Here is a 55,695-nt window from a genome sequence, read left to right on the forward strand (position 1 = left end):
GAGGCTGCAAAGCCTCTTTGAAGCCTGTTAGGAACGCGGCTTTAGGAGCTTGGTGCTGACACCTCAAAGCTGGTGGCTGAAATGCTGAGAACAAAGAACCCAGGGCAGGATCAATGGCATGTTGCCGGGAGGTGGCAGGGATCCTGCTGTGCTTCTCACCCAGCAGTAAACAACGCTGCTCTCCCTGCAGGAACCGAGGGCAACTGAGCACTAAAGGAAGGCTGGGAGCTCCTCGGAGTACCGACGCTTTTGGAACAGCCTCTGGCATTCTCAAACACAGCCAGAGAGAGTGAAAAGCCTCTGTGTGTATTAAATAATCTGCTAAGAAGCTGCACCAGCTTTGATGTTCAGGCAACCTTCCCCTGGTTTTGTTAAAAGTGGTTGAAAAGCAGGTAGCAATAACAGGAAGAACAGCAGTGAAGCCTAAAAATGCTGCACAAATCCAAACAAAAGGACAGCACTGAATATTTACTTCTATTTAATTCAACTCAGTAAATCCCAGGGATGAAGCAAAATACAGGACTTTAGGATTTAATATAAGTTTTGATTTTTTTCCTCATCACATTTATACCAACATCACTGCTTATAATGCACAGATTACTTCCCACACCTGACCACAACTGGAAATACTCAGAATGTGAATTTAGGAGAGGTAACTACTTGCTTGGCCATAATTTATTAATCAATTCAGGCTTTCAAGTTGACCTGTACTTTTTCAGAATTAAAACCCTGCTTTTAAGGATGTTCTCCATGCAGAAGCATCAGACTACCAGGGATGAAATCAAAAATGTGCAGAGAAAGAAGCAGAGAGAATTATCACCTCCACTGTGGTGTATAGCAAAATGTGGTTAGAGGCTTAGTGTTTTTCATATCCACTCAGTAATTTCCTCTATTTCTAACAGTGTTGTGTCTCAGCACCCCACAAGCCTGTTCAGGTGCCTTATGAAAAAATTTAATATGTTTTGATTAATTTTGACTTTCCATTATTAAGATAATAATCTTTTACAGACAATATGACCAGAGTATACAGAAGCAGCTCTTCTTTCAGTATAAGGAGAGGGCAAAAACCACTGTTCCAAATTAAGATTCCTGAATTCCTAAAGTTTAAGAACAAAGACCATGAAAAGATATAGTTGGAAAAAAAAGGGACACACACCCCAAAAAAAAAAAAAAAAAGAACTGAATGTTCATTTTATCAGATGTATCTAAGCCTAGGATTTCTCAGAACACTGACTGAGATTCCTAAAAGGGAGAACTCAGATGGGAGTCAGTCTCAAATGGCTGGTTCCTGGCCAGTTTATTCAGCTACTTAGCTGCTGCCAGCATTTAAATATAGTAAAATATTTATATTAATGAGAAAATAATTTCAGTCATTAATTGCAGTTCTTTCATGCTCCTCCTCCCTAAAATTGCTGAGCTGTGCCTCCCTCTGAGGAGAAAAATCCACACCAAAACACAGTAGGAAAAAAATTTTAAGGCACGACTGAAATTTGCCATCATATAAAAACAGATAAACATGGGACCACTTGATTTTATTTTAGAACTTTTTATTAGTGAAAATTGAGAGTGACTTCAGTACACTTCATAAAATAAGCCAACATCTCTTGCAGAGCCTGAATTTCAGTAATTTCTACTAGACAGCATTCTCTTCATTCTATAGTATGCCAAACAAGAGCCAGATTTCCAGTTCAACACCCACCATTATTACAACTTTCAAGCTTTGTTGTAAAACTTCAGAGACAACTCAAAGGTGAAGAAACAAAGAAAACAATCTTCCCAAAGCAGCAGTCCAGAACAAATACCCATGCTGTGCCCTTCCATATTAACAACAAAAACAAAGCCCAAATCACAGAAATGCACTCAAATCAAACTGCTGCTTTAACTTTGTTCTCCTTCCAGCGCAGTTCACAGCAGTTGTGGCTTCTACCACTTGACTAGGCTTTGTCCTCGTGACTGTTCTGTCTTCACGTAAGTGTCATACAGTTCTCTCAGGTGCAACAGCAGCTCCTCCAAGTTGTCTCCTGTCAGGGCAGACAATGCGATAACCCTCTCAGCTACCTGCTCCCTAAGGAGTGGCAGATTGATCCTGGACTCAGCAAGGTCAATCTTATTCCCAACCACAACACAAGGCCTCTCAGACAAGCCTTTTTCATACGCTTCCAGTTCATATTTCAAGTCTTGCAGCTGGATCCAGGGCTGAGGCACAGAGAGATCCACCACGTACAAGAGGAAGCGGCAGCGCTCAATGTGCTTCAGGAAGGCCATCCCCAGCCCACGATTCTGATGAGCACCTTTGATTAGGCCAGGAATGTCAGCAACTGCAAGAGAAATTTCACAGTGAATCCAGCAGATCCAATAAAACCCCCCCAAAAATCCCCCCAGTCTTTTCCTGGCCAGTATCAGTGCTTTTAAATTATGTCTCAGTGCCTCAATATGAAAGCACAACTCACACTAAGTTTGCTGTTATCTTTTAAAACACCTACATTTAGATTAGTTCAGTGCAGACAGAATACAGACTGACAGCTTGGCACTAAGGGTACCTACAAGTGAAGGTGAAATGGGCTTTCAGTAGCGTTTTCTTTGAAGTTCTTTAGAACTAGCAAGAACACTACAGAACTCCTGAATCTATTTCTGCAACATGTTAAAACATTTACAAAGATGACACAAACTGCTATCAAGGCACACACAACAAACTTCAAATTCTCACCTGCCACTTGTTCATAGTCTTGATAGTGGACAATGCCAACATGGGGGTTCAGGGTTGTGAATGGGTAGGCAGCCACAGCTGGCTTTGCCCGGGAGATGGCTCTCAAAAGTGAGGATTTGCCAGCATTGGGAAAGCCCACCTGGAATACAAACACACAAATTTCTCAATCTTTAACAAATCTGCAAAATTCTGCTACACCAGACAGTTATTCTGCAGTTGTTGGACTACATCGAGAACATTTTGCAGCAAAGCATAACTTTCACAAGTTTGCCAGCTGGTGTTAGAATATTTCCATACTCAAATACAAAAAGAGCCTAAGCTCAAAGTTGACTGAGCATTTTTCATTTCAGAGGATGATAAACCTGCCACTAACAAAATCAAATGTTTAAGATCTGTAAAATGAGACATACAGGGATGAAACAGATGATTTGAAGTTTATAATTTAGGGGGGAAAAACACCAAAACCAAGAAAGCAAACCAATTTAAAAGAATTCTCTATACTGTAGTGCTCATCTGCAGAACCAGCAGACAAAGCTGCTGTACATCAACAGCAACCACTGATGAATCTTGTTTCTCTATGTATAGTATGGATTTTAGCAGAAGTAGGACAACACCAAGTAGCATGAGAGTGACAGCTCTGTGTATCACTTTGGACACCCTCCTACCAAGTAACAGCGAGAAAGCATTGAGCATCTCCAAACAAGCAAGCCAGGGGCTAAGAAAATGTTATCTCACATTATTTCTTCAGTCAGTCAAGTGGAAGCTGAACCAACAGAAACTCACCAATCCTGCATGAGCTGTTGTCTTGAGCTCCAGATGAAGGACCCTCTCCTGACCTGGCTCTCCTGGAGTAAATAATTTTGGAGCGCGGTTTTCGTTGGAGAGAAAGAAGCGATTCCCTTTCCCCCCAGCTCCTCCATAAGCTGCAATGTACTCTGCTCCATGCTGGGTGAGGTCAGCCACAACTTCACCATCCTCCTTCACCAAAGTACCAACAGGGACCTCAAAGGGAAGAGGTGCAAGCATTACACCGAAGCTCAAAGCCTGCAGCAGATCCTCTACCAGATGATTTCCGATTTTCTGAAAACCACTGCTGCATATTCTCAAGGTGAGAAGCCCAAAAAGAGAATTGTCTTTCATGAAACTCACTTTCTGAACTCAAACAGCACCGTCAGACATTTACCCTCCATTACACATGAGATTTGCATACAATAAGGTTCTCCAGCTTGAAAATCAGCCATGTACCAAGCTACCACACAGCAGGCAACACCCACTGACTTACTTTAACATACAAGTGTGCACCGTTAGCTCCATAACAGTTTTTGCTTCCTCCTCTCTCTCCGTGAAAACCCCGATAGAAGGGGAACACTGAAGAAAGTGATTTCATTTGCTGGTCAGCTGAAAAGCAAAGGAAACAGATTTTGAACACATTGCTTTAGTAAAACAGGCACAGAAAAGCCAACCCTTGACTGTTCTTCCCCTTTTTGAATATTGCATGAGTGCACATCTTATTTACTATTTATTATCCCTATTTTTTATTTACTGTCTCAACAATAACATATCAGGGAAGACTAACATCAGTCTAAGTCGTGATGAAGTTTCACTGTACTTAGATGCTTAGGTTTATTAATGTGGTCATTCCAAATCAAAATTAATTTGCTAGATTAAATTTTACAGCAGGGTGGTGGTAGAAGCAGCTTTATTCACCTTAAGAAGAAAATTTATCAGATCTTAACATAACACAGTCAGGCACCACTCACTGAAGTATCTACAAAATATCTTGATTTTCAAAATTCTTTCTAAAGCTGTCAGTGTTTATTTATGTTTATTTATGTCCTCCTTACCACAGCTCAGGACAAAACTTCAAAAAGTGAAGACATCTCATACAGAAATAACCATTTTAACCTTTTTGCCATTTACCATTTCTTACCATCTGTGCAGGACTGTTTTTGCTGGGGTGGGGTGTTAAGCAAGAAGACAACAACACAAAACAGAACAGATTCAGCGAGGTTTACCTTTAAAAATGACATGACCCCCATCACCTCCATTTCCACCATCAGGACCTCCAAACACTTTTCTGGGCTCACTGTGGAAGGAATGGCCCCCGTCTCCTCCTTGTCCTCCAACCACACGCACTTTCCGCTGATCCACGAAATAACGTGTCTGCAACAAGGGTGGGGGTTGCTCCCTTTAAATACAATTTATCAGACTCATCTTACAAGTAGTTTTAGTTAACAGCCAGAGTTGCTATTTTTAGCCATGATGAATTCCATTTAACAGCAAAAAAAAAAAAAAAAAAAAAAATTAGAACTCTGAATCAGAATTCTGCTGCCATTCACAGATCAACTAAATGCAGTGTACTGAGTGTAATAATAAAGAAAAATAAAGCTCAACTTTCAAGTATTTTTAAGAACTTTTTTAAAAGCAAATGCCTAAGGCTATTTTGATATAACTTTATCTATCTCCAGAAAAGGAGCTGAAATTCCCAAGGGAAAATATTAGGGAAGTACATTCATTGACAGGTGGAATTGTTTACAGAGGCATGAAAAGAGAAAGCATGACTGAGATCACGGTAACTTTCAAATTCTGTCAGTTACCAAGGGACTTCATAATGAGAATGGGCTTTAAGAGTCACTTTAAATAAACGGCACAAATAGTACATGAGGGAGAAAAAGTCTTCTTAGTGTTATGATACCGAAGATAAGTAACTGAAAAAAAAACAAACCTCTCAACTGAACTTTTGATAATCAAATTTATACTACTACTAAAAAGCCTCTTTTAGAAAGTATTTGGCACCACCACACGGCGAAAGAGTAAACTATGACTTTTAATGGAAAGTGATTTATGGATCATTAGGAAATGAAATTTTCCAGAGACGTGTAAGTAGTAACATAAGATGAAGAATAAATTCTAGGACCCCGAAGTTCCTCTGACATCAAGTGATGCTTGTCTGGCAGCTGACTACACCGCAAGACTACAAAAACAGTGAGAAACCAACCAATATTTCAGATTTAAAGCTAAACCACCATTTCACAGCTTTAGCTTTAAAAACCTTTTTGCTTTCTAGACTTATGGATGCTTCCAGCCCAGAGAGGCCAACGTGGAAGTGGCCCGCTACAGCGATCACTGTGAACACCGAGAATATCGCGGGGCAGACTCATTTCCTCACTATTCAGGGATATTTTGTATTTTAGGCAGTGTTTGCTCGGTGCAGAAGCGCCCGGAAGGGCGGGAGCTGTGTCGGAGGTGCCGCAGCACTCACCAGCTGCCGCTCGGAAATGGCTCTCTTCTGCCTCAGCCGCCGGTCCGGGGCGCGCCGGGCGCAGCTGGTGGAGAACGCCGGGCTGAGCAGCAGCACCACCGGCGCCCAGGGGCTGCGGCTGCTCCCCGCGGCCCCGCAGCGCCTCAGCGCGGCCCCGGCAGCGCCCGGGAGCGCCGAGCAGCCCAGCCCGGCCGCACACAGCCCCGCCATGGGCACACGGCCGCGGGAACGGAACCACCGCCCCGCCTCGGCTTCCTGCGGAGAAGCCGCGCCCCGGCAGCCGCGGCCCGCCTCAGCCCGGCCCCGGTGTCCCCAGAGCCGCCTCAGCCCGGCCTCAGCCCGGCCCCGGTGTCCCCAGAGCCGCCTCAGCCCGGCCCCGGTGTCCCCAGAGCCGTCTCAGCCCCGCCTCAGCCCGGCCCGTGTGTTCCCAGAGCCGCCTCAGCCCGGCCCCGGTGTTCCCAGAGCCGCCTCAGCCCCGCCTCAGCCCGGCCCCGGCGTCCCCAGAGCCGCCTCAGCCCGGCCCCGGCGTCCCCAGAGCCGCCTCAGCCCGGCCCCGGCGTCCCCAGAGCCGCCTCAGCCCGGCCCCGGTGTTCCCAGAGCCGCCTCAGCCCCGCCTCAGCCCGGCCCCGGTGTCCGCAAGAGCCGCTTCAGCCCGGCCCCGGCGTCCCCAGAGCCGCCTCAGCCCGGCCCCGGCGTCCCCAGAGCCGCCTCAGCCCCGCCTCAGCCCGGCCCGTGTGTTCCCAGAGCCGCCTCAGCCCGGCCCCGGTGTCCCCAGAGCCGCCTCAGCCCCGCCTCAGCCCGGCCCCGGTGTCCCTCAGCCCCGCCTCAGCCCGGCCCGAGTCCCCAGAGCGGCGCCGCTGAGGGCTGAGGGAGCTCGCGTGTCACAGAATCCAGAATGGCTCGGGTTGGAAGCGGGCTTAAAGATCATTTAATTCCCCCTTCCACTATCCCAGCTTGCACCAAGCCCCGTCCAGCCCGACCCCAGTGTCCGCAGAGCCGCCTCAGCCCCGCCTCAGCCCGGCCCCTCTGTCCGCAGAGCGGCTGGGAGAGCTCGCGAGTCACAGAATCCACAACAGATTGGGTTGGAAGCCTTAAAGATCATCTCGTCGCCCCTTCCACTATCCCAGCTTGCGCCAAACCCCGTCCAGCCTGGCCCTGAGCGCTAGCAGGGCTGGAGCAGCCACAGCTCTCTGCGCGCCCTGTGTCAGGGATCCCGCCCCTCACAGCTCCGAGCATCCTCCTAATCCCCATCTAACCCTGCCCTCTGCCAGTTTGAAACATTCCCCCTTGTCTTGTCACTCCGGGCCTTTGTAAATAGTCTATTTCCGACTTTCCTACAGCTCCCTTCAGGCACGGGAAAGCTGCAATTAAGGCACACCAGAGTTCCCCTAAGCACTCTGAAGAATCCCGATTCTCTCAGCCTTTGCTCATGGCAGAGCTGCTCCATCCCTCGATCAGTTTGGTCCTTTGGACCCTCTCCATCAGGTCGGAGAGGCAGAATTCTCCCTCCCTTGCTGCCACACCGGGATCAGCCCAGCGCTCCGGGAATTTCTGGGCTGGGGCATGGCCAGCTGTCACCCACCAGCACCCCTAAGGAAAGGGTAACCTGTGCTACCCATTCCATCTGCCACAAGAAATGTACCACCAAATCTACTTTCAGATAATATTTAAACTAAACAATTTTCAAGCATTCTGTATTACAAAACAGAAAATGATACAATGCATGGAAGAAGTCAAAATGCTGGCATCACTTTGTTTCCACATTAATACATAAAAATGGACGACACATTAAATAAACGTTTTGTTATTAACAATTAGAAATATTAACACCAAAAATCATGTATAAATTAGGAAATAAATGTACAAACTATTTTCAAAGTGCTCTTTCAAATACATTATATACACAACATTCACGAAGTTCTTAATGTAAGACATTTCAGATTGATGTAATGTTGCTGTTTCGGTTTAAGTGTTGCTCGTATTCTCTCAAAAGCATTTCAGCACTTTCAAAAACCACATAAACGGTGTATTCCCAAACTGGCAAAGGGCAATATTGCATTCTTCTGGCTACCTGTAATAGTAATTATTATAAAGAAAACAATCTTCCTTTCTGTTCCTTTCTATTTGAGAGTATGAAAACACCAGCAGAAAAGATGAGAGAAATGAGGACTGACTGAAAAAAAAAGGTTTCTATTTTACCAGTAGTTGAAATTATTAACATAGGAAGAATAGTGCTTGGACAACATTTAATAGTAAATCTCCTAGTTGTCCAGTTAAAGATTTTCTTCTAAAGGAAAAAAAAAAAGCAATGCATTGAGAGATGTTGTGTTTTCCTTGTGGTTTTTGTTTTTCAAAATATAAAGTACTCGAAATCCCATAAATAACACCAGTCAGACAAAGAAAAGGAGAAAATCCTACACAGTGTATCTACTTTTGTAAATTTGCAGTTAATCACATATCAAAAAATGTTTGTGGGCTACACAGCCACCCCAGGTTTTTGCTTCGGAGAAATTTGGACACAGTATTTCGTTCAACACTTATATAAGTACTTAAAAGCGCTTTTTTTTCACCCCCCCCCCTCCCCAAGACTTTATAAGAACATATAAAACTCAATAGAAGCGACTTACATTGTTCATACTGATTTTTACATACCACTAGTTTTTCTCTCTAAATTCTCCCTCTATAGGTATTCTTTCACTGGTTGACCCCTTTAATAGCTCCTCTCTCTATATGCATAATAGTGTCTCACAATTAAAGCTGAATTTAATTGCTTATCTGCAATAAAAATGCATTTTTTCCTTTAACTTCTGAACTATTTTTCTGTCAAGCTACAATAGGAAAATAAAAGTGATGATGAGGTGTAAGAACAACAGACCACCAAATTGGACAATATGGTTATTATGCTTGCTGGGGAATCTGAGCAAGGGCAGCACAAGAATCAGAATAAAGAAGGATGCCAGCCACCTGCTTGCAAAATTTGGCACAAAAATGTATTTTGGAGTAGGATATTCAAGATGGGACTTCTGCCAGATGTTTTTCTCAGCTAAGCACGATATGAAGCAATATTGATGGCAAGCAGGCTGACACTGTAGGTCTCACAGCTCCCTTCTGTATTTCTTTCCACAACAGAAATACCTTTGTTTACATGGACATATAAAAGGTGCTTCTATTTATTAACATTTCTATGATCATAGGTTTGGATCCTCTTTCTGTACCTTTCACAACAGAAATGTGGACTTATGCAGATTACTTAATTATAGGATTTGGGTAGGTAGGTAGGTATTACAGAAGTTGTAGATATTTTTTGTCATATAGCATAGAACTGATATTTTATAAGTTATATATCCATTCCCTTTTCTGTAGAAATAAGCTGAAGAGCCATGGATTTTGGAGGCTGGCAGGTAATCTTCAGTGCATCCAGTTAAAAAAAGATCAATAACTTACCACAGGGAACTTCCCTGCACTGAAATGTGACTGATGGGCTTTGCATTGGGCCAGACTGAAGAACAACCTGGCTGTTTTCCAGAACGGGGCACAGCTGTGATTTAATGATCCTAAAGCTATTCAGAAACATCGAGAATGGGACAAGAGGGGGTAAATGGAAAACTTCTGCGTTGTATCAACATACAGTACTATACACAGCACCAAATATCAAACCATTAAAGCATTGTCTTGTTACCAGTAGTGCACTGCTTCATATCCAGCATGAAATGAACACTGTTCACATACAGACGCTGCTTTGTGCTAAGGGGTAACCAACATATTACAATTAATCAAAACTGCCTGTACATCCAGTTCAAAAGATTGAGATACTATTGAAAGGAATCTGACACAGCACTGTATTCTTTTATTGCTGGTAATTTCCATATTGTCCCTGTTAAAAAAAAAAAAAAAAAAAAAAAAAAAAAGAAGAAATAGATATGTTAAAAACATATTAGAGGCTTACTGCGAATGAAGCAATTTCTTTCAGTCTGTGAATTTTACAAGACCTACTGAAGTATCACCCATATATACCTGTACCAAATTATCAGATAGATTTATAGACAGAGCCAACAGCCAGATCTGCTCTTTCAGAGCAAAGATTTAGACAATTTACCTGCTCATAGCCATAAGGCCTCTGTTGCTGAGCGGATGGGCCTGTCTGGGAAGCTCTGTAACTTCCATATTGCTGCCCCTGTCCCTGCTGGTAGCTGGAATACTGTGAGGAGGCTCCTTGTGCAGGACCTGAGAAGACAGTAAAATCCATTACAGGCAGTAAAATCCATTATAGGCTTGATTTGCTGGAGTTTTAAGAGTTAACATGATCTAAAACATGATGCTAACAAAGTAAGCTCTGTGAGTAAGAACTGTGAGTAAACTCTGCCCAGACCTCCCCCTCTCGGTTTGCACTAGGAGGTGTTAATAACAATAATGATGTAGTTGCAGCAGTGTAAAATTAGGTTTTAAACTTAGCTCAGAATATGTTATAACACTTCTAAGTGAAGCCTCTCTGAAATCTGTATTGGCACACTTCTGTGCGAACTACCTGGCCTATATTTTATTAACAACTGCGTGTTTAAATTCCTATCTAATCTGGCTGTGCCACTATAAGCAACAGAGGAGTGATTCTCTGGACTGTTGATGTTCTTTTTCATGTCAGTTTAGAAGGACTAGGTGTGTAGGAGGCCTGGGAACCCAGGCAGTGACCTCCTGATGATGTTTAACATAAAGTCAACATGAAGAAAATGTGTATTTTCTAACTTCTATCGAAAGAGAGAGGGATTCAGGATGGAATGCAGTGCTATTCTTATGTATGTTACTGCCCAGAATCCCTTTACTAGATCTTTGACTAATTTTGGTACTTGTTAATCCAAGGTTAATCAAGGAAATAGTTCACAGCCTATTTTAGCTTAGGATTGGAGGCATCAGGGTGAAACACTGCAAACACTTGACCAGCCACCAAGAGTTTTCTTACCATATCCCTGCTGTTGTCCTGGGTAACTCTGTTGATTTGGGTATTGCTGCTGGGAATATGTTTGCTGTTGTGCAGCTCCCTGTTGGTATCCTGCCTGCTGCTGGCTGTACTGAGAATTTCCTGGAGGGGGAAATATTGGAATTGTTTGGTCATAGATGAGGCAGGTATTTCACTGTACATGTGGATCATAAGGAAAACAAAGGCATAAGGAGCCTTGGTCTAGAACTCATACACAAATACTTTTCTTAGAAACAGATGATTGGATTTTGCCAAGCAAAATATTTATTTTGCCAGTGATTTTTAGTTCTTTTGAATAGGAGAGTTACTTATTTATACACATCACTAAACAAACAAACAATCTGTTCCTCAAAGTAATTTTTTTATTCCAGAAGGGCTTCAGAAGAAAAAGTCACATAGATAAGTCTACCAGGGTAAATAGCTGCTTTCTCAAGAAGCCCTCTCGTACTTTCTTCTAGATAATGATGTTTATTTATATATCCCAGAAAGACAATTTATCTAGTTGTTACTGGTATTTTTTTTTCAGATACCTATGATGGAAATTCCATCTGCTGTATCCTGAAACAACAAAATGAAAGAAGCTCTGTAGAAGTCATCACTTCTCCTAAATGCCACCTTGCTGCACCATAATTCAGTTAGTGTTACCAGTTAATTTAGAGCTCAGATATGTTAATAATACATTGAATTTACTGTTAAGATTTTGCTGTATTTTCCTACCTCCTTCATAGTAGTGTTGTGTAGAGTCGTCAAACGACCGGTCGTAGCTCTGTTCAGTATAGGATGACTGCTGATAGGCATAATCACCATGTCCTGCAAGGAGCCACAAAGATTTGTCAGATTCATTCTTAATGGGACCATAGACAAAGAGTTGAATATATATTGAATATATATTATGAATCTGCTTATGCACCAAGATGAGGCTAAGAGCAAATACAGAGCCCTTAGGGAGAATATTGAATACACGGCAAATAAAGTGACAGCAATGGATAAAACCCTTGTGCTTACTAATCCAAACTGAGATTTCAGCTCTTTTTGAGCATTTTATATAGCAGGGTGCAATGATGTGCATGTTTTGTACCAGGCTCCCATCCCCTGGGATTCTAATTTTCCAGCATTAAATTGGAAATTAAGCATAATAGGTTTGCCAAGTCCTTGGACATGGCAGTCGTGGTGCTCTGCACTTGAGCAGTATCACGGTGAGCCCAGCTCAGAGGAATTACCATCTGGATAGTATTGCTGATTCATAGGTTCTGATGAGCCTTGGCCATGACTGTACTGCTCACTGTAATATTCTTCCTGACCCATGTACTGCTGCGAGGAACCTGCAAGGCACAAGACAAGGCAGACTGAGCCTGTGGACTCCCAAGGGATGCGTTTCTCTTATCTAATATATTTTTTTAAGAAAACAAAGTTTATGTCTGGAAAAGCAAACAATTGAGAGCAGTTATAAAGATATTTTGCTCACTAGAAAAAGGAAATAAATTTGTGTTCTCAGGCAAAGATGGTTGAAATTGAAATCCCACAACAGACAGTAACACATCCTAGAATCACTCACTTCTGCAAAAACACCAAAAGTAAGGGCTGCATTTCATCTACTAGTCTGAATTATTAGAAAGCACAGGAATAGATTCCATGCTCAAGAGCACAGTCAGAATTAAATATATTTTAATTAATACACAAACTTTTTTCTTAGCAAAATTAAGTTTGTTTTAGAATCAGTCTAGCAGCTTTATTACCTCTTAGAACTTTATCCAGAGAGGTCTTAAGAGCATGGTAGTTATCCTCTGGTGTTTTCTTTTCCTTGGCTTAATTTTTCATTTTAATTGCTGGCAAGCTGTATCTTCTTTCCAGAAATGTGTTCCTTGCTAACTGTGCCATGTTAGGGCTGATCCAACACCATGGCAAAGAACTAAATAGATTCCCAGTGCCTTGAATGAGCTGTATATCAAATTGTTTCTCTTTTCTTTAGAGATTTATGATCCCCTTTTAGAGAGAAGTATTTTTCTAAACACGCACAATAATTAAATAGATGAATCTTGAAAATAGATTCAAGTTCATCTCATTGTCATGATACTTGCACCATTCAGGATTTCCTGTGCTTCTGGGTGGGATTCTCCATTTGTAAATGTGACTTGGAAATGTCGGTGACCTGTATACCCCACAGGACAGAGTGACATCAGTTTAATGAGAGTTCTATCAATAATCTGATAGCAATTTTACCTTGCTGTGAAGCTCTGTAAGGGCCCATGGGTCGCTGCCCCATCATGCTGTTGCCTTGGTTGCTCTGGCTCATCATGGCAATGGAGGACTGCCCCTGGTAGTGCTGGCTCCCTCCTTGTGCTGAGTTGTAATGTGACGTTGCTGCTTGCTGGTGCATCATGGAGACTGCAATGGACATGGAAAAGATTGTTTTCCAGAAATTAAAATGGGGCAGTTCTCTCCTAGTCTCTTTGGAAGCAAGTTAAAACCTTCAGCTAATGTGTGTCCTGATAATTCTGTAAATTTTCCACAGGGGGAGATGTTTTCCTACTAGATTTATTTACTCTTCTGCACTGGAATACAGAAAGGATCTTATTACATGGTCAGTTCTTGCCATTTGCTTCAGCAGATATTTAAAAATACACCCAGCCTTGATTATTATTAGCTTACTTAAAAGAATGTAAACCTTATTGCAGTAGGGTTAAAAAGAAACAAGAAATTATAATTATGTTTGTTCTTGTCTACCTCCTGACTGTTTCACTGCTGCGTTTCTTTTCTAATATATTCTTTCTTGTGCTTCCATCTTCTCACACACTTGATGATTATATAGAGTTTAAGTAAACTGCTAGTCTAGGATTTGTTTTATTCCTAAATTTAATGATGCTCTAAAGAATTCTAAAGCATCAGACATCCCATTCAATGCAATTCAACTAGCAAACTTTTTTTAAATTAAGAGATTGAGTTGTCTGCTAGTCTATTGATGCCCTGCAAACAATGTGAAGTACCAATAAAATAACAAAATGGGCTAGTAATGTACAAAGAGTAAATGTGTTATACTCTGGCAGGTTCTTTGTGTTTGGGTAAAGGTGCTGCTCAGATCCCTCCCATGGCTGTGGGATTTGCTGCCAGGGCTATCAGACAATGCTGCTGCCCTTCTATCTAACCCTCTTTTCCCCAGCTCAGCCCTAACCATGGCGAGTCAGCCTAAGTTAAAGCAAATCTGAAACTGTTCTGAATTACACTGGTGCCTGACATCTGGAAATTCAGAGATGTCTCAAAGCTGTCTGTTCCTCAGATATGTTTGTAACTGTCCACAGAAAATATTTACAGAACAAAGTCATGTGTGGCAAACCCTCTGAGGTCAGTGGAGAGTCGAGGTGGCCCAGGAGGAGGGAGTTCACCTGGGTTGGACTGCATGTTGATGTTTGTTCGAGAGACGTAATTGCCTATTGACCCCTGGCCTTGCATTGGCACGTTCTGAGAGGCAGGCACTGTGTGGCTGTAGCCAGGGCCAGTCCCATGGCTGCTGACAGTCATACTCAGAGAGGTCGTGGGCATGGTGTTCTGGCCTGACTGCTGCATAGACACGTGGTTAGGACCTGCAGAAACGAGAGAGAGCGACAGGAAAATCTCAGCTATTATTGGCAATGCACAGCGAGCATGAGGCCTCGTGGCCCTTCTGAAATACCTTATGATAAGGCAAAACAAAAAACCAAAAATCCTCATTATTAACACTCCCTGTTATTTACAGACAAATTAAAACTGCCTGCTGCACAGTTAGAGCACACCTCCTCTTCTTGGAAGCCAAATCCAGGCTGTACAGGATAGCAGATGGGAAGAACAAAACCAGCAGCAATGCCCTACAACCACTTCCTCCCATCTTTCCTCTTTCCTCTTTCCTCTTTTGAAATTTGTCCTTTCATTCCTCTTGTCCTGCAGTTGATTCCTTTTCCCCATTCACACAGGTGGTGACAATGGGAAGGCACAGCAGCGGCTGAGAGACACTTTGCACATTGCTGCATCCACTATTCCTATACAGTGGATATAACTATATATAACTAGTACTATATAACTAGTATATGTAACTATATAGTACCTCTATAACCAGCTCACCTTCTTAGCTGGGGCTTCAGAAGTACCAAGGGAGCCTCTGCTCAGGAAACAAACCTATCTCTCCCTTTCCTGAAGTTTGACTAAAAGTAACTCAGAGGAAGATAAATTTTCCAAGTCACCATAACAATTCCAGTTGTTATTCCCTTTCCAGCATCAGAATGTAATCATCAGACTGGTCCAGATACATCCTGGGTTTGCACCATCCTGCTTATCTGGCAGTGTGCTTATTTTTCAGAATTCTGTCGCAGTTGAGTAGCTAATATTGGGGGAAATGGGGTTCTTGTTTGTTGTTTATTGCTGGAAAGAGTTTGATGAATGAGTTTTGCAAATTTGTTTTCATTGTATATTGTTACTATCCAAGTTGTGATGGTGCATATTGTTGTTTGTCTAAATTCAGCCATGTTGTTGTCAATCTCAATTAGTTTAGGTAGAATGCAGAATCCTTAGAAGAGGCAGAATTATGTTGCAATGTTTAAATAATGATATTTTAATTCAGGGTTATTAAGTGTATCTGCAGCCTCTGAAAAACGTCTAACTCATTTAGTACAAACCTTATTAATTTCCCTTAATGGTCTTCATAGACATCAAAATTAGAACATTTGCTGTAAATTATGATATTTTCTCCTGATGAAGAGATGCAAGCAGCAAATATTTCAACAAGAAATGAAGAGATCCAGCTCTCTGGAAATCAGTGGAGCTGGGTCAAAATGCTGCTTCAGAAAATTATCTCTGTGTTTTGCTCTGGTTTGTTTAAGTTGTTAAGCTGATCCTGGTGCAACACAAGGTCACAGAGTGTGTGAATGGAGATAGCAATTGCCTTGAGTGAGAGGTGGAGTGAAGCAAGTGTTGATAAACCTTGCCTTATTTGCATGGGAAAAAAATAGAGATTCTTGTGCCTTTTTAAAATAAAAAAAAAGGAAGGTTGGCTAATTTGTGATTCTAAGGGAAAATATGTGGATGAGTCCAGTCCTTAAGATTTCCAGTCTGGTTCTTTCAATCAACAGCAAATTACTCCAAAGATTTGGAGGAGGCTAGGGAGCAAATCAGAAAACCAGCAACAGTAGCACTGAAAATGACTATTCTTAATAATAAAACAATGTTTTGACTTAGTTAATATATTACTCATACTCAGTATTAAAACTTTCAAAACAAAGGCCCTGAAAAATGTAGTAAGTTCACTTCACAGGTCCCTTATCCAATTGTTTAAAAGGTACTATAGGCTTGACCACAAAGGGATTTTCAAAAACTCAGAAGTAATTTCATGGCTTGTGTCTGCTTTTGAGTCCCCCTACCCAGGTCTGTGATTTTACAATCAGATATTTCTATTTATAGAAACTGGTTTTGCTCTCAGTTACTCTGGGAGACACCCACAGAAACAACTGACTGAGCAACCATGATCTACAAAACAAACAGATTATTCATAATATAAAATGCACATATTAAAAATTGTTTTTCAGTTAGTTTAGTTGCATGAACAAAACCAAACAGATCATAATATGTGTTAATATGAAATGTCTGTGGAAATTCTTTGACTGTGTAGTACAATCTCTGCAAGCTTTTGTAGAGGACAAAGACTGATGCAACACCAAATGATTTGTAAAGAGAAATGTATCCTGGAAGGTCTTTGCAATCTGAAGCCTTGGCTGTGTGGTTAGTCATGCAAGCAATTCCATTTTACCCTGGCCAACCCCGCCACTTCCATGACAAAAATACTGTAACATATAATTTTTCTTACTGAAAACTTGGATGCATCCTTACTTGGTGTTTTTCATCATGTATTTTTTTGAGAAAAAGTCTTTAATTTCCTCTGCAGAAACACAAAGCACTCTGCCGAAGCCAACATCATTCCTGCCTGTAGCCATTTTGTGGTGATTTCAGCATGTGCCTGAAATCCCCATATGCCTGAAAGGTGAGTTAGGAGAGATCTTTTCCAGCTCTCTAAGTATATTCTGCATTAATGATTTTGTTGCCAGGCAACAGCAAAGCAGCACAAAGGGGACCAAAGCTCACCATTGCTAATCTGACTCTGCATGAGGGAGGAGGGAGGAAGGCCGGTCCCGATGGCATCGCTGAGATTGCTCTGGGAGTGGAGGGATTGGTTGGATGCGCTCTGACTCATCCCTCCCGGGCCCAAGTTTATATTTTGCGTTGGTGGCTGTGAAACAACAAGGAGGAAAAGCAAATTTTTTTGGTTAGGTTTTTAAATAGAAAAATAGCAGTCCCCAAATTAGCCTGACTATGACTAAAAACTGCCTCGGTTAAATATGCGTTTGCTTTGCTTTTTGGGTAAACCTTTCTTGGTTTGAGTCCTCTGTGTGAATGTCATTGAGCATGACAGAGCAGCTGACAGGCAGCAGCACAGTGAAGGGCTTGAAATGATTGTGTTTGTCACAGAGTGTGGCTCCTGTGCTCGTTCCTCTGCACTCACATGGATTTCCAAACACAACCACCGCGAGGAATGCATTAGCAAAGACAACACAGGAGTGTGGTGACAGATTGACCTTTGCCAAGCTATGCTGCAGGTTGTGTTATGTGTGGTACTTCCCAAATCAATCCACTGAGCAAGAATAACAACATGGGCAAAGACAAACCAATGCTCGAATGTTGAATTAGATTTGTGACGTCAAACAGCAGCATTTTCTACCCCCAAGTAAAGAATAGAGTAAGAACAGGTAAGAATATTGAATCTGAACAAATGGAGCTGTTCAGACTGCACCATTGCATCATAAACCTTGAGCTATGGGAAAAAGATTAACACAAATGTCCCAAAGAACATAATTTAGACAAAGTAAAAAAAAAAGTTTGGTGGTCTACTTGGCCACTTCAAAAGTTTCATCTGGAAAAATACTAAAAAGCATTTCATTTATACTGCTCTGAGACAGAATCAATGAACATTTCCCTCTGGCATAGCTAATGTATCTGAGGGAAATAACTATGATATTAGTTATACTAATAACCAATTATTAGTTACAGTAATTGTGCTGGTACTTACAGCAGGAAGCAAGGACTGCATATTCTGGTTAGAGTCTGCTATTGTTGCCAAGTAAACCAGGTTTCTGTGCAGGATTTGTTGGTATCTACAGAACAAGGAGTAAGGCTTATTTGAAAAGGGTTAACAATACACAAAATTCCAAGTCTTTCTCTTTTTTCCCCCATATTTACAAATGGTTAGTTAAATTACCTTAACCCATTTTTAATCTGTTCTAATAAATAGCAGTAGCAATGACCTGTGTCTGTGCTGTCATGTTTCCCATCAAGGATCAGTGTGCTCAACACCTTTTTTACAAAAAGGATAAACCTGGGGGCAGGGAGAGGTAAAATACACCCTCCTTTGAAAGCACTTTGAACTGTGGAGCTGGGACCTCAATCTTTGAGGACTGATACCCAGTCAGCTGCTCCAACAATCACTCTTCCCTTCTCTGTCTAACAAGGGCCCTGATAGGAATGAAATTCCAGAACTCCAAAGCCCAAAATTTGTTCTCCCTGCCAGCGAGCTAAGAAGAACATGATATTTTTCAAGAGTGCTCTAACTGGAGTGTTTACTCAAGTAAGCACCACCAGAACTGTTTATGCTTCTTCACAGTTCTCCGTGAGCTGGAAAAGCTCCTAGAAAGGAACAGGAGTGTTTCCAAGAGCAAACCAACAGCTGTGCCACTGAGCAAAGGAAGAGCCAGACTTCAGGAAACATTTCTAACAAACTCCCCAATTCATAATACTCACTGAGTACATTCTGCAGTTTTCCCCTTGCTCTGATAATCCATAATGCATTGTATTAGGTGGTGATTTTCATCTAGCATCTGCATAAAAGAAATAGGACCAAAACGTAACTATGAGAATTGTATAAAAGTCCTGTGTTTTTGTGATCCTCCACCCTCCTTGGCACTGGATGGTGTTTTGTGCAATTTTGTTGCCTTGGCTATTGTAAATTACCTACATGTGACTTTACTGAGCCACAAGGTTGATTTAATTATAAAAAGTTATCTTTAAAGTAGTTACTTGAAATACCCATACAGCAGAATTAATGGACTTACCTTGTTCATTAAATGGCAGATTAATTCTGATGCTGAAGAAGGAAAACACTTTCACTATGAATTATCCCCGCCTCATCCCAAAATATCACCCAACCCTTTCCAAAATGTCATCTAATACTAATATTCCTACTTTTAAGTAGGAAACAAACTTTCAAACCATTAAACCTACTCCTTTCCTGCACAAGACCAGAGCGTGCTGACAGCTGAACCTGATGAAGTATAAAATTTGCATCGCTGCAGCTACTGAAACCATGTTTAAGAGAATTACATCCCAGTGTGTCCTTACTTTTATTTCATGAGCTCATAAAATGATTAAAAGCTTAAAACATCCTTTGATTGATTCTGAAATTTCAGATGCATTAGTTTGTCTCTTTCTCCCATATTTTTTTGTGACTGCAGCGCACTTTCTCCAGGTGAATGAATAAAAAAAAAATATCAGCACGCAGAAATTTAGATTTTCCTCTGGCATAATAGATTTTGTAGATATCACTGCTATCAAGGGCTTGCAAGATTGGGCCTTTGAACCACTGTGTCATCAGGGCAGGAGAGCTCTTGAGGAAAGAACCATTTCTGGTTCAGAACTGAATTTTGCTGCCCTGGAAATGCTATATGATGAACTATTTTAGAGCAGCACCACCACTACTCTATTGCCAAAAGCTCTAACTTCCTCCGTGTGAAAGCTATTTTAGGAATATTTGATACTGGGATAAGAACAGCTTTGAAAGTTTATTAAAATTGAGTTAATAAATAAAAAAACCCCTGTTTATATAATAGGAATGCAAATAAGAATAATATTTTTTCATTGAAATTTGTATATGTTCTCAAAAGCTCACTTTAATGAAGACTTCTGGAGGTTTTTTTTTCTCCTGCTCTCTCTGCTCCATTGCCATCCTTGACTATAAATCCCATCCAGTTCCTGTGCCTGCAAGTCTGTTCCTTAGCATTGCTGTTTGTCAAAGAGAAAATCACTGCCAACAGTCCAACACTCATGAAAAGTCCCAAAGTAACCTAACAGCAAATGCACCTGAGATGGGAAATGCTTCCACTCATTACTTTTAGAGAAAGAACATTTTGAAGCTTCCACAAAGTTTATGAATATGCAAAAAGGGCTTGAAAATCGAACAGAAGATACTTTATCTGCCCTTTGTCTGTGGGTGTGGGTATAATGACAAACAACTGAATTATGAAATAATTCCAACTGATTTGGAGGATAGAGGAAAAACTTACTCACCAAGTCTGAAATATTTCAGTATTTAAAATGAATTGGTTCACAACACCACGTGCTGCAAGAGCTCCACAAAATGGGATGTTTCCAAACAGTCTCCTGAGATGCAAGTCATCTCTCCAGCCTCTCTCCTGGCAGTTCTTTCTGCCCTCATCTCTGCCCTGTCACACGCTACCACTGAGGGAATTTTTGTCCCCTAGAAGTCATAAATTGACAGCAGATCATGGCTTGGCTGCACAGCCCCTGGTGACAGGTTAATGGCTGTGTTGGCAGTGGCACTTCTGCCCTGGTCACCGGCAGCGAAGGGACCGCACGGAGCTCACACCTGGCTCACAGCACACCTGGAGCCACGGGAACGGCCACAATGACAGCAAAAGTGCACCTGACAAACAGCAGCACTACAACCATGCACGTTCTTTATTGCCATTCCCAGCCTGGCTGCTCCTGGCCGTCACCTTCTGCAGGAGAAGGGTGCCAGGGTCTGCTTGTGCTGCCAATCCTGGGAAATAGGAAACAATAACTTCCCAACTCAGCACCCTCTGATTTGGCCTCCGCATGACACCCATGTGGGGATCTCCTCTCCAGAGAAAATCTTTCCAAACCTTTGTTTGTCATTAAACATCAATAAACACATCACAATAATAGTAGTTTATGAAAAATACCAGTGGCTGGTGCTCCCTCTATCTTCTGAGAGATTAAAATTCTGCATCCAGATACAAAAGAAAACCCTTGCAAATTCAGTATTTTATTTCAATTCATTTTTTCAGGTTGGATTCTTTGGGGGCCAGAAGCTGACGTACCATCATAAATTAACCGCATATTTGCAAATTTTATTGCCGTTTCCCAATGTATGCTTGGCAGCGTTTCCCCTTGGCGAGCAGCAGGGATAACGTGCCATCCCGATTTTATTCCCTACGTCCTTCTCTCGCTCTCTTTGCAGCGATCTGAACACCTTTGCTTTGTTCCACCTCCTCCTCCTCCTCCTCCTTCCCCCACCTCTCTCACTCCAGCTGTCCATCTCTGCAGCCCTCGCAAATTCACGAGTTTTCCTGATCGCCCTAGAAATCAGCCTCCAGCTGCAGGAGCATGGACAGAATAAATGTCTAAAATTGTCTGTATAAAAGCATGCTCTTTTACCTTCTGGATAGTTTGCTGGGTGACCTCCCCTTTGCCTCTTGGGCGAGCAGAAGCAAAGGCAACCGACATGGTGGGGGATTTTTATGTGTCTATAATATATCGGTTCCAGGCTCTAATAATATTGTTATTATCTGGCTGCTATTGCCGTGCGAGGATTCTCCGCAGTGCACGGGGAGGGGGGCGGCCGCAGATGGTACGATCTGCGCCCCGCGAACACCCGCGGGCGCCGCGCCCCGCGCCGCCGGGCACCGCCCCCGCCGCGCCCCCCGAGCCCCCCGAGGCGGCGGGGCGGCGGCGGCGGCGGCGATGCGGGGAGGGAGCGGGAGCGGCGCCGCCGCCGCCTCCCCGCCGCCCGCACATGGTGCGGTCCCGGCCGCCGGGCTCCCGCGGCCTCGGCCGCGCCGCCCGCTGCGCCAACTGCGTACGCCGAGTGCGCCAGCGCGGGAGCGGCGCGGGGCCGCCTACGCCAAGTGCGCAGCGAGGGGACAGCGGGCGGGGGACGGGGGCGGCCAGGGCAGCCCGGCGACACGGGGACGGGGGCGGCCAGGGCAGCCCGGCGACACGGGGACGGGCACGGGGCTCCTCTGCGGCACGAGAGGCCGGGAGAATCGCGGCTGTTCAGCCTGGCGTCGGGGTGACCCAGCTGTGCCTCTCCAGTACCCCCAAGGTGATGCACAGCAAGGATGGGGCAAGGCTGTTTACAAGAGAGGGCAGTGGCAGGACAAGGGGAACGGGTTCAGATTGGAAAAGAGCAGGTTTGGGTGAGATAAGAGGGAAATCTTCCCTGCGAGGGCGGCGAGGCACTGGCACGGAGAAGCTGCCCTATGCCTAGAAGTGTCCAAGCCGGGGTTGGACGGGGCTGGGAGCAACGTGGGATAGTGGAAGGCGTCCCTGTCCATGGCAGGGGGTGATTTTTGGGGTCACCTCCACCCAAACCCTTCCGGATTCCCTGCGGAACGCGCGGGGCGAGCGCGTACGCCGAGTGCGTATGCCGAGCGCGTACGCCGGGTGCGTACGCTGAGTGCGTACGCCGGGTGCGTACGCCGAGCGCGCAGCGCAGGAGCGCAGCGCCCCGCCCCCGGCCCGCCCGGATGACGGTGCGGGTTCTGCCGGAGCCATGAGCTACGACCGCGCCATCACCGTCTTCTCGCCGGACGGGCACCTCTTCCAGGTGGAGTACGCGCAGGAGGCGGTCAAGAAGGGCTCCACGGCGGTGAGTGGCTGGCCGCGGCGCTGGCGGCGCGGCGGCGGACGGGACCCGCGGCCGGGCCTGCGCCGCGCTGCGCGCCCGGCCCGGCGGGCCCGGGAGGCCGCGGGGTGCGCGGGGACCATCCGCGGGGACCATCCGCGGGGTGCGCGGGGACCATCCGCGGGGAGCATCCGCGGGGACCATCCGCGGGGAGCATCCGCGGGGAGCATCCGCGGGGACCATCCGCGGGGACCATCCGCGGGGAGCATCCGTGGGGAACATCCGCGGGGACCATCCGCGGGGAGCATCCGCGGGGACCATCCGCGGGGAGCATCCGCGGGGAGCATCCGCGGGGAGCATCCGCGGGGTGCGCGGGGAGCATCCGCGGGGAGCGTCCGCCGGCCCCGGGGCTGCCCCGGCGCATCCCTCCCGCGGGTATCCGCTCCTCCCTGCGGACTGTGGGGTTTGTGTTTGTGCACCAGGCAGAGCCCCAGCGCCTTGGGAAACACCAAGCCCTTAGAAGCACATCGATGGCTCCCACCTTCTAGTTATCCCAAGCTTTTCCTCAATCAGAGTTTTGTTTCATTTAGGGGAGGAGAAAAAAGGTGTTAATTTGCAAATACCGTTGTATTAGTGATTGTAATAAGTTCTAGTAATAGTAAGTTTTAATTCTAAAAAGTCATGGCTATATTAATAGTTGTAGTATGTTTTAGTTGCCATTACCAGAAAGAGAATGTGCCATCATTGGGATTGGAATGACTGTAACAAAATCTAGTGCCAAATAGATTCTTCGGTTTTCTCAGACATTAAAAATACTGTGAAAGTGGAGACAGCATACAATGTAACCACCCCTCTTGTCTCTTGTTGAGTTTCATGTTTCTAGAAACATTTGGAACATGCTCATGTGGCTGCCCCACAATAAAAAATTATTGCCATCCCCCTGTGACAAACAGTGAGGATGAAGGGGAAGGGTCAAGGGTTGTTTTTTCCTCTGTGATGTTGGAACAGGTATATTCAAGGTATGGATTAGGACTTTAAGGCAGCTACAGGCAGAACATTTTGGCAGTTGTAGGGTTACTTGGTAAGGTGTTACCTGATCTTCAGCGCCTTGGGCTCCTGAGTTGAGCAGTGCCACTGGACTAGCCGGGTTTTCATGGCTGTGGAAACACTGATGGTGCTGTTGGAGAAAAGAGTTTGTAAGAGGAGCTGGAATCTGTCTCTTGGGAGCCACAGGGATTTAGGTTGTTATAAACTGATGATGAAACTGCACCCTGAAATTCATTGCAATTTTTGTTACATCAGTGCTGCCTCCGGGTTGTGGGAAATAAAATCCTGACTTCAAGCTGAGGTGGTGGTTACAGTGTGGGGGTTTGTGCTTGGTTACTGCTCATTTGAGTAAAGTCTGCAGCTGTGAGGATTTTTGGACCTGGGTTAACTTTTTTACTTCTTCTTTTCATGCACGGAAGGTTGGAGTAAGAGGGAAGGATATTGTTGTCCTTGGTGTGGAGAAGAAGTCTGTGGCAAAGCTGCAGGATGAGAGAACTGTCAGGAAGATCTGTGCTCTGGATGACAATGTCTGCATGGCTTTTGCAGGTACATGGTGCCTTCAGGGCTTTGGCAGTTACTGGGGCACCTTTGGGCATGTTTATGGAATCTGAGAACCCAAAATACAGGGTGTAACTGGCCGAGAGCTGTGGGAAGCACAATATTTCCACAGTAGCTTATTCTTTTTTTTTTTTTTTTTTTTTTTTTTTTTTTTTAATAGGGAAAAAGAGAGTGTCAGTATCAATAATATTTTTAAAGGGAGACCTGATTTAACTGACTAAAACAACAGGTTTAGGTTCAGTGTGCAGGAATGAGAGGCTCAGTTCTTTCTCCTGCCTTGCTCCTTTAGCCAGGGTCTGGGATATGTGCAGGGGTGTTCACAAACTTGAGGAAAAATTCTCTAATAAACACAAGGCTGTAAGTGAAAAATGGCAGCATTAGCTAAAAAGTAAATAATAATAAGAATTAAATAAGAATTAAATTTCTTTAAAATATTTTTTTTAAATGGTCACACTTTTGTCAGCTAACATCATGCTGCTGTAGCCCCATTAACTAGATGAAGTTTGCTGGGCAGATGAAACTGCACTGCATGAGGAATAATGTGTGTGGGAATGAGCATTGCAAATCACCTGGGACATTGAATGCTGTCAGTAATACTCCCATTACCTGGTTCAGAATTATGTGTCACCTAAGTCACGAACATGGAAGCTGTAAACTAAATCCTTTAGTCATTTTTGTGCATTAACCACTTTCTGCTGCCTTACAAATACTCTTGCTCAGCAAACCTGAGAGTTTGACCTCTGCCTTTATTTTCCCTTGTTTTTGACACTGGCCCCATGGGCCTTTTAGGGCCAGATTGGTGTTCTGAGGTTTTTTCATGACTCTGAGGCCCCTCTGTCATTTCAGGGCTGACAGCTGATGCCAGGATAGTCATAAACAGAGCTCGGGTGGAGTGTCAGAGCCACAGGCTCACTGTGGAGGATCCTGTCACCGTGGAGTACATCACACGCTACATTGCCAGCCTGAAACAGGTACTTGGGGCTGCACAGAGCTGCTGAGGATGTGTCCTGACCTGACAGAGATGTTTTATCTGCTGTTGTGCTATGCATAATGTACAGTTAGGTGTGGAACAGGTGTGTACCACGTGGGACTAGAGTGTCACACGTGTAGCACGAGCCACACCTTGTGTAGCATGGAATATCTGACACTTCTTTGAGCTGTGTAAATGTCTGTGCTCTGGCCTCACTCCACTTACTTGGTAAAAATCACATTTATTGGGAATGGGGATGTAGCAATGGAAAAGAACAGTTGAGTGAGTGCTGTTTGATCTGAGTTTTTTCCCCTAGATAAAGCAACTAGTTCTTGTAAGGACTGCACAGTTCCATGTGTTAATGTCATCAGAACACCCTGCTCATCTCACTTCCAGATAGCCTGGGTTACTGTCTTTGCTTCATGCTCCTGGTGGTTTTTCCTCTTGCAAAGCCATTGCAGAGATGGGTAAGAGGGGAGCAAATTGGTGCAGTATTTAATATGTTTTGTAGTTTAGAATGAATTGCAGCATCAAAATATGCCCAGCTGCATTCTGTGAGAAAATTACTCCTTTGCCAGTGTATTAAACTGATTTTCAGCCACTAGCGAGAATTAGAGAAAATTTAATTTACTTATGCACAGATGTGTTAGAGCAGTGGTGATGGTAATAATATGATTCTTTAGTGGTAATAGTAATAATCTCTGCAGTATAATCTCTCTTGCTCTGTAGTCTGTCAGAGCAAGGCACCACTACCCGAGTTTCACTTTGTTCCTTTATCCAGTCTCACGTTTGTGTCTGTTTTTCTGGCACACCATTTCTCTCACGCTGTTGCAAACACACCTGGCCCAGCTCCTGCTGCTGTGGTGCTGTGGGTGTCAGCCCTCCTGCCCCTGGGAGTGACACTGCAGTGGCTTTGCTAGGAGTGTCCCAGGAGGGCTGTGACACAGCTCCAGTGTAACCTGTGTACAGCCACGGAGCTGCCATGATTTCATGTGCAGTCAGTGCAAATCATTGGTGAAAACTGTGTTCAGGTGTCCTCGTGGTATTTTTTGGCACACTGGGGCTTGCAGACCTGGCTCTGGCTGCCTCAGCACCACTCAGCAGGTGGAGAGGTGATTCTGGAAGCTGTAACCAGGTGTAGGAACAGGGGTTGGACAGGAATCACTTCTCGCTTGCCTGCCTTGGGGACTCCATGAAATACAGAGTCCTGACTAATGGAGAGAGCAAATGAACAGCATTTCTGGTAGCTCTGCTGGTTGTAACTGCTCCAGAGTGTGCTGTGCAGCCTAGGAATGTGTTCAGAAGTGCCTGAGAGTGTGTCCTTTGTGCTCAGAGGTACACGCAGAGCAACGGCCGCCGGCCCTTTGGGATCTCCGCCCTCATCGTGGGCTTCGACTTCGATGGGACCCCACGGCTGTACCAGACTGACCCCTCTGGCACCTACCATGCTTGGAAGGTGAGTGGGTTCAGTCCCTGCTGGAAATGGAATATTTGTGAGTTAATGTCTCCTTTAATGTGGGATTGGGGTAGAGGAGATGTCGCTGGCCAGATGGTGGTGTCTCACAGCTGCAAAAATCCTTAATGATCAAGTGTACTGAGAGTGGCCATCTGCAGTTCAGCTTTCCTTGGGAACTCTGGTCCTGCTTTCAAAAAAAAAACCCAAAACCAACCCACCTGTGCCAGATAACTGTCTTTGTGTGTGACAGATTATGCAATTGTACACCTTTGTGTTTCTTTCTTACTCTGCAAATGAAATCTTCTCTAAACTCCCATTTATTTTCTTTTTCCCCTTAATGTTTCCAGGCTAATGCCATTGGCAGAGGAGCCAAATCTGTGCGTGAGTTCCTGGAGAAAAACTACACTGATGAGGCCATTGAAACGGATGATTTGACTATTAAACTTGTCATCAAGGCTCTTCTCGAGGTCAGGCTGTTTCACATCTCTTCTGTGGCTTTTCACTGTCCAGATTAATTTCTTAGCTGTGAATATGGGAAAATATTTGTGGATGTCCCAAGGGAGTACTGCAGAGGATCTGTGAGAGCTGCTTACTGTAGGCTGTGGGTGGTGGATTGAATTCAAGGTCCAGAATATTTGGGTAACAATTTCCATAGTTTACACAGAACTTACCAGCAGCTCTGGCGAGGAAAACAGACTTCTCTTTTGGGTGTTAACACTAATGCACCAGAGATGTGCTAAAGCAATTGGTGAATATTTTATTTTTCAATAGAAAAAAAAAAATAGCACAGGTCAGGTGGTGGGGCTGAGGTGTTCTCCAACTGCCCAGGGCACTGGCACCACTGTGAAGACCCTTTTGAGAGGTAGTGGTGCTGGTGTTGAGATTTTAAGAGCTAAGGAGTGAAATAGCCCCCATGTGCATCTATTCTCCTTCTAAGGAGAGACCTGAGAGGGGTTTGGAGTGAATTCCTGGCCAGGCTCCTAAAGCTTCCGTCTGCCCCACACAGGTGGTGCAGTCTGGTGGGAAGAACATCGAGCTGGCAGTCATGAGACGGGAGCAGCCACTGAAGGTGAGGCTGTTGTTTGCTTCTCTCCCCTTGAGCCCATCTCTGATACTGCCCTTGTTGATCTGCCTGAACTTAATCTCAGATTTTGCACTGCCAAATACTTCAGTTTATTCTTAGTGGCCAAGGAATGTTGTTGTGTCTGCAGCAGGTACCTGCTTCCAGATAAACAGCAGTTAATGCTCTTCCCATGACAGAACTAGAATCACTTCCATGAACGTCTCAAGTTTATTGGTATTCTGAGGGTCACCCATGTTTCTGTTTTAGATCCTAAACCCTGAAGAAATTGAGAAGTATGTGGCTGAAATTGAAAAGGAAAAAGAAGAAAATGAAAAGAAAAAACAGAAGAAAACATCATGATGAATGAAATGCACCTGCTTAGCTGCTTTTTAATTCAAGTGATGGGTTATTCTGTATAGATATGTAGGCATTCCAGTTACTCATACTGTGCTCTCTTGAGATCTACAATAAACCTACTGATTTTTTTTTAAAGCTGTTATTTAAAAACCCCTGTCTGATCCTTAGATTTTAATTACCCAGGATGATCTGGTTGGCTACAGAACAGCAGCAGTGACCCATTAAAGGACAGATACTTTGCCTGCATTTTTTCCCTGGACACTTCACTTTGTTTAATGGTTCTTTTCTGCACTGTCTCAGCTCTCAGCATGTCTTTTTTTACCTTAAGCAGCTGTTTTGGGGGTTGTGTTATGGTTTCAAAATAACTAATATGGAGTTGGGGTATTTAGTCCCTAATGGGCATCTTTCAAAGTGGAATGGCTGGGTCTGCCTTACAGCAGCCTGTGACAGCAGGTGTGTGTTTTACTGCTAATTTTTGGGGGTCAGCATGACACTGAGCTGCTGCAGGCACATGCTTTGGGCAGAGGTACATGACCTGGTGCTTCCAAAGTCTGGTTCAGACAAGAGCATTGTTGGTGTGGTTCCCGAGGGAGATTTATGCACCAGGAACTAAACAACTATAGCAAGTGTTACATGCAACAGAGTTCTAGCTCCTCCACCTTCTCCTCTGATGTTTGCCCTCACATGCTTCTCTGCCTCTTACCCCAGGAGTTGGTTTGAGCTGTTTCCTCATTTAGAAGAACCTCAGGCCTCTCCCCACCTAAGCTCATACTCTCAAGTCTCAGTACTTGAAGCAGTAAAAACAGGTGCTTCTTTATTGTAAAAGTTTCCCCATTTGTATCCACCAAGTGGGTAGAATCAAACTGCCCTTGGAAGCAGCTCTTCAGTCTGCTCTTGCACACCGAGAGAGGGTGACAGGGCCAGAGCAGGACTGGGGTGACAGCAGGCACAGCAAGGATTGAATGCGGCCCAGAAGCCTGCAAGAGGCAGCTCTGGTACTCCAGCCCCTGTCCAGGACACTGAGGGGCTCCAGGGCAGGGATGCTCCAGGCAGCAGAGCTCAGTGCTGGGCTCTCACACAGCCCAGAGCTGTTTACAGGGAAATGCTGCCCAGCAAAGTGTGGGCAGAGGAGCCCACAGGAGTCAAGGACAGGGAAGCAGCAGTGCTGCTGCTGCTCAGGGACACATCAGACCACATGAGCCAGAGGAAGCATGGTCCTGGAATACCAGGTTCATTTATCAGCCCTTGGGCTGGAACACTGAAGTCAAAAAAGCTGCACTTGCTTCTCTGCTCAAGTCACTCCAGTTGTTCCCACACACTGGACTTTTCCATGGGGAAGCTGACAGGGCTGCAGCTGAGCCTGCAGGGCTCCTGGGGAAGAAGGGCTGACAGGGAACAAGCCCTCAGGTTTGGCACAGCCACCAGGCCCCTCTGCTCCTGGACAGCAGGAGCCAGGCCCACCCTTGGCTCAGAGGCTGGGACACAAACTTCAGCAGTGCCAATGATGTGCTTATGCCTGGGAGCTGCTGTACTGTGGAAACAAGGGAACTGATCCCACTCAACTGAAAAAGCACAGCTACATGTGAACAATGGTGGACAGTGAGGATTTCTCCTCCATCTTCCATCTCCACACTTAGAGCCACAGTGGCTGCTTTGCCAGCAGCAAAACTGGAGGCAGAGCAGCTCTTTGAGTGAGCAGTTGCAGCACACCCCAGCTCAGAGGTGGCTCCTGGGGAACCCCACCAGCCCAGGGCTTCCCTTTGCGAGGCTGGAGTAACACAACCCTCCTTAGGCTGAGGCCCAGCATGAGAACCAGGGCAACAGTACAATGTGCAGTGCCTGGATTTGGGTGTTTCAGCCTTTTCCCAATACTGGGTAACACTTCCAGGTTTGCCAGAGCTCTGCAGCCAGGTTTTCTCCAGCTTGGATGGGAGCCCTGCAAGGACAGGTGCCAGAGGAGGTGTAGGGAGTGATGTTATGGAGCTATGTACAGAACAGAGGAGGAGAGAAACATTAAACATTTACATGTTTATTATAATTACAATTTACATTACTCCAAAGAGCAGCCCCACTGCTATGTTCTAATTCTCAGCAATAAAGTCCTACAAAAATAAATCCAAGCTTTTACAGTAACCTAGGTCAATGCATAACTAAAAAAACTTGAGCTATGTAAGGGGTTCAGTCATCAAGGTGCTTTTTCAACAAAATTCCCTACCAACCAAAAACGGGACACATGCCTATAGCAATTTAACCCACTTATTTCATGCAAACAAAGGTAACCCCTCCCTCCCAGCCCTCTCCCCACATACAGATTTTTAAAAACAAAAGAAAAACAACTAAACTATTTACAGTATGGGGGTATAGAGGAAAGAAATTAAACATGCCCATCTGTTAAGCTTCATTATATGGTCTCCCATCCCTAGTTGAATGAAAACATTCCAAAGAGTTCCACCACAGTCTACAGAGTACAGAGAACTGTTTGCATTTGGTGCTGCCTCCAGCGAGGTACAAACCGAGGCAAACAAGTCAGAGCCTCAGGTCTCCTTCCCAGACAGTCACTACTGCCAAAAATTCTGCACATGAGTGGGGACAGTCACTGCTCCCATCCCACGTGGTGTCCCCACACTCCAGCCAGGAGCTCCAAGCCCCAGGCACTCCCAGCACCCTTCAGCTCAAGGCAGAGCCACGGTCCTGTGGTACCTCCAGCCCAGCAGCCCACAAACAGCTGTACAGTCAAAAGACTACTACATGATCAACACTCCAGTATTCCCAAGTGACAATATACACAACTCCTCAGCACCAGGAATCCATTTCTCCAGATACCAAGTGCTACTTCACACCTGCTGCCAAGATCCGTGAGACCAGCAGCACCAAAGAATCCATTTGGTTACTCAGAACAAACAAATTATAGCTGGTTTATTTCAAGTGAGCTTTGGTTCCATGTTAAAACAGCATGATATCTCTTCTCCAGGGTTCAGAAAAGGAGTCTGACTTTGAGCTTAGACTATAGCAGCCTTGAGAGACCCAGAAAGAAGAACCGTGTAAGTTAGTCTGCACTTGAAAAACACAAACAAAAAGAAAAGACACCCTGAAGAAGGTACCCCTGAACACATTCCCTCTTCCAAAAAATTCCAGCGGACAGTGGCTGGTCCAAAGTAAGTCCAAAATATAAGCAGTAGTACATGAAATTCTGTCACTTGAGCTGAGACAGTAAACAATATGAACCATTTTCCCACGTTAGTGCAGCAGTTGGTTGTTTTCTTTCTATATACAGTTTCATCGTCTCAGGAGAGATGTTTGAACCTATTCAGAAAAAAGGTAGAATTAGATTTGGTATTATGGGGTTCTTCTCCCAAGAAGAAAAATAGCAAAGCTCACACCCCTGTATCAGCTGAAGTGCTCAGTTAGAAACCAAAAGCAGCTTGCTTGAGCTGAGCCTTTTCTCAGACAGAGTGAGACCAAGAAATCAACATGTTAAACCACTCTTATATCCTTCTACCCTTTAGAAATATCAATCAGATCCAATAAGGAACAATTCTTTATATATCCATGAGACTGGAGGGCAAAACAGGTTGCACAGACAGTTCAGGCAAACAGTAAGGGACAAACCTGGCTCAGAGAGAGTATTTACTCTTGCTAGAGCACTTGCCTCTGAAGTTACACTCTGCCAGTACCAGCTCTGTGAGTGGTTTGGTTTCTCCTTGCTGCTCCACTCCCCCTTCCACCTCGAAATCCACCTCGAAAGCTGCGGCCACGAAGGAACCGTCCAGACACTCCGAACGTCTCTGTATTGAGCTTCCTTTCCTCAGCCCACGTGGTGCGCCTGGAACTGAACAAGGCCGAGTTCAGCTTGAACACAAGCATTAAAGAACCACCAGAGGAAGCCTCTAACCCCTGATTTTGTTGAGCTGCACTGCAACAAGCAGCACCTGCAGTGTACCTGCTCTAACCCAACCCCTCTGCAGTCACACCACAGAGCATGTCCCTCATGCTGACACTAAAGGGATCTCTCACTTCTCCAGGCACTTGATAACATCACTGGTGGCAGTGAAAGCTAAAACTTCCCCTTCCTATTCCCAACATTTAACCTAATGCATTTCCACAGCCAGAGCTGACCTCTCTGCCCCACCTCCAGGCTTAGCTCACTCCTGTCTGCCAGCTGCACCTTCAGTACTGCATGACCCTGATGCCTCCTCTCCCACAAGCCAGATAAGGAATTTGTTTAAAATCAATGGATTCAAAGTCAGTACTCGGGAACAGACATGGAAACTCCTCTATCATAGTTTAGGCAAGGGTATCATATCAGCTGAAATGCTTTTTGTTTGATCCCACTGCATAAAGCTTGGTTCACTTCACTTGTGAGCCACCAAATATGTGGCAATATTCCCTGTTTAAAGTCTATTCTAAAATTTTTAAATAATTAAACCATGTCACATAGATTATGTCTGAAATTTTATGACTAGAATTCCACTTAAAAACCCAGCTTTTAAAAAACACTCACCTAGATTTCAGTTCTGAAGAAATGTTGTCAAAGAAAGACTTGGATTTATCATAATAGCAGTTGGGCCCCAGCAGGTCCTCCTCTGTGTTACCATCATTGTTTTGGGTTGCCACTCCAGGGTCCCCTTTCTCTTCCCCCGTCTCTGCTTTGTCATCTGAAGATAATGAAATGTATTACACTTCCTTGAGGCACACACTGCAGAGCCATCTGTTCTCTTGCTCCCTCAAACAACATTTGAGAGGTAGTCATGCAGTTTCTCATAACCAGTTTGTCTATGCAGTATTTACTACTAGCCCAGCATTTCATATTTAATGAAGACACAAACCTTTAAAGTTTAGTTTCTTCTTGAATTCTTTATCAAGCTCCTCTCTGTTGAATTGTGCATTTGCACTTTCAAAGTCAAAGTCACCTTCAAACTTTATTGTATTTTCCTTCACAGTAGTTGGTCTGTTTTGTCCTCTAGAACGGTTTCTGGTTCTCCTGTTTCCTGAAAGCAGGAGAGTTTAAACACTTGGTAACGCACAGGGAGGTTACATGACTTGCTCAAGATCAGAGGAAACCAGGGATAGAACTCAGGAGTTTCTGGCTTCCAGTCCTGTGGTTAGGCCACACCTCTTTGAAAGCAACTTCTGATTTTGGCTGTAGAAGACACATTACAGCAACACTTTAACTTTCTGAGCAGCATTCCTGGATGTCAGTCTTACCACTAAGACAGTGCACCCAACTCCCTTCCAGTGTGCAGAGAGAAGTCAGAACAAGCACTGCAGCAAGAAAAGCTGAGGGAGGTGGGGAAAATTATCTGTCTGCTCTTCACCTGCAAACACAGCACTGTAATTAGCCTAAAACCCACTGTGACAGCAAAGAGAAGGTGTAAGAAAATCCAGAAAGACTCATCTACCCACCAAAGGAGCTTGTACTCTATCTAGTTTCTGGTTTCTGACGGAGATGCTATCCACTCCTCCTTGGAAGAGCAATAACCCATTCTACACACTAATCAATTTGAAGACCTGAGAGTCTGAAGTGTTGTTTCCTGTCCTATCTCATTTTACTTGGGCAGAAACCTCTTCAAATTTTACTTTCTTGTGGCCCATGCTTGTACTGCGACTTTGAAATAAGAATTCTACTCTATGGAATAGAGTGTTCTATGGAAGTGAGTGTTCCATAGCTCCTCTCTTGTTATAAAAGCTCTGGAAAGTCTCAAACAGGCTGCCTCCCCCAGTAAATATACTTGAGGTTTCAGAGAAATCCAGCTGCTGCTGCCAAGTCAGAGCATTGATTTTTATGACATACCTTCAACTTTCTAGAAAAGGGAATGTTCTGAACTTCTGCGACTCCAGAAGCTGTTTTGTTAAGGAAACATCTCTGGATGCCCAAAGCTTTCTCCCAGTCTTCTGTCAGTTAATCCTTCACTGAAGTTAAGACCACTTGCCTTCACAGGCTGTTGAGACTGTTTAGCATCAGCTTAACCTACCCGATCTTCTCCTTTGAGGTCTTCTGTTTTCATCATTCACCTGTCCTTGGGTTTGCACAGGTGCTGCCTGAACTGTATCTACTGAACAAGAAGGACAAACTTTAAAGGAGCACAAGAACAATCCCCAGGGAGCTCAGTGCTGCAGTGCACCTGGCAGGCTGCTCCAGCCCAGCACTCAGGGCTGAAGGGGCATGTACGTACCGCTCGCTTTGCTGTTGGCCTGCGGGACCTGCCGGGCGCCGCGCGGAATCCCCGGAGTCACCTTCACTGGGGGCAGCTTTTGGGAATTCATGCTGTCAACTGGGCCAGTCTGGACAGCCTGCTCTACCATGGGGCTTTTGCGGACTGGGTGAACAGAAGGAAAGCCAGCACCTGGAAAAAATCCCAATGACTTAAGTGCCTCTCAGAAAATGTGCCAACATCATTCAAACCCTGCCCACTTCTAGGGAGAAACCGTTTGGACAAGAATGATTCAAAGCCTTCAGTGTGCATCTTTACAGGCTAAGTTTAAGTGGCACCAAGTAAGGCACCATTGCCATACAAGTCATGGCTCTCACATCCAGAGCCTCAGTTTCAGGAAATATACCCACAGATTTCTTAAATCAAGTCACATAAACACTAAACAACCAAGCCAAGTCAGTCGCTCATACAGTTTATACCAAAATCTAATTTCTACGTTATACAGGATTTTACTTTACATGATAACTTAAAATCTGAAACAAAAATTCATCGTTTTGAAACCATTCAAGTTACCCCACTTTGCCAGAAAGGTTTTGCAGCAAAAGCTTAAGCACCTCAGCTATATCCCCTTTTGTAAGTCACTTTTAGAAGTCCTTCAACTTCATTGCTTATTGTTAGAGCTTTCAGACAAAGAAAACCTGAAACCAGACCAGGATCTCAAAGTTACCCTTTTAAATTCCTTCTTGGTCAAGGCCAAAGTGTTACCAAGACTTCTGTTGCTCTTCCATCCAGGCTTATTTATTCACACTACAAAACATGTAAATACTTTTCATGGTTTGGTATACCTTACACCAATTATATTATAAAGTGACAGTCTTCAGTACTCAGAAGAAACACTGCATTCTAGGTTTAATTAGAAGGTTTGGAGTACTACACGTTCATGTAGTTATGCGTAAGAACTGCTTGGAAGCAAACTTTTAATGAATATATTAAAAGAGCAAGAAAAGTGAAAAGCTGAAGAGTTCACACAAACCAAGCCACTGACACTTCTGGGTCACCCAAGTCCAACATGAGATATACCCAGTAGGTTACATCATGCAGGTTCCCAGTTAATGTACACCTGGAAAACTTGCAAGGAAGACAGAAATATCCTAAGGATTATTGAGTAGGACAAAGCTGATGTGCAAGTTTAACATGAGAAAGTTTCAAAGTTTAGCCAGAGTATTGAGAAACTATGTAAAGATAGATGGCCAAAAGCAGAGAGCAAGTAAAAAGCTTCATGCCAACACAAGCATACATGCTTAAGCTAAAACCAGATGAAACTATCATGTTTAAATGCAGGCTGCACCTGGTCACCCTGGTATCTCAACTCAACCTTCTCTGATGGTTTTACACATAGAAGCAAGCACCCAGAACCGTGTTATCTCTGCTACTCAGGACTCAGGAATTGTTTACTGTTAGTCATGCTTTACTAACTGGGAGCCTGGACAAGGTACAATGCCCCATCATGCATGAAATCTACCCTAATGTTTCCTCGATTACAGAAAATACAACCAAATTTTTGATCAGCCCAAGTCTCCAACCACAAGGCCACCCACAATTTAAGCAGTGTGTTTCTTTTTCCAAGAAGGGCTGACCAATTCCTCACCCAAACCTTATGGTAACACATGTTCCTGGACAGGATGCAGCACATTAGCATCTCTAAATTTCATCCTTTCCTGATACTTACACAAGAGGATCCACTGTCCTGGACTTTTCCTTTCTCCTGTCTCTCTAATTGATACTTCTAGGACAGGAAGAATCATACTTCACGTAATGAAAGGCAAAAAAAAACTGAGAACAAACTAGTTCTACTGGCATTACCCATATAAGCACTATCATTCTAGGAGGGGTTAACAAGAACAGAGTATTTGCAAGTGCCATGCAGTTCTTCCAAATATTTGGAGTCCTCAAACTGCTGTTACCCTTGGAAGAGAGCTGATGGGGCTCTGAAGACATGTCAGGCTCTGAAACAGGTTGTGGAGACGGAGAAGAACTAGGGCTGGAAGCAGCTGCTGATGCTGGAGGGCTTACCAATTTCTCTAAAGAGATAGAGGGAAGAAGAGAGAGCAGAGATACACAGATAAGATACAAGGTAGTGAAACATCTGAAGGACTTGGAAAGAGATACAAGATTCTCTAGAACAGCATTAGAGCAGCTTATTTACAGTCCTCTCTGGAAATACAAATTCTTTTTACATGTGATGTGAAGTGTGTTAAGTTAGAAATGAACTGGCCTCAACTGTCAGGTATTTCCATTGATTTCAGAAAGAAACTTCAGCTATTTAGTTTGTTTCTTTCGTGTGCGGGTGTGCACGTGCAAGTGAAACATAGACCTCCTTGCAGTAAAACCATTGCACAAAGTTGTGAGCTGCTTATTCACTGTTCCTTGCAGCCTGACACTCAGCAAGGAATTTGGTGTTAGTTACTGTTATTTGCTTTCACAGCAGCTGCATACAAGGCCATCCCTTTATTCTAGCAAGTAAAGTTTGTACTTACCTAAACCTAAGGAAGCTGCATACTGCTGGCTAAGCAAAGAGCTGGCAGCAAGCTGGCTGTAAGGTGGCATACCTCTAAATGGGCTGTAAGGCACATGTGGCTGAAAGGACGATGTAGAGGCAGAGCCCAGTGAAGACTGTAACAAGACAAAGTATATTTCCATTTACAGTGTCCAATAGTCAACCTGCTTTGGCAGTGATTCTTCATGTACAGCATTACTAAAGCTTAAGTAAATTCTGAGAAGAGTTAATTTACCTCTTTATGATTTTCCTGCATTCTCAGCTAGCTCTGGCTTTTGTTGACTGAAGTCTTAATACTGCTGCTACTTTAAACATTACAACAAAATTCAGGATGCTTTAAATAATCTGAAGATTCCCGGAGACACTGACTTGCCTTCATTTCTATAAGTTTTTACCAAAATGTAGTCCTTCAACACCAATGTTTTATCTCAGCTTTTTACCAACACTTTAGGCTAACTTACTTGGACAATGGCAGGATCTTGTGGCAGAGTATGCTGAGCTTTTGGAGGTTCACAGACAGTGATGTCTTTGATGTCACTTCCTCGAAAAATAATGTACTCATAGATTTCTTCTCTGGGAGGAGCCGGTCTGTCTGTGGGTCGGTCCTCGGTCCCGAAGGATCGCACTGGAGCATGGGAACGGTGACATTTTTTTAGTGCAGTACTGCCACTGCAGCGTTGTGCAAGCTCAGATTCATGCAATTAAAAAGTACTCCTTCAACACTTGCCATTTGTAACAACAACAGCTACTTGCAGAACTCTAAATCTCCTTCTCACACATCTGCTCCCTCAAATGCCAACTTTTTCAGCAGCCTGCGTAAACAGTTTTGTTTACATCAAGCTGTGAAGGTAAAGACCATAGACCAGCTGGAGTGAAGAATCCTACTCCAAACCTAAGGAGTTCCCCACAGTGCTGTACTTCTCCTTCCCTCCCCAGCAGCTGTCCCATGCAGGCATTCAGCTCCAGACAACTGCACCAGACCACAGGGGAGGCCCCCTGAAGCAGCAAGGGGAAATCTTAGAAGGTTTTAGAGCTCAAATCTGTACTTTTGGTTACATACATTTATTATGCAGATAGAGGCAGTTTTATCAATGATAAAAACTTTCTATTAAAATTCCCTCTCTATTCCAGTGTTACTATTTCTGTGATTAATGTGACTACAAAGCAAGCCATCAGTGATAAATCTAAGATCTCAGTGCTTAGGGAGGCTTTACTGGGTGCCAGCTACCAGAATACTTGAACAGACACTAACCAGCAATGTCAGAGTAGGAAAAGAAAGACTTCAGCCGACTGTGGCAACTACTAGATATAAGAATAAATTAATTTGAGCCATTAAGGAAGAAGAGGTCAGGCTGGATTATTGGCTCAGGAAAACAGATAGCACAGTTACATCAGGGACTGACAGGTAAAAGCTTGAAATTTCAGCCACAAGTTACAGAAACTCCCAAGTTCACTAGTGTGGCTGCTTTCTGTCTTTGAGAGGCACTCCCAGTTCAGATGAGTACCAGCACATATGGGCTTGATGCACATTTTCTGCCAATGGAAGAACTCTGTACTGGAGTTCCCTCAGTTGCTTCTATCAGGTTATCATGGAAGCACTGAAACACCTCCACCAGGACAAGCTACTCTTCCTGTCACACAGATGGGGGCACCACATCCTCCCAGGAAAAAGAGCAACAAAAGTGGCACCGAGCATCCCAGGCACAGCATGCTGCTTCTAACTTATGAGCAGTGCTGGCAGTTGTAGCCAGGGATACTCAAGAGTCCTGTTCCAGGGTGTATGCAGTGGCTCACCTCACACCAGGCAGCACTTAGTGCCACAAATGGTTTTCACCCCTGTTAACGCAGGTGAGCTCCCAAGGAGCAGGTGAATGCCAGAATTTCCATATCACAGTGCTCAGCACCTCAGTTTGCACCCAACAGGAAGGGGTGCTGGTATGGTACAAGGACAAGCTGTCAGTCACTTCCTTTCAATGACCATCTTCCATGACTTCCTAGGGTAAATAGCCTCTCCAAGTTATTTTAGCTCTCCAGCTGCTGTTTGATCATATTACAGCTGTAACCCAGTCAACCAGAAGCAGATTATAAACTGAAAGCAATGCTTGTAGCCTTTTGGACATGAACTGTACCACTGAGCCCTCTGTTCAAAATTAGATTATTACAGCTCATGGCAAGATATACTAAAGGTATCCAGGGCTCCTGCAGGATTGCACAACTAACTTGGAAACCACCATGACCAGACCATCAACTTCCACATGGACAAACACATGACCTGCAAAGCCCAAAGCTGCCCAGGCAGCCTCTCAGTTGGCTGGTGCCAAAGTTTCTAACAAAAAAGCTGGAAAGCCAAGTCCTTGTGGTAGACAAAACATGGCTGTAGGAGTTGAGCTTGTCTGTCCCTGCACCTGAGGTGTTTAACTGTTTCTGGCACAGCATAAAGTTCCTGTGGAGGTGGGAAGGGTTATCTCCCATGAAGCTACTGACTATTGCTTACAGATGAACAGGGAAATCAATCCCACAACACTACAACTCCTGGTTTACAACACAGATCCTACTTGTGTAGGGCTGTTGAGCTTAAGCTCTGAAGGGGCAGGAAGCACACCAAGACTGGCTAGAAAACGGAGCTTATATGGATATTTTTTTGTTCAAAAACTCCAATTTCTTCAGACTTCTACTTAAAGGAGAGTAAGTTCCGACAGGACAGCAGTGGGCTTAAACTTCTTTTGTTTGCAATTTAAGTCAAGCCTCTAACAAAACAGACAACTTTCTTATAGTGATTAATTAAGTCCATGGAATCTCCAGCATTTAAGATTCTGTGCACGTATTGAGGTTTAACAAATATAAATCAATTGAAGTCAGCCTGGCTTCAAGTGAGAGGCTGAACCAGATTTCTTCCTGAAGTCTCTTTCAACTTAGATTTTTCTTTATGAATGACAGAACTAAAGAGAATAGCACTTCAATTGCACATGGAAGTGTTTAAACAGTGGCATCCAGGGTTTAACAACAATTTACCTGCAGTCTGGACAACTTCAACAGCATGTCAGTAATTCATGGGCCTTCTAATGCCTCATGTGCTTTAAACCACTGACACCACACACGGGGTTGATACTGCCCAGCTTCAACCTTGTTGCTACATTTGTAATTCTGACACTAATTTTGCTTTGCTAGGAAGTCTCTAAATTTGAAAAACCCCTCTTGAGCTACAATGAAAAGCAGGGTTTGTGATGCAAAGTTTACAGAACAGCTCTCTAGGTGGGGAAAAATGTATTCCCCACCTACTGCAACAACCACTTCTTAGGCATTCCAGTTCATCAAAACTGAACACTGAGAGACCAATAAATACAAGAATTGCCAGAAATCTTATCCAAAACATACACTTACTCACACATGCCTTTGAAACACACCAGCTCTGAAGAACCAAGTGCTATGTGTAAAGCAGGAGTACTTAAGGAACCATTTCTACTTGCTGCTGGGTTCAAGGTGAGGATATTCCTACACCTACAGGAAAGGAACTGCACCCTTCCAGCAACGTCTCGAGTACTTTGAGAAACGCACTAACACAAACAGCTCCATTTGTGCATTTTAAATAAACAACTACATTCCTAGAGAAAAAGGGAATTTGAGAAAACTTGCATTTTTAACTTCAGAAAACACTCTAATGGATGCCAAATAATGCCCAGCATCATATAAACATCATTATGCTAGGTAAACACTGGGGCACAGGCTGCCTTGCAGGTAGTTGTGAATCTGGCAAGTCAGTGCCTCTTGCCAGCAAACAGCCCTTCAAAACAAAAGGTGTTTGTTTTGTGGACAGCCCCGATGGCTGGCTGCAGGCAATGAAGAACGTGTGAACTTCCCAAAACAAGGAAGGACAAAACTCAGGAAAAGAAAACACCGATGCACATTAGCTAAAGTAGCCAAGCTGGACTTGAAAAGCAGTACAGGAGTAAGTTCACGTTTGAAAGACTAAACAAGACAGGACAGGTTTCAGTGAGATGAAATACAGGAGTTCCCAGCACAGGTGACAACTGAACCCAAATGACACTGTTTGAAAGATAACGACCGATATTTCAACAGGGAAACAAAATGTAAAGCCTCGCTGAGGAGCCAGCAAGGTCGGCGAGCCAGACCCACGTGCAGGCGGCCCACGGCGCTCTGTGCAGCAGCTCCCACCCTCCTCACCTGAGCAGAGCCCAGTTATCGACCACGGAAGGAACAAAGACACAACAACAGAACTGTTTTCCTCAGCGCCGGCCTGGGGCCCTCCTCGAGCCGAACACCGACACACAGCCGGGCACAGCCCAGCGAGGGGCACCGAGCCCCCACAGCGCTGCCGAGCGTCTCCTCCCCGCTCCTGACAATGGCACGGGGAGCCAGCGCTGCCGGCGGCGCGTCTCCCCGGGAACTCCCGCGGAGAGCCGAGGGCTGCTCAGCATCCCGGGCCCTGCCCGCCCCTCCGGCGCGGCCGCTGTCAGTGCTGACTCACGGGGAGCAGCACTGCTCCGGCCCCGGGGCTCCGGCCCCGCCGCAGCCCCGCGGGGCGGGCGGGCCCCGGGCGCGCTCATTGTTCGCGGCACGGCGCCCCCGCCGCGTCCCCTCAGCCAGCGCCGGCCTAGGCCCGCCCGCGCCCCCCACAGGGCCCCGCCTCACCCTTGGCCAGCGCCACGGTGGAGTTCTCGGTGTCGATGGTGTAGAGGATGCCCTCATAGCGGATCTGCGCCTTGGAGATCAGGCTGATCTTGCTGCCGATGTAGGGGGTCCCCGAGCTCATGGCGGCGGCGGAGCCGGGCCGGGGCCGGGGCGGGCAGGGGGGTCCCGGAGGCGCGCGGAGCCGCCGCGCCGCCCACGCGCACTGCGGAGCCGGGACCCCGCCGCGCGCGCCTTATATAGGGCGGAGGGAGCCGGGCCGGGGGGAGGCAGAGGGGGGCGTGCTGCGCTGCTGCGCATGCGCCGCGCGCTATTGACCAGACGGGAGAGACGGGGTCAGACGGGGAGGGGCGGAGTGGGGGGAACACCCGGGGCCCGCGTCACGTGACCAGCGCGGGCGAGGGTGCCACGTGCGCCGCGGGCGCGGGGCGGGGCCGGGCCGGGCGGGGCGGGAGCGCGCGCGCTTCGCTTCCCGCGCTGCCGCGGCTGAGGGGAGCGCGCGGGCGGGCGGGGAGGGTCGGGGCTGAGGGCGGTTCTGTGGCACCGAGCCTGTGCCGCTGCCCCTTGTGTGGCGCTGCCCCTTGTGTGGCGCTGCCCCTTGTGTGGCGCTGCCCCTTGTGTGGCGCTGCCCCTTGTGTGGCGCTGCCCCTTGTGTGGCACCGCTCCTCGCCCGGTGGCAGCGCCCGTGTGGCGCTGCCCCTCACGTGGGTGTCATTGCTGATGCGGTGGAGCCGCTGTCAGGCAGCGCGGGGAGAAGGAGACCATCATCGCCTTCCCGTCACGGAACAGCCATGGCTGCTTGCCCAAGCCCCTCGTCCCTCCGGTGCTCCAGAGCCGCGGGTGCCCGGCGGGCCGTGCCTTTGTTGTGCTGGCCCGGCTCGGGTCGCCCCGGCGCGGTCACCCCGTGCCAGGCTGCAGCTGGAGGATGGGGCCGCTCCGTGCGGCGTCTCCCGGGAGCTCCCCGGCCACCTGCGGGTCAGGGGGAGACAAGCGGCGGCATCTGGCAGACATGGCCACGGAGGTGAAATCGCTCACCAGCCACAGGGTGGGATGGGGATCGGGCAGGGCAGTTGCATTTCGGGCAGCGGGTCAGAGTGCACGGATCTCACTAATTTGTGTGACTCCAATGAATACCATTCACACCCAGCAGCCGGGGACAATGCAGCGGGAGCCATTGTCTGAGTGCGGGGAGGTTCTCTGGAGCTGCAGGCGCCCATGCCTTGGTTACACGTCTTCCCTCCATCAGCGACAGAACAGCGACACGCGAGAACGCAGCCCACAGGTTTATCCCCGCGTCCTTGCACACCATGGCTCGGAGAGCTGTTCTCCCAGCGCCCCGAGCTGCCTGCCCTGTGACCTTATGTGTTTTATGGTGCTGCTCTTCGTGCTGTTTATACAGCCTGAAGAGCAGATCTCCCCTGCCTGAACAGGGCAGATGCTTCCTTTCCACTCGTACGGGCACATGTGTGCAGTCTTTTCCTTGTTAAATTGTTCTAGCATGGAGTTCCTAAAAATAAAAAGTAAAAAAAAAAAAATTAGTTGGAAAAGCAGTAATTTTGAGTAAGAAACTCACCCCTAAAAGTCAGCCTTTTTAGATTTTTAGCTCAGCCTTAAGTATAACTTACAGAGGGAAAGCAGATTCCTTTTTTACTGCAGTAAACAGTGCCCTTTAGCGGGCAAATTGATGGTTAGAAACTTCCCTAAAGAAAAAACTCCTCTAGTTCCTCAGTATGAGTAGCGTCTACTTTAGGAGTGTGGAAAAGATCAAACGGAGAAATAATAGGGAAATAAATAATAGAAAAAATGTGTCTGCTCAGATTGAGGCAGCCACAAAAATATTTATAATGAAAAAATTATGTCAATAGTATGGCCAAAGGTAGAGAAACACAACTCCTTCTTTTGGTTAACATCTTCCAACACCACAATATGTTTAAACTGATGTTTCTTATTTCCACTCTTAAAATTTTCTGTAGAAGTAGTAAATGGGGCTCCAGGTTTTGCAGCTCAATTAATTTTTTTCTTTATGCAAACCAAAGTGTCACTGGTTCATAGGCACCTGTAAGTGCCAGTACTTAGTTACTTCTTCAGCACAAGGTATTATTATGATTGTTTTATTCCTTCACTTTTTCTGCCTTTTTTTTTTTTTTTTTTTTTTAATACCAGGAAAGAAAGAGACAGTCCCATGTACCAATACAGTGATGTGGATCATTCAGGAAGGCTAATTAAAGCAGTGCAGAAAAAGAAAACTACACCAAGTTGCTATGACCTATACACTGGTAAGGAGAGATATGCAAACATACAGAATTTTAGTTATAATCACTATGGCCATAAATCAGCCTGCTTCTGGAAGATACTCTTATTGTAATGAATTTCCTCAATATTTTCTGTTTGACAACAGTCAGAGATAACAAGCGATCAGCAAGAAGAAATATGACACCTGACATTTTAAGTGGCCTGTTAGTATTATTTATTCTGCTAAAAAATACAGTTCCTCATGCACTAAGTGTTGAAAGGGGGAAGCAAAGAGCATTTTCACTGTGTAAATTCATTACAAGTGTGCTATCCCAGGCATCCCTCATATGAAGAGGGAACATTTGGCTTAGTACGAAGATGCTGACTGCAGTTTATCGTGGCTGTAGGAAGAAATTTGGCAGAGAGGCACCTCATGCTCACAGCAGGCACAGGATTCACACAACAGCCATTTGGACTACAGGTACCTGTGGTCTTTGGAGAGTGGAGGTAGGGTACAGTCACACCATATAACTGCATAGCTAATTTATTTACAGGAAATCTGTGTTGCCAGAGCCCAGGAGACTCCTGTGGCAGCCGTAAGGCAATTAGAGGCATTTGAGAGGGTAAGCACCCATGCATCTAAGCACATTTCAAAACGGGTAAGAGACAAACCTGTGACTTTCTTCAGCGATGAGAATTTGTGGGGTGTGTGATGGTGAGAGAGCTTTTGTGGTGGATGATGGCCACATCCATGGAAATGTGAGCTGAAGGGACTCAGGTGAGTTCTGGCAGAGTTAAGTACAAACCAGCAGTTGGCAGAACACCTGTAACAAGCTCCAGCTGCTGGAAGAAGGCAGCCAGGCACTGCCTGCTGAAGCATCACCTCTTGCACCTGGGGACAATGGGATATGTTTGCAGTTGGTGGCAAAAATTAAAAAAGAAGGATGAAAGAAAACAAATAAGCATGGAAATAGAGGAACTGAAAATGGAACAGAGATCTGAATTTATGTATGGCAAACAAATGATACAAAGGAAGAGAGAAATGCTTGAGCCCTAGAGGAAGAGATGTTAGAGCAGTAATTTCAAAATAAGATCATGGTAGCTGCAGGGAAGGAGGGGAAGGTCACCAAATACAGGACACTGTTCTGTAGAGGTGTGAGAAATGGGCAGTAGAAAAGAGACCAGGAATGAAGGAGGGACTGGAACAGGATGGAGAAACAGAAAATATGAGAAGGGAAAAAAATGATTCACTCTTGTAAGGGTTTTTATTCTACACAATAAAAAGCTGATGAAGTAGAATAATGAAAAAAGCATGTAAATTCAAGGAAATTGAAGGAAACTAAAATGATGGAAAGAGTGAGGGGTGGAGAATGGAATAAGGAGAACAAAAATTTGAAATATTAATAGGTAGAAAAAATAGAAGAATTGTATTTAGATAATGTGGACTTTGTAAAATTAGTTTCTCCATTTCCCACAGTCTAAGGAAAAGAGATATATATTATATTAGTTTGCCCTACATCTCAGGAAAAGGGTTCTTCTGAAAAAAAAATCCATCAAAACAATGTGTTGTTTCCTTTTTTATTTCAGAAATAAATACAGAGACTGTAATACCTGTAATGCTGTTCTGTCCTTTTTCCCCTTTATCTCTTTTTCTCAGTTTTCAGTCTGTGCCTCAGGGATTTTAATTTTGACATCTTTCATTCCACCCCCATGTATCAAATATAAAGTCAGTTTAACTTCTGGTTTTAAATGAAATATTTTATAAAATGTCATAGTTTTAGGCTTATGGGGGTTTGGCTCTTTTAATTAGTGCCCCGACTGCGTATTCAGTGGCATTGGCATAAATCTGCATTTTTCCACTGCACTTCTCAGCATTCCAAGGGCATTGCACAGTCAAGACAAAATGTATTTTACCAATGAAGAGGAGATGGCAGAGAGGTTAAACTTCTTATCCAGACCCACAGAGTTGGTGAGTATGAAAGGAAAACCACACTTTGGGCACTGTTTATTTGTATGCTCCAATTGTATGAAATACAAACATGAGAGGAAAAAATGCTCACGTGAGTTTGGCTGAAAACAAACTTATTTTGTGCAGATACACAGTGTTTATAATGTATGGCGTCAGTATCTGAGATAAGGAATTACCTCTAAAGATTAAAAAAGCAGCATTTTGTATTACTAGAAATAACAGGCTCTTAATCTATACTTTAACCAGCTTTACTATAAGTACACTCATATTAGAATGATACATTTTTATTTTCTTGTCCTGTGAATGCATTCAATGACACTTTTCACACTGTTGTCAGTTATTCTTTTCCCTGAAAAATCGACTGCTTTCTAAAAGGTTATGCAGTTCCTTGCTATAATGCAAAATGATAATTTCTTTTTATACTTGTAAAAATCCAGCAGTAAAATTGCAAAAACATGCTGGAGAATTTTTTCTGTTCCTGTAGCACTTCCATGTGGAAGATTCAAATTACCAGTATGACTTCTGAACTCTTCATTTTTTAAAGATATATCAATATGTCTACTTAAATGGGTGGCATAAGCCAACAGTGCTGTTCTGACCTGCCCAGTCTTTGCTGATTATATACCATAAATCTATTTACAAGTTGTGTTTGATTATCTTAAACTATCGGGGAGTCACTTTTAATACAACAGAGTAAGGAGGGAACATACATTTACTTGTTTTTATAAAACTAAATCTTGGACTAGTGTAACATCTTTTATTAGAATGAACACAAACTGCTATTCCAGACTTTCCATATGCACACCACTCCACCAGTGTCTACTTTATAGAAATGAGACTAAAACTCACACTCAGTACTAGACATAAGGCTGAGAACTCAGCCCAAAATCCTTCCTGCTCTTGGAGTTCACTTTGTCATTGAAGTTTTGGGGAATGAAGCCATTAAGGAAGTGCAAGTACCTTTTATACCAAGGCTTTCTGGATCTTGAATGGCTAGATGAAGTTATCCTGGCTAAGTAGGTAGTGATTTATTCACATATGTGGAAGCTGGATATCATTTTAAGAGATCCTTTCATGAAGACAGTTAAATGGATAGTGTATGTGATACAAAAAAGGTTGACAAAGCTGAAGTTTGCAGTTTGGTGACAAAAGTCGAAGGATGAAGACTTTTAAGTCAGACACATTCTAAAAAAGGCATTTATGCATCTATCTCCTGTTGAAAAGAGTAAGAGGATTCAGACCTAAGTTTAGAAATAATTAGGGCATAAAGAGATATAGTTGTCTATCTGGGAGAGTGGGGAGAACTGAACAGTGCCTAAGATACTAAGCTCCATTGGGAGAAATTTCTGGCTGGGTTTTTTGCTGCATAGTTTGCTTTTCTTTGGAATATGTTGTACTGAAGTGAATGGCAAATGTCTGTGTATCCTCACAGATGCACTGATGTGAGAGCATGGGATAAAAGTGGGATTTCATAAAGTTCTTCCAGGCATGAAGTGAGCAAAAGGTGGATTGAAGATACACTGCAATGAAGGCAAAAAAAGAAGTAATAAACAGAGAAAGGAAGCAAAAAATTGGCTTATAGGGATGAAATGCTGTAGAGGATTAGTCTGCAGGGGAAGATTTTGTAGAGGTTTACATTTATGCACTAATTGGAAGAATAGGTTCTGTGTATTGAACTTTATGCACAACTTTCTGAGGGGCTCAAGAGCTGCAGTGATAACCAATGATCTAAATCCTCTTCTGGGCTGAAGAGAGCCTGTTACAACCAGATTGCCCCAACTGACCTACTTGGTACACCTGACAGTGTCTCAGAGGAGAGACCAAGGAGCAGATGGGAGTACAGCCTCATACATCACTCAGAGACCAGTCTTTTCTGAGCAAAATCAGATGTTTTTGAGTACAAAACATACTGTAGACCCCTGGATGCTGCAGACCAGAAAATGTCACCATTCCCTGGACAGAAATCTACCTTCACCAGGTGGGTTTTGCTAAAATTCCAGAAAGCTCAACAGCAATGTTTCTTTAAGGGCTCCTCCTTCCCTCGCTGGACTTTCCTCTCCAAATTATTGAACACATGCCAGCTATCAGTACTGAGCACTATTTCCTTGGCACTGAGGCTTCAGTGGGGTTGGACCAAGACCCAGCTGCACAGCTCTTGCTGTGCAAATCAAACCACAGGGCAATAATGGACATCACTGGGCTGAGAACGTAGAGGAGAGAGTTCTTTATGAGAAGTTTTAGTTCAGAGACCTCATTTGCATTCATTCTTTACAATGGATTCTTCTTCAGCCAAAGAATCTCCCTCTCCTTACCTGTTTTACAAATGGGTTGTAGATTCAGCTTCTTTCTGTTCAATGAGGTAAGGGATCATTTTACCAGCCTTGGCAGTGTGCTGCTCTTTCCCTGCACAACATCTGCTGCAGCATTCATGGCTTGAATTGTTCCTGGCCTTGTTTTAAAAGTCATGTTTCAGAAATGTCTTTAAGGAATGAATTATTAGTAATTGTTTTATCTTCTAGGGTGTTCTTCATTTATCTTAGTTATTTTCCTTTTTAAAATAAGACTGGAGAGGCTTTGGAGTTTATCGGTTTTAATTCAGGTTTAGGCTAAAGATATCAAGAATGGTAAAGTAATTCACAGCAATAGGATTTTAGGGCAGTTTCAGGAAGTAAATTATTTTTGTATGACAATAAAATGGGAATTATCTCCTTCTACCTCACACTTCTCCTTACCATTGTAGTATTTGTATACACACTTTTCACAAATACATGACAATTCTGACATTTACTGTTCCAAAACCTTTGCATTACTTGTGCCTCATACCTCATTTCTCCATCACTTCATGTATGACAAGGTGTTTGATATTTAGTGCACTTTTAAGCCATGTTTTTTTCCTGTAAAGTAACTAAAAAAGAGATTTGGCTTTTCAATTTTTTCACCTAATTCTGATAAATATGGTTAATTTTTTTCCAGAACACTTCATATCTTCATCTTGGACTCTGTATTTTACTCAGCATCATTCTCAACATTTACTCTGCTTATGACATCACATCATCACATTTGTGCCAAATTTCCAAAGGCTGATTGGGACATACAGTTGCTAGTAGGACATTTTGAAGACAAAAGATTTGTGCAAGCTTAACTTGGAGCATGAACTGGTCTAAAGAATAGTGACAGCAATTTTGTCATACTTGTGTGGTATTGGAGGAATACCACAAGGTACCCCATACAAACAAAGGTAGGTAACAGTAAGGAACAACTTAAGTCCCTTGGCCCCACATCCAGGTGTGTAATTTCCTTTGGGCTGGAAGTTTTGCCCATCTTGTATTTAAGAGATAAAATCCTTGTTTGACTTACTTCAAAAAATGCTCTAGTTTCTTCAGGCAACTATGGGAACACATCCCATATTTAACTGAGTTATTTAATTTGTTTGCAGTTTCCAAAATGGGCAAAAGCTTGTTAAAGGAATCAGGGCAATTCCAGAACTCTCTCTGATAATGAGAATATATTTTAGGTAGTGTAAGAAAGTAACTTAGGGTCTGGAATTATATCCCTAACTATTTAGACTGCTGGAGAATCCAGGAAAAAACCCCAAAAACTTGTCTAATAGCCTTTCTAGCTGTGTTTTCATTAAGTCTGAGACAGCTCAATAAGGAAGCTATGGCATGATTTATTTTAATCAGTTATTACAGAGGAGTCATTAAATAAAAAAAGAACAAAAACTCGGCAAAATCTTCCTTACATACTTTTGCATTCCAAATCCACAAAAAGTTGAGATAAAATCTCATTTCATTACAACCAAAACAAACCTCCTGTACTGGACTGCTTTCATTTTTTTCTGTAAATGATGATGTTTTCATACCTCTTCTGTCTTCTGTCTACTGGCTTTCCAGTTCAGTGTCTTTTGTGTCTGTTTTCTTTATAATCACACTAAGTTTGCTCAGGAATTCACTTGTCTCCTAAGGCTTGGTAAGAGCATTTGACAGACTGTGAACTAGAAATGGAGTAGGGAAAATGATTTAGCCATTTTTGCCATCTGAAGATGACTTTCAGAACTGCTTGCACATGTGATTCTTCCAGTTCAAATGTGAAAGGATCTGGATTTTGCCCTATGTATTGAACATATGCTGAAAGTTTTACCAACTTTACAGCCCATTAGTTTCATTTGATATTATTGTTGAGCTAAAAAGTATGCATTTAAGCAGACACAAAATCTTCTTTTGAAATAACTCCTCTATCTTAAAGGAGAAGGACCATGGGGCTACTGAATGATTTAGATAAAGAGTGTGACTTTAGATAAAGTCCAGCTCTGCTCCTGTAAGTTACAGTCTCTAGGCATTGTGATATGAAATTCCATAGAGCAAATGTTTTCATCTACAGCAAGTGCTGTTTCACAACTGATGTGGCATTGGCTGTATGTGTTCTTGGCACTTACCAAGAGCAAAAAGGATGAAGAGTCATCTTTGGTTCTTTCACTTATATTTATTGATGTATTTTTGAAGCCCAGTGAGTGGAGGGAAGGATGTAAAGAAGGAGGATAACACTGATTGCCATAACTGGTCAATTGTTAAATGTGTCCAGCTCTGAATCAAGAGAGGGCAGGAATCCATTACTGGAATATCTGTGGTATCATGTACCATTAGCTTGTCTGAGGATATATTGTTGATAAAACATCCCTAGCAGGATCATACTTGCTCACAAAAGCTCACAGAAAAGTTGAAGGAAGCAAAACCTGCCAGAGTCACCTCTTTCTAAAAAGAAATATTTCTAACATATTCTAACAAATCCTGACTGTAAAATGTGCAAATTGGATTTCCAGTAATGAGACCCATCAGTAGGCACATTTTCTTGACATATTCTGTCTTGGAAATAGTGATTCAATTTTCCAAAAGTCCTTTAATTTACTTAAAGAGGAAAGCATTTTCATTTTGCCCAGTCAGTTCTAATAATTTGCTAAATTCAAAATATGTGAAATTACTGAAGCTGGTTGTAGTGACCAGAAGGACCTCTAATCTTCTAATAGTATTTTTCTTTTCTCCATGAATCATGTAGGCTTGCACAAGAAATTTTTCAGAACAGATAAAACACAAATCTTAGTTGACATCTCTGCTGCTTGTCTTTTTCACTCACAGAATTCTGGATATTTGCTAGTAAACTCCTTCAGAAGATTTGCTTTAGAAATCTCTGTTAGCTGCTGGGGTGTGTGGTTAGAAACTTGCATTTTCTCCTGTGAGTAAAGTTCCTTAAGAATTGCCTTACAGATGAATCTGAGTATTGATACTTCATGTCTTGGCAGTAACAAGCATGACAAGCCAGATGAAGAGCAGTTGGGAATGAAAAAGTTTTCCAAGTTTTCCAGGAAAAAAAGTCTCTTTTATGCTGTAAAGCCTTGAAGGGTTTTAAACAATAATTCTTTATCTTACAGAATATTCTCCGGGCGTTTTCTTTTGGCCACCGGATGTTGAGTTGCGTGGACTTTGGAATGCCTCAGGAGAGCCACACATAAATAACTCCTGTGGGAATTGCATGTTCTAGTGGCACAGTCTCCTGTCACAGAAACACTTAGGAGATTGCCAAGGCAGTTGTGTGCTCAACTAACATTTTGGTTTGAAAACCAAGCTTACAAGTAGTGTCCCTCTAATGGACATTTCCTATGTCTTTCCTAATTCATAACTAGGTATTGTTAAATACCTTGGCTTTAAAAAGAGGATATCCCTTAAGTTGTCACATAATATGTTTTTATTCAATCAAATATATTTTATGAAAATAAGAGTTGGAGTTTTTTTCTGCTCTACTTCTGGGGTTCCAGTAATTGTTATGCAGATACAAAACTTAAATAAGTGGGTGCTTTTGCCATTTCTCTTCCCTGGCAGCATCATGTGAAGCTTCTGGCCAGAATCCTGAAGTGCAGCACAGGGCTGGAGCTTCTGTGGCTGGCAGAAACAGTCCAATACCCATGAGGACTTCACTGGAAATATGGATGTAGGTAGGTATGATTATCATGAAAGAAAAAGGGCCTGTACTGTTGCTGTCCAAATCTACTGTTCACCTCTTTTTATTTTACAATGCAAGAGTTAAGACATTTTCTTGCAGCATACCGTACTTAATTATGAATATTAATCCCTATTAGGAGCATTAGACTTCAGGGATTCACCTAAGGACAACTGAAGTACATGGGATGAGTTGAAGACCAAAACTTTAACAATATTTTTAGATTTCAGGGAGAAGACGATCAAGAGTGTAGACTAAAAGGGGCATTGAAGTTGCTTTATTTACTTGTGCATGTCTGGAGTAAAACTGCATTTGTCCCTAAAGTCAAAGAAAAATACTTGAACCCGGAATAGTTTTCCTATAGATTGTCAAACATTTTTATTCTGGATGCAAATGAAGTCTTGTTGCTTTTGCAGATCACTTGCTAGTGGAGACTGACACCCATTTGCAGAAGAATCAGCACACAGACTTTCAAGGTTACCAATGGGCAGCTTCTGCACAGAACTGCATCGTTTTCAACTAGGACTTCATTCCTTTGCTCCTAACACTCTCTGCTTACCAAATTATCCATTGAACTCCTGTGCTCCTCCAAAAGAAAAAAAAATAAAAGGTACAAGGCAGAAAGGTAGGGAAGGATACTGGCTACAAGGCTAGTGCAGCTTTATGAATGAACCCAAAATTTTGGTTTTGCTGAACACTCTCCAGTGGAAACTGACACAAGTGTGGATTTTGTCATCTTGTTTGACTGAACTTTTGAAATCAAGGTATTACTGGTAAAATCCCAACTTTCAGTGTTTCAAATGATCCTGGGTGAGGAGCAGAGAGAGGCAGGAAAGAAGAGAAAGAAATCATCTATCAAAGCAATACGTTTTTCATCTATTTATTGATGGGCCTTTAGGCTTCTGGTGGGTCAGTTAAGACTAAAACCATCTGTAGGCTTCTCTGTTCTGTCCCTTGTCACCCCAATCCATACCTAAGTCAGATGTTTCTGTAACAAGTTCTAGATTAACTTCATTTTTAGAAAACAAACAGGAAAATGGCATTACCTTAACCTCTGACAGTCTCTGTGTCATGATCTACATTGTAGATCTAGGGGAGGAATAAGTATTTTAATAATAATATAATAATATAATAATATAATAATATAATAATATAATAATATAATAATATAATAATATAATAATATATAATAATATAAAGGAAGGAGGTTAAGGGAACTGACAATTCTCCATTTTTCTTGGATAGCTCCTGCTAGTTTCTGCTCTTTGACACGCAGAGAACCCATATGTATCTGTAATGTTCAAGATCTTTTGATGTAACTGATGGGTGAATTCCACAGCCTTCACTGTATATTGAGTCTGACTATTTCTACACCAACACTAATAATTACCTGTACTCAATTACTAGAATCCTTGTGCAAGTTGCTCTTTTTGTACCATTTAAAATTGAGTAGTACAGCACAGGAGCTGGAATCCCTGTGCTGAAGAATTCAGTCTAGAAACTTACTTCCAACGTCAAACAAGAGACAGAGTGTATGAGAAGATAAATTATTCAGTAATGAATCCTACACACTTATAATGCACAAGTTGTAATGAATCTCAGTTGCTCTTGTAATTTTGTAAAGTTGTTTACCTAATATGGTAGATGTGCCATATGGTACACTAAAGAGAGTGTTAGAATGAGGACGTGAAGATTTCGAGGTTTTTATTTCTAGTTTTGTAGGCATCTGTAAATTACATTCAAGCTGTCCTAGAATGTGAGCAGAGCAAGAATGCAGGCTGCTCTGCCCCTTCATGCTGACTGCTGCTGCCACCTGATAACATCCTCCATCTCTTCCTCCCGTGCTCCTCAGGCACTGTGGCCCAGCATGGGGCTGTGCCCTGGCTAGATGCCATCAAAGAAAGTCTTTCAGACACTTTGCATCTTTAGGCTGACTTAGTTTGAGCCAAGCTTTTTCACCTTTAATACATTATTTGAGCAGCTGGTTAACTCTTCTGGTGGGTAGGGAATGTGACCAGGCTTCTATTCCAGAGAGTTCTTTGGTATGTTGCTTATAGAATTTCACCATAGCTAAAACTAGCAACGGGCTTGACTGAGGCAGCAGCAAAGAGGTTGGGACTGCCCTGCTCAAAGCAGCATTTCTGGCTTGTAAGAAATGGGTAATATGACCTACAGTGATGCCTGTAAAATCACATTCACTTTGCAGTACTGTAATTTGTCAAAAATTGATAAAATGGGAGTTAAAATTCACACAGATGAAAAGGGCAGTTTCTTGCTCACCCTTGAGTTTCAAGTGATGCCTGAGAAAAGCATTTAAGTACAAGAATAAAATATTAATATAAAACTCAGAGGCTGTAGGCAGTTTCTCAGGATGATGCCATGGGGGTAAGTGAGCAGAGCCTTGGGAAAGGCTTAACATTGTAATTTTTAGTTATCAGCCAAAGTCTACTGCAGGTGAGAAGAGGACATAGAAACTAGAAGAGCAATATCCCTCACTATGAGCTGAATTTCTAGGATTTTTGATTTAAAGGGACTTGCACTATTATTTGGGGCCTGTATGTTAAGAGCAAATACCAGTTTTTATGTGAATTTTTGGCAAACAGCTTCTCCCTGGTAGGTACGTTTGCATATTTGGGGACAGGGTGAGAACTGGACAGTACTTCACCACTGTTCCCATTGCTCATGGAGTCAACTGTCAAGCAGATCAATTCAATTCATGTTAGAATTAAGTGACCAAGTTAAGTGATCACCACAAATATGTGATAGGAGAAGTGTTGACACCCACATCTGGGCAACCCTACGTACAGAAAACTTGGACACATTTAAATTTATCCCCTTTTCATAGATAAGTCAGGGCTCTGGTTCTTCCAGGTCTCCACTAGCCTCCAGGCAGGAGGCCAGTCAATTCCCCAGAATCATCAACCAGCAGGTGCTGAGCCCATCCCACTATAACAGAGTTCCAGTCTCTAATGCTGCCCATTCCCAAAATGTAACAGCAAAGCTTATTTTAAAACCCTGATATAAGAGGTGCTATTTTAAGCTTGCTACCCCTTAAAACTTGGAAGTTAAGTTAAATTGGGCATTGGAATAAGTTGCCCAGAGAGGTGGTGGAGTCACCACCCCTGGAGGTGGTTAAGAGGAATCTGGATCTGGTGCTGGGGGGATGTGATTTAGTGGTTTAAGGGTTACAGGGGTAGTACAGTTGGACTTGATCTTAAAGATCTCTTCCACCCTTGATGATTCTATGCTATTCTGTGAAAGATAAATCATACCATCTGATAACATTGTTCCAATTGCATCTGGTAATACTGTTCCACTCATTCAGTTTTCTGGAGAAACAGCGCCTGGCAGAAGAGCGCATTTATTGAAAGGCGGGTTGTATTTTTACGTTATTTACTTCCTTTATGATGGTTGCACAACAAGGTCAAAGTGCAGCCGCGTCCTGTAGGCGATCGTGTCCACCTGCAGCCGGCGCCGGCCGAGCTGCGCGGGCCGGGCCCGGGGGCTGCGCTCCCCGCCGAGCGCCGCTGCGGAGCGCGGCTCTCCCCCAAGGGTTAAGCGGCGGCGGGGGTGTAACGCGGGCTGACACACGGGCGGGGATCGCCCCGCCGTGCCGGCTCGCAGCTGCGACTGGACCGTTCAAAATTGCCGTCTCCCTCTCTTTTCCCCCCCGCCTCCCCTCTCTCTCTCGCCTTCCTTTTCCCTTCCCGGCGCTGGGCTCGCAGCCGGGCGCGCTTTCCCGGAGCTGGCCCCGGCCGTGCTGAGTCAGACCGCGCCCCGCGCCCGCCCCCGCGGCCCGGCCGCACCGAGGGGCTGCTGCCCCCGGCTCGCCCCGCCGACGGCGGCGGCAGGGAGGCAGGCGCGGGGGCTCCTCCTCGCCCGCTGCCCCCGCCCGGGGCTGGGCGTGTGCCCCGCCCGCCCCGCCGGTGGATCAGTTACACGCAGCTGGCACAGGTGCGGGGCGCCCTTCAGACTCGCGCCGGCGGGGGAGACCCGGACGCAGAGAGCAGCAGGGAAAACATGCAGCCATTTTGGGCCGAGGCAGACAAAGAGCCGCCGGCGGCCGCGGCCGCCCCCGCCG

General features: G+C 44.2%; 4 protein-coding genes and 1 long non-coding RNA gene across 8 annotated transcripts; 2 read left to right on the top strand and 3 right to left on the bottom strand.

Annotated features, from left to right (window-relative positions):
• Positions 1-1,530: 1,530 nt before the first annotated feature.
• Positions 1,531-6,218, bottom strand: MTG2 (mitochondrial ribosome associated GTPase 2). The gene is made up of 6 exons (XM_021553584.4): positions 5,970-6,218; positions 4,723-4,870; positions 3,990-4,105; positions 3,491-3,709; positions 2,708-2,846; positions 1,531-2,318 (listed from the first exon to the last, which is right to left on the bottom strand). The coding sequence occupies exons 1-6, from the start codon at positions 6,177-6,179 to the stop codon at positions 1,924-1,926; spliced, it is 1,227 nt and encodes a 408-aa protein (XP_021409259.1). The 5' UTR covers positions 6,180-6,218; the 3' UTR covers positions 1,531-1,923.
• Positions 6,219-7,618: 1,400 nt separating this feature from the next.
• SS18L1 (SS18L1 subunit of BAF chromatin remodeling complex) lies at positions 7,619-21,661 on the bottom strand. The gene is made up of 11 exons (XM_021553557.4): positions 21,427-21,661; positions 18,754-18,830; positions 18,026-18,110; positions 17,044-17,188; positions 14,322-14,519; positions 13,162-13,326; positions 12,162-12,263; positions 11,659-11,751; positions 10,924-11,043; positions 10,066-10,193; positions 7,619-9,843 (listed from the first exon to the last, which is right to left on the bottom strand). The coding sequence occupies exons 1-11, from the start codon at positions 21,493-21,495 to the stop codon at positions 9,817-9,819; spliced, it is 1,209 nt and encodes a 402-aa protein (XP_021409232.1). The 5' UTR covers positions 21,496-21,661; the 3' UTR covers positions 7,619-9,816.
• Positions 21,662-22,515: 854 nt separating this feature from the next.
• PSMA7 (proteasome 20S subunit alpha 7) lies at positions 22,516-28,312 on the top strand. The gene is made up of 7 exons (XM_021553533.4): positions 22,516-22,639; positions 24,082-24,208; positions 25,067-25,191; positions 26,524-26,646; positions 26,994-27,113; positions 27,653-27,715; positions 27,977-28,312. The coding sequence occupies exons 1-7, from the start codon at positions 22,544-22,546 to the stop codon at positions 28,067-28,069; spliced, it is 747 nt and encodes a 248-aa protein (XP_021409208.1). The 5' UTR covers positions 22,516-22,543; the 3' UTR covers positions 28,070-28,312.
• A 1,767-nt stretch (positions 28,313-30,079) lies between these two features.
• LSM14B (LSM family member 14B) lies at positions 30,080-41,634 on the bottom strand. 4 transcript variants are annotated; one of them, XM_021553556.3, is made up of 10 exons: positions 41,426-41,634; positions 37,237-37,400; positions 36,756-36,891; positions 36,183-36,299; positions 34,240-34,410; positions 34,039-34,116; positions 32,893-33,054; positions 32,568-32,721; positions 31,716-31,895; positions 30,080-31,369 (listed from the first exon to the last, which is right to left on the bottom strand). In XM_021553556.3, exons 1-9 carry the CDS (start codon positions 41,544-41,546, stop codon positions 31,724-31,726), a joined length of 1,275 nt encoding a protein of 424 aa, XP_021409231.1. In that variant the 5' UTR covers positions 41,547-41,634; the 3' UTR covers positions 30,080-31,369; positions 31,716-31,723. The 4 variants fall into 4 exon arrangements, with proteins under 4 accessions (XP_021409231.1, XP_021409230.1, XP_085414390.1 ...); XM_021553555.3 differs by having other exon boundaries at positions 34,039-34,119; XM_085558264.1 differs by lacking the exon at positions 36,183-36,299.
• Positions 41,635-48,729: 7,095 nt separating this feature from the next.
• LOC146765735 (uncharacterized) lies at positions 48,730-52,162 on the top strand. Its single transcript, XR_014949679.1, has 3 exons — positions 48,730-48,861; positions 51,497-51,609; positions 52,031-52,162. It is a non-coding gene; the product is annotated as an uncharacterized LOC146765735 (long non-coding RNA).
• Positions 52,163-55,695: the final 3,533 nt, after the last annotated feature.

This window comes from Lonchura striata, chromosome 20, assembly GCF_050655825.1.
Source record: "Lonchura striata isolate lonStrDom1 chromosome 20, ASM5065582v1, whole genome shotgun sequence".
NCBI classification, from domain to species: Eukaryota; Metazoa; Chordata; class Aves; order Passeriformes; family Estrildidae; genus Lonchura; species Lonchura striata.

Excerpts from the sequence above, each read along its gene's own strand:
- MTG2 (XM_021553584.4), bottom strand. The coding sequence starts at position 6,179 with ATGGCGGGGCTGTGTGCGGCCGGGCTGGGCTGCTCGGCGCTCCCGGGC. Across the intron at positions 4,871-5,969 it reads CCATTTCCGAGCGGCAGCTG|ACACGTTATTTCGTGGATCA; the intron begins GTGAGTGCTGCG and ends CCCTTGTTGCAG. Across the intron at positions 2,319-2,707 it reads AGACTATGAACAAGTGGCAG|TTGCTGACATTCCTGGCCTA; the intron begins GTGAGAATTTGA and ends TTTCTCTTGCAG.
- LSM14B (XM_021553555.3), bottom strand. The coding sequence starts at position 41,546 with ATGAGCTCGGGGACCCCCTACATCGGCAGCAAGATCAGCCTGATCTCC. Across the intron at positions 33,055-34,038 it reads ACCTCAAAGGAGAAGATCGG|GAAACAGGAGAACCAGAAAC; the intron begins GTAGGTTAAGCT and ends TCCTGCTTTCAG. Across the intron at positions 31,896-32,567 it reads TCTTCAGAACTGAAATCTAG|TTCCAGGCGCACCACGTGGG; the intron begins GTGAGTGTTTTT and ends GGCCTTGTTCAG.
- PSMA7 (XM_021553533.4), top strand. The coding sequence starts at position 22,544 with ATGAGCTACGACCGCGCCATCACCGTCTTCTCGCCGGACGGGCACCTC. Across the intron at positions 22,640-24,081 it reads TCAAGAAGGGCTCCACGGCG|GTTGGAGTAAGAGGGAAGGA; the intron begins GTGAGTGGCTGG and ends CATGCACGGAAG. Across the intron at positions 26,647-26,993 it reads GCACCTACCATGCTTGGAAG|GCTAATGCCATTGGCAGAGG; the intron begins GTGAGTGGGTTC and ends TAATGTTTCCAG.
- SS18L1 (XM_021553557.4), bottom strand. The coding sequence starts at position 21,495 with ATGTCGGTTGCCTTTGCTTCTGCTCGCCCAAGAGGCAAAGGGGAGGTC. Across the intron at positions 17,189-18,025 it reads TGCAGTCCTTGCTTCCTGCT|CCACCAACGCAAAATATAAA; the intron begins GTAAGTACCAGC and ends GTTGTTTCACAG. Across the intron at positions 13,327-14,321 it reads CAACATGCAGTCCAACCCAG|TCTCCATGATGCACCAGCAA; the intron begins GTGAACTCCCTC and ends TGTCCATTGCAG.